Source organism: Tasmannia lanceolata, unplaced genomic scaffold (assembly GCF_043159265.1).
Source record: "Tasmannia lanceolata isolate RefF3 unplaced genomic scaffold, GAP_Taslan_0.1 ptg000015l, whole genome shotgun sequence".
In the NCBI taxonomy this organism is placed as follows: domain Eukaryota; kingdom Viridiplantae; phylum Streptophyta; class Magnoliopsida; order Canellales; family Winteraceae; genus Tasmannia; species Tasmannia lanceolata.
This window is the reverse complement of record NW_027518692.1, coordinates 34,385,224-34,456,890: the sequence shown is the minus strand read 5'-3', so window position 1 is coordinate 34,456,890 and position 71,667 is coordinate 34,385,224. Positions and strand designations below refer to the sequence as shown.

At 38.6% G+C, this 71,667-nt stretch overlaps 5 protein-coding genes across 6 annotated transcripts in view; 2 read left to right on the top strand and 3 right to left on the bottom strand.

Annotated features, from left to right (window-relative positions):
• LOC143846003 (uncharacterized) overlaps positions 1-1,342 on the top strand; it is a 3,070-nt gene extending 1,728 nt beyond the window's left edge. Inside the window, exon 2 of the mRNA XM_077354413.1 lies at positions 597-1,342. Within this exon, the coding sequence (XP_077210528.1) occupies positions 597-1,076 (480 nt within the window). The 3' untranslated portion in view covers positions 1,077-1,342. The remainder of the gene's footprint in view (positions 1-596) is intronic.
• Positions 1,343-11,211: 9,869 nt separating this feature from the next.
• On the top strand, positions 11,212-22,211 carry LOC143846795 (uncharacterized). The gene is made up of 4 exons (XM_077355358.1): positions 11,212-11,837; positions 14,315-14,547; positions 15,126-15,963; positions 19,849-22,211. Exons 2-4 carry the CDS (start codon positions 14,317-14,319, stop codon positions 21,996-21,998), a joined length of 3,219 nt encoding a protein of 1,072 aa, XP_077211473.1. The 5' UTR covers positions 11,212-11,837; positions 14,315-14,316; the 3' UTR covers positions 21,999-22,211.
• Positions 22,212-25,562: 3,351 nt separating this feature from the next.
• Positions 25,563-44,988, bottom strand: SMU2 (RED family protein). Its single transcript, XM_077355356.1, has 12 exons — positions 44,862-44,988; positions 44,642-44,708; positions 43,840-43,980; positions 43,704-43,753; positions 38,242-38,356; positions 33,258-33,306; positions 33,037-33,126; positions 30,088-30,156; positions 29,876-29,999; positions 28,850-29,211; positions 27,379-27,771; positions 25,563-26,059 (listed from the first exon to the last, which is right to left on the bottom strand). The coding sequence occupies exons 2-12, from the start codon at positions 44,686-44,688 to the stop codon at positions 25,784-25,786; spliced, it is 1,716 nt and encodes a 571-aa protein (XP_077211471.1). The 5' UTR covers positions 44,689-44,708; positions 44,862-44,988; the 3' UTR covers positions 25,563-25,783.
• Positions 44,989-45,628: 640 nt separating this feature from the next.
• LOC143846791 (uncharacterized) lies at positions 45,629-51,572 on the bottom strand. 2 transcript variants are annotated; one of them, XM_077355353.1, is made up of 4 exons: positions 51,325-51,572; positions 48,138-48,227; positions 47,928-48,024; positions 45,629-45,993 (listed from the first exon to the last, which is right to left on the bottom strand). In XM_077355353.1, exons 1-4 carry the CDS (start codon positions 51,548-51,550, stop codon positions 45,855-45,857), a joined length of 552 nt encoding a protein of 183 aa, XP_077211468.1. In that variant the 5' UTR covers positions 51,551-51,572; the 3' UTR covers positions 45,629-45,854. The 2 variants fall into 2 exon arrangements, with proteins under 2 accessions (XP_077211468.1, XP_077211469.1); XM_077355354.1 differs by having other exon boundaries at positions 47,928-48,021.
• A 5,421-nt stretch (positions 51,573-56,993) lies between these two features.
• Positions 56,994-58,640, bottom strand: LOC143846822 (UDP-glycosyltransferase 13-like). Its single transcript, XM_077355394.1, has one exon. It carries the CDS (start codon positions 58,527-58,529, stop codon positions 57,129-57,131), a length of 1,401 nt encoding a protein of 466 aa, XP_077211509.1. The 5' UTR covers positions 58,530-58,640; the 3' UTR covers positions 56,994-57,128.
• Positions 58,641-71,667: the final 13,027 nt, after the last annotated feature.

The following is a 71,667-nucleotide window of genomic DNA, read 5'->3' as shown; positions in this document are numbered from 1 at the left end:
CGAGCTACGGGGGATAGCATGGCCCAAAGAGGTTCCGTATGTTAGCGGGTTAGCAGGTGATAGGGACGCGCTCCATGATGGTAATATTTTAGTGATTGAACAATCACATCAGTGGATGGCGGAGCGGCCACCGGCGTGGAAGCCGACAGCCAGGCTAACACAGTGTGAATAACCAAGGGGACGTGGCGGCTGTCGGTGGAGAAGAGACCGACGGGGATCTGTTGCAGGTACCGGTGCAGGTGTTGTCTCTGAAAAGCGCAGAAACTAATGGTTGTGACGAGGCATCATTCTCGTCAGAAAAGGTAGTGTGGGTACACTGCCACACGCTGCAGCTATAAACTCCGACAATCCAGGTGCCGGAGAGGTGGGCGATGGAGGCAACAAACACGAGTAAATTCATGGAATGAGGACCAGAAGGGAGAGGGAACGAGAGAGCCGGTGAATCGCCCACGGCCTTCTGAGTGCTCTGGGGAAGAGAGTTAAGAATCCTCCTATCGGCACAACAACTATAAAGTACTGTAACGAGAAAATATTTGTTCTTCTACTTATATTATTCTATTCATGCCATTGTATTGTCTGAATGTTCTTTTGTTCAGGGTATGTCTCCTCAGATGGATCAGGTAGGAACAAAGAGGAAAAACCTAGCTGGTGATTTTGAATGCTTGCCATCGCATTCCTCATATGATCAGCCACCTTGGGTTCGACAAGTGTCAATGTACCAGCCATGGATCAGTGTACGCTGTGATATCTGCAATGTCCCTTGCATGAATGAATTTAGCCTCCACCAACACCGTCAAGGCAAGAAACACCTGGCCAAATGCCAGGAGCTACAAAGATCAAAGATGGGAGGAGAAATGATAGGGGGTCAGATGGCATGGTGTGATGTGTGTTCTGTCCCGTGCCCGGATATCACAGCATTGATGCTTCATAGAGCTGGAAAGAAACATGTCGCCATGCTCCGTGCAATGGAGGCCTGGAAGGAAGGAATTGAAAACAAGATTGCAGATGTCACTCTAGGAAATTCTTGGGCGAGAGAAAGGGAAAAGCTGCAGGAAAATGAGCTGGAGGAGGACTAAGAATCGGCTTTGTGGAAGATGACTGAAAAACCAAATGCTCACACTAACAAACCTTACTGTAAGCGTATAAACACAGTATTAGTGTCATTTATGTTTTGATTTTCTGTTTCGTACCTGGGTTTCTGTAAATCGAGCTTGCCCAATTAGAATGCAGTGCTTTTGTTTCTCTGATTATGAAATGGTGTAGGGAACATGGTATTGTTTAAAGATACAAAGAAATTCACAGTATTTGGGATATGTTTGCAGTTTCAGTAAAGTTGGTTGCATTTTCTGACTCTATTATGCACTACTTTGCACAACAATCTCATAACAACATCTATACTCTGCTTTGGTACTAACAAATATCAGTTTCTATTTGGAAGTAGGCTTAATCATGGGGCCGTGGTTAGTTGATTCTGGTCTGTTAGTACCAAGAGACTATAGCTTTGATCCATGGTGTTTTGAAGATCTTCCAAATGCTTCAGGTTATAGATCTTATTTTCTACGTTTTGTTACTGCACCCACTTTCTCCCATAATGGTTTAAACACTGGATTTTTCAGTTACAGTGGATTTTTTTTTTTTTTGGCTCCTTCATTCAAAGTAGCCCCTGAAATAATCTTTTACTTGGAAATGTGAAGGTTTAATGCATTGTTGATGTGCCTTTGCTATTTACTTTTCAACTATAAAATAGAAGGTTCTGTTTTTTTCCTTTCTTTTCCCCCCTTTTTTCGCATTCTACCAACAACATCTAAGTGAATGATCCATAAAAAAATTAAAATGATGTCTCTTCTCAAAACCCAAAAGACGGAGGATATCTGATCTTAGAAAGATTTTTGGACGCTGTTAAAATTCCCTTCCTAATTTTGTTATGGGAAGCTCAAAGAATTTCCCAGGTATGTTAAATACGTAAAATCAACATTCTGTGTACTGTAATTGTTTCTTACATGCCATTCAAAAACACACAGTCCCTTGAATGACCAGCTATTGCTACCTTTTATAAAACCAAAGCTAAACCCTAACCCTGCAATTCATTTTCCATGAATCTCATGGTCATGGCCTTCTTATGAGTTATGAGCTACCTCCAAATACCTTCTAACCCTAGCCAAATTCAACCTGACATCTTGATTCCTCAAATATATGCTACTAGTATTGTAGCAGTTGTTTTTCACAACAACTTCAGGGTTCCTCAACACCAAGTCATCCTTGACATATTTCTCCACCAAGCAAGCTATTCTCCTAAACCTTGTTCTTATACAACATGTAATCCAATCAAAGTTGCACGAAATACGATTTCGTGAGCGCCGCCCCATGCATCCTAGTGTGTCTTCTCACAGTGCAATGAACTTGATTGGCTCAAAGACAACTACATTGAAGCCTACCTCCTCCGTGTTTAAGTGTAAAAGAATAAATAACGCCTTCTCCGACAGCTTACGCTTTTGGAGCAACTGATTGTTTAACATGGTATCAGAGCAAATGTCCTGACTTGACACTTCCTGGATGTTAAAAAAAATCCACATGCAATGGTCAACACAAAAATGGGGCCACATGTACCACGTGTATGCCAACCCAAAGAAAGTGGGGCCACACGTTGGGGGGAGTGGTAAAGTATAAAAGAATAAATACTGCCTTCTCTAAAAGCTTAAGCTTTTAGAGTAACTGGTTGTTTAACACTCCACAGCATGAACTCCATCAGCCTGATTCAGGATCACATGGCAGATACCACCACATGCATTGGGTGGGCGGCAGTTGGTGGCTGGAGGACCCCACCAACCACGGCATATAAGCAGTTGAGCAATTGACGGAAATCAAGGAGGGTCTCCAAATTGGGAACGAGGGAGGGTTTAATGAAAAGATTGTGGGTGGCTAGGCCGACAATGGTGGAGAGGAAGGAATGAACCATGGTGTTTTAGTTGTTTCTATGATGTAAGGGTATTTTGGTCATTTTACCTGATATATAGGTATTTTGGTCATTTTCCATGATGTGAAGGATAAGAAAAACCGGAATAGAAGAGATAAAAAAGAGGGAAAGGTAAAAAAAATCTCGAGAACTGATTGCTTTCGTTTTTCTTTTATGTTGTTTGCATACAGTCTCATTAGCGAGGCTGATGGTTGATGATCGGATGTTGGGAGATCTCATTGTACTTGGCAAGCCACTAGTTGTGAGAATGGGTGATGATGTGGATTGGGTGTTGGTGGTAGAGCAAATGGATGGTGTGATGGCTCACCAGATTTCTGTTGAGAAACAGAAAACCAAACAAACAGTATTAGTAAAACCTTTTCTGTGAATCAGAGAGATGAGGCATGGACTGAGTCGCTCTCTTTAAGGTGAATTTGCACCTCTACGGAAACTAATTATAGTGCAGCAGATTCTGGACACAATCACCTCTAGGATCGTTGATCTCAAAGTTTCTGTACGTTCTAAGGGATTCGAACCCCGCGAACAATCCAATTGCAACCAAATAGTAAAAGTACGAAAAGAAAGAGGTATTGAACTCTATAACAGAATGAGTAAAATATAAATGCAGAAGAAGAATAAGAAGAAGAAGAAGAAGAAGTGTTCTGTTCTGTTTTATATATGAACACATAGATAAATCTCCGTTTTTATAGGACAAAAAAGTCTGTTCAATGCACCCTTTAAGTCAGTAAAGACACCCCCTTAAATACCCATTAGAGAAAGAGCCTTTTTCTAGACGTCATAGATGCAAACATGCAATTACAGCGACATTAACAACGACAAAGTAATTTCTCAGTAACGGCAAAGTTACGGGTGGAAACAGACGAACAGTAACAAAAATAAAAACGAGGTTTAAGGGGAAGTTTAAGGTGGCAGTTTTGTAAATAAAACAAACTTTTAGAAATACAAAAGAATACCACTTTTTGTATTCAAATACCAAACAAATCTATTTTTGTATTACAATACCAACAAGATTGGGTGTTGGTCATAGAGCAAATGGATGGTGACCAACACAGGCGAGCCAGTCATTGGGTTCTTACCAAAAGTTTCCGGTGTAGCCACCAAAGCTAAAGCTGAAGTCTGGGATCATGCCGGAATGACATGTGACGGCTGTGCCGGTGCCGGGGTGACATGGGTGAGATCTTTGACCTGGTACATTATGTTGGCAGGCAAAAAGAAATTAAGGGCATGTTTGGCTACCATGGAAAAATATTTCATGGAATTTCTGTTTACCTAGTGTAAGAGAGGTAGAGAGGTCAGAGGAAAAAAATCAAGCTTAACAAGGGAGTTTTTTTTTTCTGTTTTTTCAGCCCTTTCATGTGCTCTCCTTACTCTTCTCCTTCTCAAGTCTCTCTCATTAGACTTCTTCACTCATCTTTCACCTTGGGTAAGCAAATTTTCATTAATTTTATTTTCATGGTTGTCAAAACATGCCCTAACCTTTGATTTTTGTCCCCAAAGTTGATCATTAAGTTGGTATCTTAAAAATAATTATTTAAGCTCTCGATTCTTATAGTCTTTGTTTTACCTTAGAAAACTTAAAACTTAGGAATGGAATGATCACATTTCTATGTGAATCATGTTTTAGTAAAGGTGTACTTTTAAATTTTTTTGGAAGAATTGCCAATGGGGGACATCAAAATACGAGAATTGCCAACGGGGGGGGGGGGGGGGCACTTTTGAAAAACTATTAAAAGAGGCTTCATAACCCCCTTTTGAGAGTTTGATAACCCCATTTAGAGGGTTGATAAACCCCTTTTAGAGACTTGATAACCCCATTTTGTCCCTCTCTAACAAATTTTCAAAACTATGTCCCTCGTTGGCAATTCTCGTATTTTGATGTCGCCTGTTGGCAATTTTTCCTTCGCTTTTTATGGCTGTTGAAAGGGAAGTGATGTATCCGACCCTTTTCTTCCAAGGGCTATCTACTCTAGTGCATTTATTAATACTCTTTTTACACTGCAAGGGGGTGGTGGCCCAGGGATGAAAACGAGGGCGAATATGTCATTTCTCATAGAAAAGACAAAGAGAGTAGTGCCATTATCAAAATATGACCAAGCAAATATCAGTCCGAAGGTTTGAAATTTCGGTTCAATGGAAATTTTGGTAATTTCCGTGTAAATCTTAAAATTTCGGCCGAAAATTTTAAAAATTTGGTTTCGGTCCCCTATGTATATTAAGTTTTCATAGGAAAAATTGTATTGAATTAAATATGAAAGAGTAGTTTACCTAGTGATAGGACTTGAAAATATGAAAGTGGGCTTAAGGAAAGAACGAAAGGGAAAAAAAGAGAGAGTGAGTAACATAGTAGAGGGGATTTTGCAGAAGGAGATTTTACACTGGACCGTGAGGTCGGTACCACCCTTGATATTTTGATCCAACAGCAGACCACTTTTTAAGAGTCTGTTGTTGGATCAAATATCAAGGGTGGTTGTACCGCTGAGCTTTAGGGCACCATATAATTTCTCTTTCAAAAGAAGTCTTTTACTTTGCTTTATTTTTGCAAAAACAGCCTTCCTGTATGACAATTTGCAAATTGACTCATCACATTTGATTAAATTTTGCAAACTAGGTGTTGCCATCACAAATTACCCAGCGTAGATTTTGGGCGATGATATTTTCTTCGCCCCGCGCATTACGCATACGCCACTATTATAACTTGATTTGACGTCAAAAAGCGTTAAAGTTGCCCACTTTTCACGTCGAATCAAGTTATAAGGGGAGCGCATGCGTAATTCAGGGGAGTGAAAATATCATCTCCTTAGATTTTATTTTATTTTTTACTCAAAAAGAGACCAAAATATCTTCGTATGTGAAAAAATGAAAATTATCCTGTAAAAAGACCAAAATACCCTTGACGCTCACTAATAAGTTTTGATAAGATAGGTCCCACCAACTCAACTCAAACCCATGCATCGGATAGGTCCTACGATCTCCACTAGAACTAGGGGTGGCAATGGTTCGGTTTCGGTTCGGTTTGACCTCCAAACCGAAATTTGAATCGGTTTGGTTTTACCGAACCAAAACCGAACCAAAACTGAATTTTCGGTTCGGTTCCACCAATTTTGCCACCCTTTACTCATAATAATTGCAAATATTCGGTTTCGGTTCGGTTTGATACCCAAACCGAACCAAACCGAAATTTGAATCGGTGAAAATTCGGTTTCGGCTCGGCTCCGGTTCGGTTCGGCCAATTTTGCCACCCCTAACTAGAACTAATGTATAGAGTAGGGGACCACCATTTTGGACCTCACATGGGCCAAGAATGTTATACATGGGCCAAGAATGTTATAGTATATATAGAAAGAGGAATGATAGATACAAGGGAGCCCTTGCATAAAGAGCCGCAAAAAGGCTCGTGGTTGGATCCACGTCATCAAATGTAACTGATTTTTCCTTTTCAACCAATTTTAAAATGTAACTGAAAATGATGCGGATCTAATGAATAGCCCTTTTGCCGCTCTTTATGCGAGGGCTCCCTTGCATCTATCATTGCTCATATAAAAATAATGATATTCCCACACTCTTGATTCAAAACATATAGTTGACTGTCATGTGTATTTTGGACATTTTAGAAGATAATTTTTTGTCTTTTCACATATAAGAACATTTTGGTCTTTTTACGAGTAAAAAAAAAAAATCTACCGTGGGGGCATTTTGTACATTTTGTTTACAAATTGATGAAACGACTTTAATTCGCAAGATTCATTCAAATAAAAATTACTCTATTTGCAGAGGGTGATGATATTTTCAACCCCCCTGCATTACTTGCACACCCCCTTATAATTGTCAAACTAGAACTTAGAAGACTTTTTCTGCAGATAAAGTAAAGCAGAGGACTTCTTTTGGAAAAAAAAAAAAAACTACTATAAATCCACCCAAAACTGACATGACCATTATTCTCAATCGCAGAATTTATAGCATTATTCCAGATGTAATCTTTTTCTTAGCAAAAAGGATATCATCGAACAAGTGACTTTGACATTGATTTGATGTGTTAAACACACAAGATTTTATATGCGGAAGTGATATATTCACACCTTTTGTTTAGTGTATTTATGAGTTGTGAGTCTTGGGACGACTCTTTTACACTAGTGGGGGCTGTCCCCGATAATGAATTATTCATTTCCCTTACGAATAATATGAATTAGAAAAGGTATTTAACAGTGTAATAGCAAAGTGAGCGCTTTAATCAATAATCACGCAAATTAAACATATGCTTTTGTTAGGGAAACGATATATTCACCCCCCTTTTCTTCCTAGGGCCACCACCTGGAAATGTAAAAAGAGGAGTCATAAAATTAGAGGAGGGTGGCCCAAGGAAGATAAGGGGCAAATATATTACTTCCCTTTTGTGTGATTGGTATTTTTGTGGGACCCAGTACCGAAGACCTTGGGTCCAACACCCCAACATAGCATATGTTGGAGGTCCCATTAATTGACTTGCGATGTTTAAAAGGCTCTGTTTGGATTGCCGGAATCTGAAATCAGAATTGGCAACATATTTCCATTCCCCTCGAATTGGAATGGAAAAAATAAAAATAAAAATAATTCAAAAATTCAAAACATATCAGAACAAAGAGATGTAAAATGGTGGTCCCTCGCATAGGTGTAAAGTGATGGACCTCACCTTATCAAAACATGTGTTGTAAAATGATGGGAGTCGCCCACTATATGCTTTCCATAGAAAAAAAACAAACTATTAAAAAATTAATAGAAATTTTTTCTCGGAAAGAAAACGAAAGACGAAGAAGAGAAAAGTGGTTACCTTATATTATAGATATATTTAGGGCAATGAAAAATTCGCACTCCCTGTAGGATAATTCACACCCCTTTAAAGTGAATCGACATTAAAAAGCATTGAAAGTCTGCCACATACCCTCCTTTAAAGCTGTGCGAATTATCCTAAAGGGGGTGTGAATTTATCGTCACCCTATATTTATTAATTATAAAGACAGTTACATTGATAATGTATTTAATAGTTAAGGAAACTTTACATAGGACCACCGAAGTTTTCCCATATCTATAGATATATTATGTTTATAAGGTTTTAAATAATCTCTTTGTATTATATAAAGTATTCAATATAGAGAGACTTACATTTATAAGGTTTTAAATAACCTAGGGGCCTACGGGCGTGACAACCCATGTTTTCTGTTGGATCAAAGATTTTGTTAGGGTGCGACTCGGGTTGGGTTGGGTCGGATTGACACCAACCTTAGCCCAACATGAGATACCATTCACAGACCCTAACCCCACCCAAACCGAGCTTTGGGTCAAGGAGGGTCAATCCTAACTCAAGTACCCAACCCACCTCTAAATCTCTCAACCACAACTCATTTAACCTATTTTTCCAAATCTGATTGGGTAGAGTTGGGTTATGTTCAGGTTGGTTCGGGGCACAAACAGAAAAAATATATATAAAAACAAATAAAATGTAACCCTGTGATTTTTAAAATATTGATAAAATCAGAAGACGTGTCGGGTTGCCTAAGGCCTCAATGCTAATCAAACCCAAAAATAAATCGTATTGGCTTTTCCCTATCCTAACCCAACCCAGCCCAAGGAAATGCCAACCCAATCCCAACAGAAATCAGGTTGAACCTGTCGGGTTTGGGTTGAGTCTGACCCAAGTTGGATCCCTAGATTTTGGGTTTTCACATGACATGAAATTATACGGTGTTCATGCATTCATGTGCGTAATGACACAGGTGCCGCCCTTGCTATTGGATCAAACATCAATTCTTTAATTTCTTTCTAACATCTTTGGTGCGGTTTGACAACCATTCTCCACAATGCTTTTGTGCTTTTTTAGTGTGCAGAGAATGAGAAAAATGGAAAGAACGAATTCTACAAACCCAACTTGACACATTTCTCCAAATCGTGCTGAATAAATGGCAAAAAATTCTACTTTTTCGAAGCGAAACAAAGTCATTTCGGCAATTTCTTGCGGATCCTCCAGTTTCTGTCGTTGCTAGAATGGAGAATCATTGCCGAATACTTTCTTGAAATAGAAGTAATTCTTTAATTTCTCTCTTTCGAATACTTTTTATCCTAATTTTTTCTCTAGGCGACGTAAAATTTGTTTTATGTTCCAATTTCTTGGATGGGTAATGCTAACCAAGAATGTAATACTTGGCCATCTATGAAGAGAATGGACAATGCTAAATTGAAATAGTAAAAGTATTCACACTCGTGATGCCACATTATCGGGTGAATACGTCTTTTTTAGGGGGGTAATGGTATTTCCACCACCTTTTATTTGTCTTTTCCTAAAAAAGAGACTCTGTTTTCATGGGAAAACATTGAAAAGGAGGTGTAAGTTCCACCATTTTAGGACACTTTTTCGATAATGTTCAAGTCCATCCGATTAGGTTGTGCCAATATGTCCTACACGAGACACTGCAACGAACCCACATCATCATCTATCTATTCCCAACACTTAATAGGGTCCCGTCTAAGTCCAATGATAGGCCTCTTAATTCATGACAAATTTAGAATTTTAAAGCTTCGGATTGAAAACGATTTTTAAATACGTGAAAATATCTCATGCTTAACGAATCCGAGGATTTTCTCTCTACCTCTGAACTCGATTTGTGAGCGGTCCCATCTAGAAGAAATAAACAAATTGATTAGAGTAGAGATTATAATCAATTTTTTTTTTTTGGCTATATCAGAATACAACGACGCAAGGGGCGGAGCTACATGTAGCAAGCTGCTTCTGTTGAGTTGGGCCAAACTCCTTAATAGGCCCAATTTACGCCCCTCTCCCTATGTAAAATGCCCCCCTTATGTATAAATCCTGGCTCCGCCGCTAACCATGCACATACCAAGACTTAAAATATTATTGCCCTTTTATCGAATAATTCTCCACCCTAGGAGATTTTCGAGAAATCATGGATCCATGTTGCGGCCCACTTGATAATCGGTTCAGATTACCAGAACTGTTTAGATCAATCAAAGGTGGAGCACACTACTTTTAGGACTCTCCTTTTTCTTCCCGATCCACACCTTTAGGCTTTAGTGTATTTATGGCTACTATTTTTACACGAGAAGGGGGTGGCCCGGGGAAAAATGGGGCGAATATATCATTTCCATGTTTTTTATTCTTAAAAGAGGAGGTTCCTTTTATCGGACCCTTGTTTTTTTTTGGCATCGTTCACGTGACAGACCCGATAAAAGGGGTCGTGAGTGGGGGGATGAAAGTAGATTGGCCAGAACGAGGGTACTTTTGTCATCTAAAATTTATAAGGGCGTATCTGTTATTTTGAACAAGACAGAAGGCATTTTAGAGAAGAGGCAAGTCGTTCAGTAGCCCCAAGATTCAGGGACGCAGATCTACCTCGGGATTTGGGAAAGACGGGTCGTGAGTATTGTTAGTACGGACGGATCAGACAGCCCTCAATATTCGATGGAACTACAAAACTACCCCTTCAAACAAAAACTACGAAAACTAGGTGTTTTTTGAGGAAAACATTTAAAACACGTTTTAAATGTATTAAATATGTTTTTATTTACCAAATTTCCAAGTTGCTGTCCACGTGATCAACGACCAATTCCAATGCCTTGGGAAGAAATTGAACACCATGTCTAAGATTAGAGATCTTCTTACTTCTTTAAACTCTTGGCACCTATCCCTTGTTTGGAGAGAAGCCAACTCTGTAGCAGACTTCCTATCCAAATGCAATAGTTCTTTCATGGCGCATGACATTTCCCTTGAGGATATTCCTCCTCCTCTTGTTGATATTTTCTACAAAATAGGTCCCCACACCTTGTCTAATTTTATATAATTTAGAAAGGATAAAATAAAATAAATGTGTGGAAGCTGATTAAGAAAAAAGCAAAGCCATATTTTTAGAGGTTGGAGAATTTATTTTACAATATTTCCTTCAGGGATTTGCTAGACCAGCTGCGAAATGCCTTTTGCGATTGAATGCTAGCGATTCCCTCGCGATTCCCTTCTCTTTAGAATAGAAGATCAGAATTCAGGAAGACTAAGGAGAAGGGTATTTAAGTCATCCTAGAAATACAGAATGAAAGACTTGTTCCTACTTTTGTAATTGTGCACAAAACTAAGGTCATTACCAAGTATCCTGAAAACACCCTATCTATCTTTCAGAAGTGGGGCCATTTGTGTCTACTGTTCTTAAAAAATGCAAATAGACAAGAATTGAAAAAGAGAGAGAGAGAGAAATTCAAAGAATGTAAAACAAATTAAAAAAAAGAAAATTAGAAGATACTAGTTTTGGAGATTTGGGAGTTTGTTACTGGGTTACTGCAATTGCAGTAAAGCAGGTGTGCTATTTTTTTATAATTTTTTGTTTCTACAATCTACACCCGAAGAAAAGAAGGTGGGAGAGAATCTAAACAAACCCAATTGTATCCCTTCCTCAAAAAACCAAAAGAAAAAGAGAAAATCAAAGGGAGAAAAAGCAGAGAATAAAAGGACCGGATGTTGACAAAATTTCATGTCACTGTTGTTGGAACTTCGTTTGTTTTTGTGGAGATTTTCTTATCTGGGATCTTTCTCCTTTCTTTCAGAGACTGGCCCAGCTGATCAAAATCTTCATCCATTCCTCTACTTTATGACGATCTAAAGAACCTTCAAATGGCATTACAAAATAACCCATTTCTCTGTTTTTTTCTCTGTTCTTTGCCGTCTGTTTTGTCTTATTATTCTTCTTCTCCTCTGTTGCCGTCTGGTGAGCGAGTATACCACTTTGAATTTTCATGGGTGGGTTTGGATTTTGGCGTTGTTGGGTTGTTGAGGATTTGCTGAATTTGTGGTGGGTTTTCGAGGAGGGGTGATATAGGATGTGGGTTTAAGGTAAATTTTTTGTTTTGTTTTTCTAATCTTCTTGTCCTTCGTTTTTAGGTTGTTTTTCATTTGGGTTCTTTGAGTTGTTGCATTTTGTGATTTGGGTTGCTTTTCTTTTCTTGGGGTTTGATGCTTTTTGGCCTTTTCTTTTTTATGATTCTTCCTTATTTCTGGGCATATTGTTTGGAGGCTCGATAGGTTTTTGTGTTTGGTGATTTTTTGGGCTATTGTTTTTAGATTTTTTTTTTTAGTGCTTTTATTTTCTTTTACGTTTATTGGTTTTTTTTCTTTTAAATTTGTTGGGTTTCCATGTCTGGTGATTTAGGTGACCTAGAAGGTTTTGGATTTCTAGTTTAGGGATGCATTCCTCTTTTTCCTTGTTCTTGTCTTTGTGGTTGGATGTTGAGATCTCTTTTCTTCTTTTCTAATTTGCCATTTTATTTTGAAAAGGTGGATTGTTTGGATGGCTTGTGATTATGATGCTTATGTTCTTTTTCTTTTTACTTTTGCCTTTTTGTCTGGTGTCTGTTTTATTTTCCTAGAGTGCTTGCCTTTTAAGTTTTGGATAATCTGTGCCGGATTTCTGTTATGTCCTGACTCCTGATAATGGCGGATCACATTGTTTGTGCTTTCATGATCTTAATTAACAGTCAAACCAACTTGCTGTGGGATAAATTATCTGGCTTTTTTTTTAATCTTTGTTCTTTTGTAACTGCTGGTAATAGATGTCTATTCTTGGATGTGTATTGTTTTGTTTTGATTGTACATTTGAAGATTCGTGTTCCATTGCACTAACTTGATGATTGTAAAATACTATATAGGTTTGATTTTCATATGAGCTGTTAATAATGATGCTTAATTGAATGATCCAGGCTTTATTTTGGAGGATTGAATGTTGGTTTTGTCCTGTTTGTAAAACTCCTAAACTACATGTGCAACTTTTTTGTAGTAAATTATGGGTTATGAGCTGTCCCTGGGATTCCTACATATCGTAGGATTCGAGTTTGAGTATCATTTTGCTACCGTAAAGTGAGCGAGTTATGAAGAAATGGTAGTAGTCAATTGGCTGAGGCTTTAAGGTGGCTTTCTGATGGTAGTTGCATCAGAAATACACAAATTGGGGGTATTTCAGCTCAAGCCCTTGCATCAGAAATAAGGGCTTTAAGCTCTTGATTGTTAATCCTTCTTATTTTGAATTGACATACCCCCAGGACAATCTGATTAAGGATTTGCAGTATGCTCCATTTTGAGGATTATGATGTAGAGATGACCGTCTACATTCTGTGATGTAGAGGATGCAAATTGTGATTACATTATCGATGGTTTTCAGTATAGTTCCCAGAGTCTTCTGCTTATAAGGTGCTGTTTTTATTTAAAGATATCATGAATGACACCTGCCCGCAATAGCTTATTTTTCTTTTATTTTGCTGCTCCGACTTTCAGTTCCACTCCTCGTAAACTGAGACCTCTATATTCTTAGGAGATCGTAAAAAATGGGCCAATATTGTAGGAGCTACCAAAGGAAGAACCTTCAGCTCAAAAAAGTGGGAAACTCAATGGCTTTTGTTCATTTTTGAACAAATCCATATTGATTTCTTTGTCATCATCTGTCTCTTTTTCCCTTCCATTCTACAATTGGTTCTTACTTTGTAAACACCCAGTTGAGCTTCTTCCATAATGTGCATAAACAACCACCAAATATCATAAAAACATGCATATTCAATGAATTATGCGTGTTTTTGATGACTTGCAGGTAAATAATAACGAGAAAAGGGGGAAGTCAATCACCCTCAAATGTAGAATCCCCAAATCTACCTGTCCACCCTTGATCCCCATTCGCATTTTGATTTGTGCACATTAGGGTTTATGACCCTCCAAGAAAATGACCAAAAAAACAATCGAAAGTTGAAAGTTGGTTTTGTTTTTACACAACCTAGAAATCATGTATTTGCGACCTGATATGAGAGCCATATCAGTACATTACTGTATCAGCCGAGCGTATCTGCCCAATAATTGGGGCCCAAATTGTATCAGACCCCTCAAATCTAATTCATATCATTTGCTGAACCCTAGGTCATCCAATTTTTGAGCGAATTTGTAATATTCATATATTATTTTTCTCCAATTTCTTCAGGTTGAATCATAAATAGTTTTTTACGTGATTCTAGTTGAATTATAAGATTGAAATCTTAAATAGTGGGATTTAAACCGCTGTATACAAGGCACTTTCCACCTTATTTTATTGCGACACTGTCTTATTTGTGCTTATGTCTAGTCTGTTGCCTGTAAGTCTCATTATATCGTTTAAGTTTTTACAAACTGAAAGCCATTGTATTTTTGCATATATGTTTGTTTGGTACACAATTGCTGGTATTTTTTTTATTTTTTTTTTGGCAATTATCTTGAATTTTTTGAAAGGATGTGTTTTGATAGTTTTGTCTGCTTTCCTTTTTTCCTTCTCTCATTTCTCTTTTCAAATTTGGCAGGAATGGGAACAAAAGTGCAGTCCAAAAACTGCTTGCTGGAACATTTCTTCATGGGGGATCTTAATGGGGATGCTAATACTGGTAATTGGTCACCCTTTTATGGAGATAAGATGTTTACGAATGCGCAATATTACAATGGTTTCACACAGAGGCCTGTGGATGTCTATCTGGATTATGATAAAGAATTACTAAAGCAGACAATGCTTCGGCATGAAGCTATATTCAGGAAGCAGGTATGCTTAGTGTCACTTTCTAACTATTTGATATGTAATGGCTCTTTGAATTGTGCCGAAAATAAAAAAAATTTATGCAAGTTCTTTCTTGTGTTTTTCCCACCTTGGTGTGTATTTTGGCAAATCTGATTTGGGTGTCTTATAAAATTTACCAAGATTTAGAAGCTCGGGAGTCAAGTCCAACTTGATGAGTGCCCAAGTCCAAGTTGACTTGTAAGAGTCGTAACTTGCTAGAATCTTTTCCTTTTTAAAGCTGATCACATAATCAGATTTTATTGTCATTAACTACTCAATTGAGTATTTTGTGTGGGATCCATTGGCTGAAGAAGTTAGTGAGTAGTAATCAGTGGGTCCCTTGGGCTTGGCCGATGGAATCTGTAAACTTAGAAGTTCACACATCATCTTTCCTTCCCCCTTAAAACTAGACCACTTCAACTCTGTACCTTAGCCAGAATCAGGATCGACTCGTGTTGACTTTGCGAGCTTTTGGAGAACTTGAGTGACTCTTTAAACACTGAAATTTATATATTTAAATTTACTGATGTTCTTATGTTTTTATTGATGTTCTTGTGTTCTAGGTGTGTGAACTCCACCGTCTTTATAGAATACAAAGAGACCTGATGAGTGATCTTCAAAGGAAAGAACTTCACAAATATTCCATATCGGCATTTACGTCACAATCAAATCCAATTTCATCTCAAGTGCCATGTGAAGACACCCAAACGATATGGAAAATGCCCACCTTTTCCATGGTGAACTCAGGTTGTTGCGCTCCATCTATTTCAGGCACTAACATTCAATCTCCTCTAAACTTTTTAAAGGAAAGCATCGTGCAAGCAGGCTCCCGTCCAATGCAAAATGGGAGTAGTGTAAATGACTGTGACTTATCGGACTCCAAACCCAGGAAGTTTCTAAGAAGAACATTTGACCTTCAACTACCAGCCGATGAATATATTGTCATTGAGGATGGGGAAGGAATTGAAGAGGAAAAAGTTCGAGAGGTGTCTTTGGCGGCAACATACTCTTTTAATAGGATTTGTGGTGTTGAACCTGATAGTGATTTGAAACTGACTCTCAGCACCGGTGGGCATGCTCGTACTTCTGGAGATAGTTCAAAATCTGGTCAACATTTACAAAATAGTTTGCACACTCACTATTTGGCTGACTTGAATGAACCCATCCGTGGCAATGAGGGAGCAGAAGCTCCGGGCTCTCCTAATTTTGTAGGCCCAGTGGCCTCCCATGAAGTGATTCAAGGGGAACTGTCTGCGAAACCAAATTTAAGCATCCTAGGCTCACCGAGGGATTTCTTCCAAGGTAACCAGAAAGAAAAAGACCACAGGACTTTCTCGAACCTTTTACAAGCGGAGAATGAGGGAACTAGACGGGAATGGCTATCCTTTAACCTTGAACCTGGTAATAGATTTTTACCCAATGTTTTGTGATGTAGAAGAAGCAGAATTTACATTTACTTTATATGGATTCTTTCATATATATATATAATACACACACACACACACACGCACACTTGTATATTTGTACTTGTTAAAGAGACAATAGTACATTTAATTTAAAGTATTTGTTCTGATTGAACCTTTAAACATTTTTTCTAATTAAGAGATGGTATGCATGTCTATACAATTATTGCAAACACTGCAAGGTAAATTATTTTAATCAGATTCCAGGTAAAATGGACTACTATATGTAAACAAAGGAGCTGATACTCATATCTTCTTTTTTGATTTGTAGTTCCTCTATTTATTTCAAACCTTTTTTTTATTAGCTGTTATTCCCAACGACCTGTAAATAACAATCCCATAAAATGCCTACTTCTTTCATTTTTCTTATATCAAGGACGAAAGCTTTATTAATGAACAAAGAAAAAGAGTCAAGGTACAACGTATGCAACTCATGCTTTACTAACATCCAAGTATCGTATAAAACCGACAATACATCTTGCGGAAAACTGAAATCCCAAAAAACAGCACTGGATGGGCACTTCTTTGTCTATATTTTCTTATTTCCCATTAGCCTCCTGATGAATATGGTGAAAGGAACCTGGAGCTCCTCAGAAATTTCATTAATCTCCTCCAAAGAGTATTAATTCCCTAAAAAATACTCGCCCTTTTAATATTTTTGTGAGCAAGCTGGGATTTAACCTGCAAGTTCAATGTTGCATACTGATTGTAGTTGAAAAGATGAGAAAGCTTAAATTAAGATGTCTAAGAGCCATTTTATCATGTGCACAGCATATTCCTTTGATGTAGCAGTAGATGTAAATGTGGTGTGCAACAAGTTTGAGTGGATCATTGGTGTGGATCATTGCTAGCCATTGGTGTAGTTTCGGAGGATTTTTGTTTAGGGATAAGATATGGTGTGGGAGTTGGCGACAACAAGTTTTGGGTGGGCAACATCCCTCTTTGGGGGTTCCATACTTCTCATTTTAGAAGGATTATATTCAATAGAATTATTTGGTGTGCAACCTCTCGAAACCTTCCAACCAAGCTTCAGTAGGTCTATCATTTGTCTAATATTGACATTTTGCTAAAAAAAACTTCACGGTAGGAAGCCCTATCTCTAGATATATTGGAGCTGAATTTTGATGGAGGAAACTGGATCAGTGGTTGTAGGAGTATAATTAGAGATTTTGTAGGTGAGGTGATATTTACTTTTTCTTTTTCTTTCTTTCTTTTTTTCTTTTTTTTTGTTTTTTTGTATTTTTTTTTGGGAGGGGGGGGGGGGGGGGTTCTTGTTGGTGAAATGGACTCTAACGACAGCAAAAATGTTGGCTTTAAGATGAGGAATTAAGGTGCTCACTGCAATCATTGTTGAAGGAGATTCCCTGAATCTTATCAGATGGATTGGATAGGTGCAAATTATCTTTGGCACGTAGCAAATGAAATTTAGGAAGTTATGGGCCAATTATCAGACCTCCATAAAATTGACAGATTATTTGTTCAATCAATCTTAACTTTTAGGGTTGAGAAGGGTTTCATCCAGAAGGACATCTTTATACTTGTGTCTCATTAATAGGGTTAGAGTTTCTTTTTGAAAAAATTAATAAGATTATAGATGAGAGAGGCTGTAATCTCTCTCTCTTTCTCTCTCTCTCTCTCTCTCTCTCTCTCTCTCTCTCTCACATCACATCACACTACTGAATTGAGTCTCTAAATAGGAGTATGTGGTGCAGATGGAGTATAGCAAAGGATAATTTTTGAACGTTAGGCATTGGCGAGGAAGGATTTCAGCAGCATCTTGGGACAGTATTTGAACTGTAAATCATTGGAAGTGGCTGAAAGTTGGACAGATAGAACCGTGGTTGTTATTATTTGAACTGTAAATCGTTGGAAGTGGCTGAAAGTGGATCAGATAGAACCAAGGTTTGTTATTCCATGAATTCTTCTTCCAGAAGGCTCTGTTAATCTTAACTTTGATGATAGTTATTATTTGAACTGTAAATTGTTGGAAGTGGCTGAAAGTGGGTCAGATAGAAACAAGGTTGTTATTCGTTATTCCATGAATTCTTCTTCCAGAAGGTTCTGTTAATCTTAACTTTGATGATAATTCAATGGGAAATTCAGGGGCAACCCCTATACATTTAACATTTATAGATGATCGAGAAGTTAAACAAGTTTTTCCCATGTTGTTCTAGACATTAGGCTTATGAGAAACCTAAAAGAGTGTTGGTTCACCACTTTGTTGTCCTCTTTGCTTGGTTCAAGGTGGTTTCTCGGTTCGTTCTTTTTTCTGCAGGTTAAGCTCTCAAGAAATGAAGGTGTCTCGCCGTTCAAAAATATGGCAATCCATCACCCAGCCAAAGGTGGTGGCTTTTGCCTTGACGGTTGTGTATATGAAGATCAATACTTGTGAGCGCTTAAAGAGACAGAGCATGCACATGGCTAGCATGTGTGTTTTATGCAAAGAGGAGGAAACTCTGGATCATTTAATGATTCAATGTCCTTTCTCCTACATGTTGTGGCAATCTATCATCAAGTGCTTCAAAATTCCATAAGAAAGGTTTGGACTGGACAGGTGGACCTTTTGGTGAAGCAGGCCAAACTTTGTGGAAGTTATTACCTTATGCTCTCATTTGGCATATATGGAGAGAGAAATAGTAAAATCTTTAATGAGGAAGAAATTTCACAAAAATATCCCACTAAATTCACAATATTATTTGTTGCCCTATTTTTTCTTAAATTTATATTTTAAATATTTTATTTCTTTCCATTTTTTTCCTAGTATAAACCCAAAAGTAACCAAAAAAATTTAAATATCCCGAGATGCACACTTTGCGAGAAATTCCCGAGACAAATGTTTGTGAGTTTGATTTGGAATCACTTGTCATTTTTACTTGCAAATCTTGGGTAGACTGTTCATGTAGTTTCAGTGTATTTAGGCATCCTATTGTTGTAAATCTTTTCCTTGCTCTAAGGCTCTAAACTGGACCTGGCAGACACTTACCAACTTAAAGTCATCATCGAAGCAATAGAAAAATTGCATGGTATAGACACAGAGAAGATAGCTTGCTGTCTGACAAACTAAAAATTTGGCATCCACTAATCTTAGCGAATCAGTAGCTTGACCTTGATGGGTCTTTCTTTGTAAATATCTTTTTTTTTCAACAATAAATTTATGGGTCTTCTTTGTAAATATCTTTTTTTTTCAACAACAAATTTATAGTTTAATTAAAAGTAGTATTTTATGCATAATATGTAAATTCAATGTAGCAGATCACGGTGAATGATTAAGAGGAAAAAAAACAAATCTATTTATTGAGTTTTTATATGGTGGAGGGCTGTGTTGGCACATGCAGCAAAATAAATACAGTAGAGCCCATATAGTTGGATAAACTAAATCATACCTAGACAGAATAGGAGAATTATGATCATGCTATGGATAAGATTTTTGGGGTGCAACCTATCTACATCGAGGCCCAACAAATAAACAATTTAATCATCCAATTATATTGGCCCTACTATTTTTATTTTTATTCTTGCTGTGCTTGCCTACATGCCATCTACCATATAAAGACTTCCCTTCACTACTTGTATCATTATATGCCCAATATAGTAATATGTAACTGGACTTTGATTGGTCTTTCTTTATGAATGTATTTTATGTTTACAAATTCATGCTTTCATGAAACGTTTCCATGTTTGATCATTCAGTTATCTTGATCTACTACTAGTTACTTCACATTTATCTATTTGTAGCTACTTAAGCCAACTCAAATTATTGTTGGTGATGCAGTTTAAATTTGGTTTCTTTACAGTTTTGATCATGCATTTAATTGTTTTACAGGGAAAACTAATAGCAATACAAATCCCTTTACTCCAGTTTTCTGTCATGAGAAATCTGCCACGTCATCCGAATCCACCCAACTCAAGCTTAAGAAAGCCCATGAACTCCCCCCATTTCTTTTATCTGATAAGAGTAAAAATGAAGCATGGCTTAGAGAAAAAACTTGTGGTGCAGAGATCTCTAAAAAAAGTTGCAGTCTCACCATCTCAAACTATTCAGGACTGGCAGCTTTTCAAATACCCAATTCTAGCTCATCTATTCAAAGCCCTGGTGTTTCCAGAGAAAAGTGGATTCAAATCCCTGATGACACTGAGGAAAAGTGGTATCTTAATGGCAACCACAGATCACACCCAATTTCTGGTGGTGAAATATCCTATCAGAATGGGTTTAACCATCCATTTCAATCGGAGTCTAATAGATCTGTTTTGCACTCCTCGTTGGTCGGATTCAATAAGTTAAACCACCTTAATGGTGGAGATAATTTTTCTTATGAAAAAATTGAAGGTTGTTGTTCCAGAAAGTATTGTAAGGGTTTGGGTTGCAAAGATGTAAAGTCCGCGAAGGATATGAATTTGAATCTGTGTCCTCCAAATGGCTTCAGCGACAGAATAAGTCACCGACAAGATTTTGTATTCATTGATGGAGGAGGGAAGAATGGAGATCCAATGGGACCGTCTTGGCTCAGACCAAGGCCAGCACGCAATGAATCTATGAACATTATAGGTGGTTCAACACAAATGGATTTGGGTTTCTTACCAGGTTACTCTCTGCCTGTGTCAGACCGAGATGCAATGACCCAAAAGTTTGAGAGTGAAAATAAAACCGAAAAGGGTCGTTTGCCACCTCTTATGCCAGATTTCAGGTCAACATTGCTTACCAAGGATGCAGAAGCCCACAGAACTGAGATGACTGAGAGCTCAAAAAATAATAAAATTCTCAATCTTCCTGTCCTTCAGAAGCCTTGTTTTCCAAAAGATCAGTGTGTTCTTAACTCACCCTCCGTGTCATGTCGGGATATATCGGAAATCAATGATGCAGGGAATACTGTCAAGGATGGTTTACTTCATGTTGACTTACCTTATGATCTTACTTTGCCTGGGTCTGAAATGCAGCTGTGTGCAGATAACCCAGTTGTCAAGATGGGGATTGATAACAGTTCAAAGGGTTCCAGTTATGACATTAATTTGAATTCTGCAATTGAAGCATGTAAGGAGCAGACAAAGTCACTGGAGGTTTCATATACAACCGATGCCATTATTCCAACCTCATCTCCTCTTCGAAGAACCTCTGCAAAAAATACCATTGAGATAGATTTGGAGGCTCCAATAATTCCTGAGGTGCTTGGGAACGTTGTTGATGGCGTAGAATCTCCACGAACCAACCAACTGGTTGCACCAGTCCAACAATCACAGTGTGAAAGAGTGGACCCACAGGCAAAAGTGGCAGCAGAAGCTATCATCACTATCTCATCAGGTGTCTCTAATCGTTCGGACCCTTCATCCACTGCTCTGAGGGACTCTCTCTGTTGGTTTGCAGAGATGGTTTCTTCGATTGCTAGCGATCTAGAGAGCACTGTGGGAGCTTCAAGGGGAAAGGTTGATGGTGATCAGGAATACTCAGATGATGGGATTGATTTCTTTGAGGCCATGACATTAAAGTTGAGTGAGACAAAGGTAGAGGAGTTCTATTCTAAGCCTTGGGAGCAAGAGAATCAAAATGTGGAAGAAACAAGCTCCTCTCCATTGGTAACTCAGCCTCGCAAGGGCCAGGCAAGAAGGGGGAGGCAACGGCAACGGAGGGACTTTCAAAAGGATATCTTACCGGGTCTCGCATCTCTCTCGAGGCACGAGGTGACCGAAGATATCCAGACTTTTGGAGGGCTAATGAGAGCTTCAGGTTGCTTTTGGAAATCTGGGTTGGCTAGGAGAAATGCTGCTAGAAATGGATGGCATTGCCCTACAAGGGGAAGGGGACAGTCGAGAGGCTCGGCCTCGGCTTCGGCAGGGATTTTGGTGGGTTTGCCACCAACGCAGCCCGGTAATAGCGAAGTGGAGCTCGAGGGGATAAGCCTACAAGGGTGGGGCAAGACCACCAGACGGCGCCAGAGGCAGAGATTTCCAACTGGTAATGCGGCTTCTCTGTTAACTTAGTATGAGAATTATATAGAGGGAAATTGAAGTAGGAATTTCTATGGCCTTAGAATGACGTAGTTGTAGACTTGTAGCCATGGGATGCCTTGTACATGTCTTTTTTTGCCCAAATTTTGGGCTCTTGGTTATCTGTCTCTTGAGTTTACCATTTGTATAATTCCATAATAATGTTACATTGTTTTTTTTAATGAAATATAGCACTTCAATTGCTGAGGTTTGAGCTGCAAAAAAATCACTGATACAGTTAGAGGATTTTTCCAGAAATGTCAGTAGAGTATTCTTGGGTCCTCACACTAAAAAACTTTAGAAATTTTGTTTGCCATCAAAATAATGTTTTTCCCGAGAGGAAAGTAAAGTGACAGAAGGAAAGTATAATGATGTTTTTCCTTTTCCCGGGGACATTTGGTTTGTTGGGACCAGAGTGGAACTTACCCTTAAAAGCTAGCCATTAAAGGGAGGGTGCTCGAATCCTTATAAGCCCATCCACAGCCTTCAACCTTTCCGATGTGGGATCTTTGCTTTCACATGGAACCCCCAACAATCTCCCCCTCCACGTGGAAGCAATGTGGCAATCTTGCCTCTCCATGTGGGTGCAACATGGGAACTACGAGATCTTCTCGTAGGATTTTGCGTCCTCGGAGGTAAACTGGGGTTACCGAGATCTTCACTGAGGGATATTTCCATCCTCGGAGGCACAACGGGATTACCACGCCGGGTTACCACGCCCCGGCTCTCATAGCACATGTTGGGACCCGAGTAGAACTCCCCAGGTTCCCAACATGTTTGTCATGCACTGGTCATTCTACTTTTCCTTGCCTGCAAGGAATTTTCTAAATAACTGTCTTGAGTTTTCTCTCAAATCAAAGGGGAAGGAAAAATAAACAGGATTTTTATTTCTACTTTGTTTTTACTTAGAAAATGTTCTCATTTTAGTTTTCTTCTACTAGTTAACGTCACTTTAAATCAACGCGTGTTTAAGAGGACAAACGAAAGTGGTGGAAATGCAGGGAAAAGAGGTGAGAATCAGTATTTCAAAGACTCAGATAAGAAATCGGCAAGGATATAAGGGTGTCAACAACTCGGCCGAGTCAATGGTCGACACAGGCAACTTTTCAGCAACTTAATTAAGTGAACTTTTCAGTAACGAGTAAAAGGAAAAAGTTTTGATTGAATTAAAAGGGCAAGACGTAAGTTGGGATGAAAACTCCCATGGTAAAAGGGAGTTGGGACCCAGGTGAGAAACTGTATCTTTATCTTGAAAAGTGTAGTATTAAGAAGGGAAGAAGGATCACCATAGTTACTGGATGCTACAGGTGCAACTCAGGTCTGGTTGAGTCGGGTTGAGGCCCCGAACCCAACCCGAGGAACCATTCAACCCGATGAGGTTCAACCTTACCCAACCCGAGGAACCCTTTTTTTTTCCAATCCAAACCCAACCAGACCCGAGTTCCAACCCGAGTTTTTAAGCTTACTAAAAACTTAGCAAAAATGATAAAAAAAATGTCGGGTTTCACTCAGGTCGGATTGCCCAAGCCCTCAACCTGAACTCAACCCGGGTTAGGAAAACCCAACCCGAACCCAAAAGACAGCCAGCCCAACCCAACATTTTTTAAGGTTGAACCTGACCTGAGTTGCACCCCTACTAGTGAATGCTAAGTCCACATTCTTTACGCCGTCTCGGCAGCACTTCTGCATTTTTTTTTGCTTTGGAGAATGAAAAAAACGAGAATGGGCAAAACAGACCCTGTCACCCATTACTCTAAATGACTTACTCTCCTATATTTTCGGGCCGTAATTTGCTCCATTGTGACCTGGTGGTCATGGGTTCGAGTCACGGAAACAGCCTCTCTGCAAAGCAGAATGGCTCCGAGTGATTCTCTTCCGCCCTTCTCCCCCATTTTAGAAACGGAGAATGAGAAGCATTTTTTGTCCTGAGCTACTGCAAATTTAATTCCCTCTCATTTCCCAATTTTAACAAAAGTGTGATTTTAGAATGCTTCCTTTTAATCCAGAGCACACTTTCTATTAGTTTTTAGTTTTTATTTAAAAATGGTTTTTCTGGCCATTGAATCTGGATCATTGGATACTTATATCATATATAATTTATTTTACAATCTCATCAAAAAAAAATTTGAATGACACAATTTCATCAAATTGTTCCAATCATAATACTTTTAGGCATTAAACCCTTTTAATGCAAATGAATGGTTTAGATCAATCATGGTTGGATACCACTATAGAAACTAGGAAGCATGATAATACAAGATGGGTGGCTATAGCATAACTTGGCCCATTCATTCCAACATGGAAATTAAGACAACAGACCACAACAAGCAAGTAAAAACCAGAATCAACAGAATAGAGCAACTCTGATTCGCTCCGAGAATCTGCCTGTTTTAGCCACTGGGAATTTACAAATTTGGAGAAATGGGCTGCGCTTGGCAAACTCAATTCTCTGGCTTCCATTGATTTTTTTTTAATGACACAATGAAAAAAGCACAAAACGGGCTGGATTCGGCGAACTTTATTCTCTAGTTTTCGATGATTTTTTTTTTTTTTTTTCATTCCACGCAAAGTGTTACGGTCCTAAGTGGGGGTTCGCCTAGGTATGGGACTGGGTGGGACTCAGCCTGGTATGGAGCAGGTTTAAAAGGCCTTGCCTAACGCGTTCCATCAGCTCTGGAGTTTCTGGCGTATCGGTAAGGTACCCTAACACGAAGAAACCACGAACAGGCTGGGCTCGGGGTTAAATAACCCCATTATCTTGTTTTCATTAGTTTTTTTTTTCTTTAATTTTCTGCAATGAAATAAAAACAAAAGCGCTCTCGAGAAGGGTTAAAGAACATAGCATAGGTTTCTCATTTTACTGACTTTTAGAAAAGGGCCAAGAAAGTTCAACATTTTCGTCCTCAAAATAAAGAAAAATGAAAGATTAAAAGAAAAACCTATGAAAAAGAGAGCCGCTGATCTTTATCCATTACACCACCACCAATGACAATGATCCTAAACTCACTGGAGTTGACCCATCGAGCCGGCAACCGCAACTCAGGCATTGCAAGATCATCATCTATGGTTCAGATCCTTCTCTAAGTAAGCCAAGCTTAAGAGCTTCTATCTTATCACATACAAGGCATCCCTCAAGCTCTCAAGAACAAGATGGGGACCCACATGACAATCTCGGATCGACGCTTGCATCTGTAGCTGTGACTGCATCGCTATCAGGACACCGTTGGGGAGAAAATCCAAGGTTTTCATATATAACACGGCGAACAAGCCGTAGAAGAGGGTCACATGTCATCAATTGTAGTGCTATAAGGCAACAAATAGCCATGAAACCGGGCAGAAGCAGTAGCAGCTCCGGCCACATTAGACAATCTCCAATCGGAACAGGCCCTACCTCTCCCACTTGGGAGAGAGAGAGAGAGAGAGAGAGAGAGAGAGAGAGAGAGAGAGCAGAGGGAGAGAGAGGTAGAAACCCAGCATTTTTACCCATTTATTTGTGCAGAATCATTGAAAAAGACGAACAGAAATAGAAATCTGTTAAAGAGGTCAACCAGTTACTCCTGAAATGCAGGCAATCCAAATGCCAACCTTTTCTTCTGAAATGGGTACATCAAAAAATTAGGCAATGCCCACAAACAAGTCAGTAGATTTTCAGAACCCAAATGGTAGTAGGGGAGTTTTTACAAGTAGCCATTATTTAAACAGAAAAGCATTCCCTAAATACATTCAGATGAATTTTGCATAATACAAAGGGATTCAAAATCTAACCTAGGAAGATCCTCTCATACCCGAAGCTTCTTCCCAGGAACATCATCATCATATTGCCCGCCATCATCGTGACCCTCGCCCTTCTCCATCTTCTTCCTCGCGAGAATCTTATTGATCTTGTGCAATTCATTGGTGATCTTTTGGTCTTTGTTCTGCTTCCTTGTCTTGCGACCGTCCTGCATCTTCACCCCGAACTGATAGGCTGCCTTCGGCATTGCCTCCTTCTGCTCGTTATATGTCGCCCATTCTTCTTCTGTCTCAAAGTCCCACCGGTGAAGACGACCCTTGGCCTGTCAGAATGTTTAAAGACAGCACATCAAAGGTTACTGGCTCGACAATTTACCAAAACATACTCGATATAATAGTACAAAAGTTTGAATTGGGACAAGAGCCACGATGTCTGAGCTCAGTCTCAGATTAATCATAGCCCAGTCTCCTAGTTCTGAAAATATGCCAAAAACCAAGATGACAATCAAACAAGGGACATAATCTCCAAAGAGAAAAGTTGACATAAAGAGGGATCATCAGAAGCAGGTAAGCATCAGATAAACTCAACATTTTCATAGTATCCATCAACAAGAAACCAATTTCATTTTCTAAATCAGATAATATATTTCAAATTCTAACATTCTCTCCCCAAAACAATATGTTAACACAAAGATCACAGAACAATAAACAGAAGTATGTTGTTTAACACTGAACCAGTTGAATATTGTTGGCTATGTTATTTTGAGGACATGATGAGGCAGATATTTCTCGGTCTCTGCGCACAAAGGGAGAAGAATGGTATAACTAAATTTAAGAAAGGAAAAGGCTTTACAGGGTCTCTCACCCCACCGGGCAGAGGCTAAAGCACTATGATGTGGGTTAAAATGGTTCATGGTGATTTTTCATATCTGTTGGCAGTAGGAGATTCATCTAATGTCATAGCATGGGAAAATGGATCGGCTCCTGGGCCATGGAAACTAGCGCCCATTATTATGGAAATTCTGGACTGCTGTAGGGCTATCCGTCCTCAAATCTCTCACACGAGTGGAAAAATCGGAGATGGAAGTTCAAATTCAAAATGAGGATCGGTCAGCCTAGCGTATGAAGGGATAGGCAGTACATTGGTTGTAACTTGTAAGGAAGCCGGGTGACACCTTGTCGCCCGCTTCAATCTGAAATCAAATGAACTCATTTTGGATATCAATAAAAGTATAAGTTCAAATTCAAAACGTGGATCGGTCAGCCTAGCGTATGAGGATCAGGGATATGCAGTACATTGCTTGTAACTTGTAAGTAAGATGGGTGACACTTTGTCGCCCGCTTCAATCTGAAATCAAATGTACTTACTTTGGATATCAATAAAAGTATTCTTTTGCAGTTTATATTGAAGTGTGTGATCAGTGTTTGTGCGTGCTGAAAGATCTATCAAAGTAAGAAAGAAAGAAAAAAGAAAAGATAGCTCAAGTAAAATATAAGAAGACATGTCTTAAATGGTCAAATTTGATGAAAGGAAAAGGCAGAAGCCTCTATTTGTAGTTCCTATTAGAGTGCATGTGTGTGCGTGTGATGTACCAAAATAAAAAGAAAGATCTGTCATGTATAATTTAAGAAGACATCTTACCCGGCCACCCATATCCATTTTTGACAAGTCATTTTCATCATCACTATCTACAACCTCACGATTATACTCCTGATATCCCGGATAGCATTCAGAGTAGCTCTCAGATATGAAATTGGGATCCTTCTCCCGAGCATCCTTTTCCCTTAGTTGTTGAAGCCTGTGGTCATCACGCTTGAAAACAGATCCCATGCCCCGGTCCTTGTCTTCTTGAGTCATGAAATATGGATCCTGTGCTACATTTATTCCTGCCTGTACATCATAATCTTGCAATGTTTGAGGGAGGTACTGTTCGGGATATGCTAATTGCTCAGCATACTGATAATCCTGCCATTCTCCTTGGTACCCAGCAGCTACTACTTGTTCTCCTTGGTAGCCAGCAGTATCATACTCATTCTGCAAACCAAAAGGTCATGATAAAAATTAAAAATAACCAACCTGGAAATAGATGGGTTATAAGAACAAGTGTTTTCATTTATTTTCCATGAAAGAATGGGTCAAGAAAAATCTGATCCAATAATGAGCAATGGTCAATATTCAGAGGACAAAAATACACCGAAAATGCAGTTAGGATCAAGTGTTTTTTGTTCTTTTTAATGCAAGAATGGGTTAAAAAAAAAGGACCAGGTAATGAGCAATGGCCAATATTCAGAGGACAAAAAATACACTGAAAATGCAGATAGGATCATCTTGTCACTGCAACTTCTCAGCTGTGAGTTATCCCCCCCTCTCTCCAAAAAATAAATGTGGCCCCAATGTGCTACTGCCACATCACCGGGATTGTTCCCAGGAGTACCATGAAATGCACGAAGCACTGTTTAGAAACTCCCTCAATAGATCATTAGCTAGCCAACTTAGAGTTGGTTTTAAAAAAATATAATAAGTCTGTCAAAAACTCCGTTGACTTGCACGTGTTAACCAAAAACTGCCCTGAGTCGACTCGGCTTTACTGAGGTCAAGTTCTTGTCCGAGTACGAGTTTTAAAAAGTGGCTCAAACAATGGTAGTTTTTTCCATTTTGTTAGGTGCTGATGCTTGGCATAATTCATTACTACATGGAAAATCCACATAAAGTAGTAACTAGACTAAGATATGAGGTGGGTGCACATTATTTTTTCCATATTTTAAATAATTCGTCTTAATTTATTAAGTTTCAAATCAATTGTATAACAAATTTTACCATTTATGAACTAATTTTGAGTTCCAATTCGATATGCATCTTATGGTTTTAGGATCCAGATTGATTTTAAAACATTAGGTTGACTTTTTGTGGCAAAATATAGGGCACAGTAGTAACAGAATAATGCTTCCAAAAAGAACTACGAATATTAGGTACTGGTCAGAATATGAGATGGGTGCACCTTATTTTTCCATATTTTCTAATAGAAACATATGCTATTGGACAAGCTCAATGAGAAATTATAATGCTTCCAAGAAAGAACTATGAATATTAAAACAAATCACAATCAACTCACTGTCTGCTGCCAATCAGGAAGAGGCTCGGAAGGAGGTACTGGACCGTAAATAGGTTCACTGAAATAGGATTGTCCATCCCTGTTTCGCGGGGACTCTTCCATGTCTTCTGAATCAGGGCTTTGGTTAATGTCTTTATTGGGAACGGAGTAGTCAACGCCCTCCCCAACAAATATGTCCTCCTCTTCAATTCTAGCAACAGAAGGGACTTGTTTTTCTCTTGAAGCAAGATGGTTCTTGCGGGGTGGTGGTGGGGGTGGTGGTGGTAGTGGTAGGTCTCGTTCACTCTGACTCTTGGCTGTTCGGCCATCGGGTTGAACCGACTTCTCTTCATCATATTCATTGGCAACACTAGAAATCTTCCCTGTGAAAGAGAGGACATTTGATGAAGGAAATACTACACAATTACCTCTCACTTTTCAGGAAATACATGCATAAATTTGGAAAGAAGAAATTAGGGATAGGCATATTCATAACTAACATATCGAACGGACGAGAATGAAAAAATTCACAATTACAAAAAAGTGGTGATGCCAACATTGATGCTTCACAGAAGTATAAAATGCTCTTTATAAAGATTCCATTTCACAAGCATGGTTTTAAATTTCGTCTGAAATGCCAAATTTTGGGATTTTGGAAATTTTGGCCAAATTTCATTTCTAATTTTTGTTTTTTCAAAATTTCCAGTTTTTGCCGGAAAAAATCGGTAAAAGACGATTTTTTTTTTTACCAAATTTCGGCCAGAACTGAAAATTTTCGGTTTCCGCTACCGAAATTGAAATTTCAAACCATATTCACAAGTTCTGAAATATAGAGAACTGCATTTCAAGTTTAGGGCGGAAAATTTGTTTTACGCCCATTTGACGTCGAAAGAAACAGATCATATGGAGTGCCTTGTAACTTCATGATAGCTAAAGTCTATTTCAACATAATATATATCATCAAAAAGTGTGCCAAAGGAAGAGTGACAATATAGGAATAGGGTAACTGCTTAACAAGCCACATTCACAAGTATATAATATGCATACCTTTAATGTCTCTATCTTTTCTCTTTCTCTTCAAAACCTTGCCAGATGAACCAAGGCGAAGATACGACATAATTTTAGCAATTCGTTCAAGCACAGAACCATCGACACTTACAGTGACCATTTCCTGAGAATAGATCACAATCAGAATCAAACAATTTCTCGAAGCCTAGAAATGAAAACAGCATCACAAATTAAGGAAAAATAAAATAAACCTCTGGAATGGGGCAGTCAGCTTTACTTCTATGCAATGTAGTAGGTATGTCATGAGAAAATCCATCGTCCTAGAACACATCAAAGAGAAAATGTTATAAAATTCTTTTTAAGAATCTAATGGCATTTTTAGACAATAAAACAGACTTCAAAACATTGTTCTTACTCAAACAGACTTCAAAATATGAAAGTACTAAGAGAAATTAATAGAGAAACAAAACAGAAATACAGAATAAGCAAAAGTGGGCCAAAGATTACCCCATATAAATTGCAGACCTAGCCACACCCCTTTTGGCTAGGAAGTCAACCAACTCATTGGTGCTGCAAGGGATGGGAGGAAAAGAAGAAAACTCATGTTTACATGTACAGATCTCTATTAAGAAAACAGATGTTTACATGTACAGAACTCTATTCTCATTTACCATATCAGCAAATCTCCACAAACCCAAAGATTCACCCCTGATCCATGATACGACACTCAAAGAATCTCCATTGACAAGCACGAGGATGCCTATAAGAGTGCCAATCTCCATGTACAGATCTCCCTCTCTCCCCCTTTGAAAAGCACCAGGTGGCTGGCAAAGTTTTAAGTTTCGGTTTCAGTCGTCACAAAAATAGAAACATTTCGGTTGAAAATTTTAGTGGAAATCCTATAAGATCATGGAAACGAATGGAAACATATGCACATAATAGAATTTTAAGATGACACTTCAGGAAATGCTAGAATAAAATCATCACATAAGGAAAACACTTAGTGGCATGCGTCGTTGCACATGTCTAATAATTCAATACATACAACATTTCACATGTAATTCATATTAAATATGTATATATAATACATATAGGAAAACACTTCTAAAACGGGATCCCGTTTGAAAAATAAAGAAGAAGGTGAAATTAACCGATGATTTGGTTAATTTCAAATTGATTTTTGGCCTTTGTTGGGATTCATGCCCCCTTCTTTGTCTTCTTGTGAACATGTCACAAGAGAGGCTCTCGCCTTTTTCTCCAAACGGGATTCCCTTTTTGCTAGCAACCCTCATACAGCTAGCAACCCTCATACATATATTACATTTCACATGCATTCATATAAATATAAATATGTAACACATTGATATAGTAACCACTGAACACCCATTCACATGCACAAGCATGGATGAGGAGGTCTTCGCCTCTGAGATTGTTGAGCTCCTACTGGAATTAAAGAAGTGCTCATCTTAAGGGGAGTCTCTTTTAAAGCTCTAATTTTGACTATTTCAGAGTTTGATGCATAGTGCTCTTAGAGATAAATTCTGAGTTTTGGAGTGGTGGTCTCTGATGGAACAAGGATGGTCTTGTTTTTGGTCTATTGGCATCCTTGACGACTGTAAATATGCAGGGGACCGCTGGTCCCTATCTTTTGTAATTTTTGACTTCATATATTAATATATATAAACCTGTCGCTTTTCAAAAAATATATATAGTTAACACTAATACGTTAACAATTTTGATTTTGGTGTGCTTTTCAGTTTCAGTACCGATTTTGGCGAGGAGGGAAACATAAACATTCCGGCCATTTCGTGGAGGTTTTGATTGAAATTGAAAACCATGTTGGCTGGCAATATGAGTGCCAATTTTAAACAGAAACCATGTTTTTCCAAAAAAGTATTTCAGCCCTCCCTCCCTCTTGAAAAGCACCGGGCAGTGGGTGATATGAGTGCTAATTCCATTCATTCATTTCCAATTTGTAGCTCCCAAATGGAATGTTTCGCCAACAAAAATATGGATCAGGTCTCTCTCAACAAGCACTGGGTGGTTGGCAGTATGAGTGCAAATTTTATTCATTCATTTTTGCAGTTGGCTGGCGATATGAGTGCCAACTTTTCATTTATTTCCAATTTGTAGCTCCCAAACATAATGTTTTTCCAAAAAAAAGTAATTCAGCCCTCCTTCCGTCTTGAGAAGCACCGGGCAGTGGGTGATACAGTATGTTCTAATCGCATTTCATAACACTAGTATTCTGATAGGATTGGAGGGTGCCTATATACAGTATGTTTCTAACCAAAAGAGTATAAGACCGTAAGTTCATCTCTCTCAAATGACAAGTGTAAGACCATTCATCTCTCTCTTCTCACTTTCTCTCTCTATCTCTCTCAGTATTTGAGGCCAAAAAAGAAATGAAACTTAAGGGGTGGTGAGATTGCAAGAAAAATCGGGCGATACACTTATTTTCTAATACTTAATATGCTCTTATCTTTTATACAAAAAGATGCCACCGGTAATACAAAATATAAGAGCGCCAACTGTATATGTGTATGTATGAGTGTGTATACTTTATGTGGATCGTTGGTATGGAATTCAACCCTCGAGAACCCCATATCCTCTCTATTTTCTTCTTTTCCTTCCTCTTCTGTCTCTCCTGTCTATTTCATCTCCCAAGGCTTGGGTGGTCTTCTCCAAGAATGTCTCTTTCCTCTTCTTTTTTACTTTAACAACTATCAAAGTTCTTTTAATTCACAACTTCGATCAACTTCACCAGTTGTCTCCTTCCCCTCTCTTCCTTTTGTCTTCTCTCCTTTGTTCTCTCTTGTCTTCTTCATCCCTAAACTTCTATTATCTATTATCTTCTTTCCTTTCTTCTCTCTTTTCTTCTTTCCTCAATTTCTGTTCTCCATTCGATTCTTATCTGTTCCCTAACACTAGTGCATAGTCCATAGAAATCTGACTAGAGTGAGCGAAATTTTGATTTCTGACATAATTTTTTTTTTGTTGAGAATGTTGATTTCTGACATAAATAATACCTACTATTTGTGGAGACAAGCAACGAATAGACTTGGTCAAATGACAAGTCCAGTGACTCCCATCACTGAGAATTGTCACACTTACTATGTTGTCAGATAAGCATGCTGTCAAGAAGGCAGGAATATAGCTAAGGATTAGATAAAGTACGAAAAGTGAAAGAAGAACCTCACCATGTTAAAGATAAATGCCATTCGACCAGGAAGGAACATCTCATTAGCCTTAACAATGCTTTGAGGCTTCACAATCCACTGATATACCGACTGCAAATAGATATAATTTTCAGACACCACGTATGAGAGACTTCAAAGAATGAGCTTCATAATACTGATCAACAAATGCCAACATTTTTATGATCCAAAAAACAAAAGAAACTACAAAGAAGTCGATGCACCTTTGCTGTTGCAGTACGAAATGACAATGGCTGATCATCCTTATATGCTCTGTTGGTAACAACCAAATGTATGTCAACTAGAAGGCAAGAACACTAGAACAAGATAAATAGTATCAATTTGGGGAATGGTAATAGCTTTTGGAAGGGGGTTAAATAATAAATGACAAGGTGAGTTTGTGTCATTATCAAAACATGGTTGTACACATATCAGTAGCCAAAATATATCATAATCATTATAAAACAAAGATGCAGAGTTCATGCAAAACCACAAAATGTTAGAAACACTTTCTAGTAGAATGCTTGGTTGCTAATAGGATACATTTTGCTAGATTAGAAATAAGAAGTTCTTGGAGAACATGTGAACAATCATAAATAGAACAATGAACAACTCAAAAGAAAAAGTTACACAGCCAAAAAGCTACCATCTGGGCATCATCACTATTATAGTTGCATGGTGAACGCAGTTTGATAAAGACGTGCAAAAGTGCAAAGCTTTGCAATTAAAATCCTTAATCATACTTATAGTGCGCCAGGATATGAAAGGACAGAAGTGCAAAGCTTTGCAATTATGATTCTTAGTCATACTTATAGTGCGACAGGATATGAAAGGACAGAAGTGCAAAGCTTTGCAATTAAGTTCTTAGCCAAACTTATAGTGTGACAGGATATGAAAGGAGCTGGAGTACTTTTGAACACATCTACTCTGTAAAGAGGAAGAAGTTGGATCACCAGAGATTGATGGGCTGCTTCTTGTCTATTATAATTCGAAGTTTCGAGAAAGATATAATGTTTTAAATTAACATTCTCACTTCTCAAGAATAAATCACATTTTACCTTTAAAGTTAAAATCTTTTTTTTTTCGAATGGAAGTATAAAGTTAAAATCATCAGAAATTATTAAGTTTAAAATTTTGGTTTTGGTTGAAAATTCGGTGGAAATCTTGTAAAATCACGGATACGTATGGAAACGGAATGATGATATTTTTAATCTTTTAAAAAACATATGCAAATGATGAAATTTTGAGATGGAACTTTGGAAAGTTAGAATAAGCAAATATATACATAGAAACCATCGCATAAGCAACAAAAGTTACAAAACCATCCATAATGGCTTAATCACATCGAACACACAGTGACATGCATTGTGGCACATGTCTAGATTAATGAAATGAAATGCAAATAATAACATTTTTTGTCACCCAGGCCCTATCAATTGAATTTCAGGAATTTCGGTCGAATTTTGAGAATTTTAATCAAATCTAAGAAATTTCGGTTGAATTACAGTAATTTCTATCAAATTTTCGAGGAAGTAGAGACGCAAAATGAAATCATGTAGATTTTGTTTCGGTGGGGATGGAAATGGAAACATTCGGTCATTTTGGGGAAATTTAAAACCATGAGAGAGAGACATCAACAACTAGCACCTCCAAACAACCTAGACAACCTTGCTGTTGATGGATTGGATAGCCGACAATAATTCTGTTATTTATACAAGAGAGGATTAAAGTTGGCAACAAGTGGAAGAACTCGCAACTAACCTACTACCGAGCATAATGAAGATGAGGAAATTTGATGTTAATGATGACGTTCATGGAATTATTGGTGGTGATGACTAGGGGCATGGTTTTAAATTTCGGCCGAAATTTTTCGGTTTCGGCCAAGGCCGAAATGAAATTCACATGAAGCAGTTTCTTTACAAGATTTCGGCGAAATTTCACCGAAATTCCGAAATTTCGCCGAAATGTTGCCGAAATTATTTTTAGCCTATTTATATAAAATTTCCACCAAAAAAATTAAAAATGTCCCCTAAAATGTTATAATTTCCACCAAAATAGCCAAATTTTCAACTGAAGTCGCCGAAATTTTAGACATTTCGGTCAAATTTTTTTTAAAAATGAAATCATATTTCGGTTTCGGTGGTGGCCGAAATCATATTTCGGTTTCGGTGGTGGAAACCAAAATTTGAAACCTTGACTAGGGGTACCATTCAAAAGAGTTATGAAAGTTCTTAGGATATGACTGACTAAGACCTACGTTTAAGAGATGAGATGTGATCGGTAAGAAATTAGAGCAATTAAATTTCATTTTTAATTGTAATATTTATAGTTAGCACTTAGCATTTTGTACGATTAAATTTTCTTAGCTCCATTAATGTATTGCAATAAATTTGATGTTCTAAGAAATACAATGTGTCTTTTTATAGAAGTTGTTGATATAATGGTTTTCTACACTTTTCTAGCAATTTTTATTTTTTGAATTTTTTTTTTCAATTTTTAACTATAAAAAAATTTCCAGTAGTAGTCTTTTTTGAAATGGAACATCGAAACAGACAAAACATTGATACGGTCTTCTGCACGACCATGTTTTGATAATGGCGCGAACTCACCATGTCTTATACTTTTTAATTTGCTGCTCAGTTTTATATAACATACAACATAATAGTGAAGAGGGATATGTGTCATAATGCAGTGAACTATAAGCATGTCGTTACATTCAGTTATATCTAACTAAATATTAGAAGCATTTCATACTATATTCAAAGTCTCGCTCGTCACTCCTAACGATATCTTTTGTGGTTTGTAAGTCAATTTACAAGCTTATCCCACCTTTGATAGATTGAAACCCAAATATCTCCCACATTTCCAAATCCAGAAGACCGGATTGATTTTCAGTTTCAATAAAAGGTGTGTTGAGAAACAACTATAGAGTGGGTAACTGAATTTCCCAACAAGAAGGAGAAGACATTGGATAGTACTAAAACAACAGCAATGATGGCCTTTAATATAAAATAAGTATCATGACACCCGAGGGTATAAAAAAGTGTTTCAAATCTCGGACTTGGATTAGAACACGGATAGTAAAAGGGAGTTGACTCAGGAAAGTTAATGATTGTTAAGGCATTGGATAACACTAAAATAACAGCAATGTTTAATATAAAATAAGAATCATGACACCCAAGTGTATAAAAAAGCGTTTCAAAATGGATGGTAAAAGGGAGATGACTGGGCAAGGTAATGATTGATGCTATCAATTTTTTTAATAACTAGGGAGAGTCAAACGGATTTTGGTTGATATGGTAGGGTAAAACTTGGACCAGCCAAAAACTTGGCCAAGGTAAAAGGGACTCGACTTGGCAAATCAACGATGGACTGAATGAGTTTTTAAACAGTAACATAAATTAATCCAAGGATTTCCACACTACAAATTGTTAGTGCAAAAGAGATAAACCATAATTTTGAGTGACTTACAACAGTTGTCAAACTCTTACGACTCGTACGAGTCAACTCCCGAGTCGAGTCGAGTCGAGTCGCTGGGCTTTCGAGGCGAGTCGCATGGGTGGCGCGCCTCTGTTGAAGACTAGTCCGAGTTGTCTGGTGACTCAAATGAGTCGCTGGGAGTCGACTTGAAAAATTAAGAATCTTACGAGTCGAGTCGCTGGGTCTAGGCTTTCTTGTTTTGATGGTTGAAAACTTGGAAGTTAGAATTTAGAACTTCATTATTTTTGTGCATGCAAGTTACAAGCATATAGTTATTTATATTTTTGGCTTAGTGCTTTCTCTATGTGCTATTGGGTTATATTTTTTTACATGATTCATCTTTTGGTATATAATTATATTTTTTAATAGTATATATAATTATCATTTTTTCAACTACATTTCTGTTCTTGTCAAAAAACTCTTACGAGTCACGAGTCATAAAATTAAGATATCGAGCCACGATACGAGTCACGGGTTGACAACCATGCTCACAACATCAACAGTTTACTTCAAATACATAGCTATAGTAAAAAGTGCTTTGCCAATATCCATCACCTCACCCCTCAACCCACATTCACATATTCAGACAAAAGAAATGACCAAAAGAAAATCAATCCTATTGAAGCCTTTACGAAGAGGGCGGAGAAGATAATAGGCCCCTCTCTTATTTCACTACTCCGTATCCGACAGGGTCAAACAGTATCCTCCAAATTGTCCCTCGTAATCTCCAAAGTGTCCCTCGTAATGTTTTTTTTTTTTATATGGAGTGTCCCTCATAATGTTGTTAAATGAATATTTTACTTCATAATATTGCATAAGCAGTTCAGAAAACGTAGAGAATTACTACATGGAAAGGAGTATTTTACTTCGTAATATTGCATAAGCAGTTCAGAAAATGTATAAAATCACTACATGGAAAGGAACATAATGAAACTTTGCATCATTCACAGAACAACACTTCAACGAATTCATAGACAGATAAGGCCGTGGAATCCACTGCAGATCTCTTTTTGGCTCTGGAAGCCTCGCTTCGAATAATGATATAAGATGCCGAAAGTTTCTTAAGTTGCATTCAAGAAAACCATTGCCTGGTCAATAATAAATTTCTGCACACTTGTTTCCATCGAGATTCCTTTGTTTACAATGTACCCCACGAAAACAATCTTTGTTTTCTCATGTTTATAAGCAATGTGAATTTCACCCATCCTTCCAAAATTAGAAACATGCATTATGAATTTCTCATAATGCATGTTAACATGGACCTTAACAAATTAGTTGTAACCATGCATTTAAATTTCAGCCGAAATCCGAAATTTCGGATTTCCAAAATTTCGGCCGAAATTTCCGAAATAATAAATTAATACTTTTTTTACCGGATTTCGGCAGAAACTGAAACCGAAATTTAAATCCATGGTTGTAACAAGGTATATCTTCAAATTGATAATAATATTAGCACAGAACTCATACAAGCTATAAAGATGGGATAAATAACTAACCAGGTCAGCACTGAAATAAATAAACTAATAAAGGTATCCCCGTGCTATTTAACATTAAGTGAAACTACTACCTGGAGAACTAGATTTCGTATGATAAAGATAAACACAACACAACCATCGCAAGACGTCAAGACGAAACGTATAATAACACACTAGTTATCTAACAGAAATACTTATTCAATTGTAAGTCTTCATTCCAATAAATTTGATGATGTTAAATCACGCAGTTTACCTAGACTTCCCATCCACCTCATCATCAACATCTGGTTTCTTGTCAATCTCACTCCTGACCTTGTGAAGTAAAGCGTAATCCAAGCCCTTGACCAAATGAGTATGTTCAACATCCCCTGCAAAACATCAACCCAATTGCGTGAAGATAATAACTATGCAGGAAGAACTCAAAATAAAGAAAGTGAACTTTGTGTTTCATTTGAATTTATGATAATCTACACTGCAATGAGATTGATAAACCCATGAATATTATTGCATATTTCAGATGGAACTATTTAAAGAGTATTCAACTAATTTTTGCCTAGAGGGAATTTACCACAAATGAACTCAAACCTTCAATTCCAGCTTCAAATACCAGAACAATCGATTAAGAGATATCAGAGTATATGATGCTAAGAATATGTCGAAAGTCGAAACACCTTAATTGTACATCCAAGAAGTAGCTCATCATGAATGGAAGCAACCAAAACAGTGACAAGACATCAAAAGAGTATGGTCATTTACAGCTTATTCTCCTATTCTCCTTCAGAAAAGGTTTTAGATTTCGGTTTTGGTATGTGTTTTGGGTGATTAAAATAGAAACAAGTCAGTTTTCGAATGGATATTTTGGTGGAAATCCTATAAAATCATGGAACGTGTGAAAACGCATGCAAATGATGGACATTTAAGATGAAACTTCAAGAAGTGCTAGAATAAGCACAAATACACTAAAAATCATCACATAAGAAAAAAAACAGCCATAATGGTCTAACAACATCGAACACTTAGTGACATACGCAGACACACTCACGCATGTCTGATAATTCAGTACATACCACATTTCACATGCATTTCATATAAATATTAATACATAATGCATGCATCACATTTCACATAAAACTCATAAATATAATGGTTTTGGTTTTGATATGCATTTCGATGGGGATGGAAACAAAATTTCGGCTGTTTCATGTTAGTTTCGGTGGAAATTTAAAATCATGGCTCCAATTTGATCACCATCAGTAACTATCCTCAAAGCCATCACAAATCTAATGTCCTGCATATCAATAAGCTGAAAATTTCTAGAGCAGTTCACTGGTCACTAAATAGGATTTTGACAGGCAGCAATAGAAAATTCTAGACAAACCTGAGTTCACCACAAGAACTCCTCAAGATCTTCTGCTAAGACCTGGAAGAGTTGAGAAACTCTGTAATTCCACTCTAAGATCAAGTTGGTACATGTGAAGAGAAAAATTCTCACACAAATCTCAGTTGGAGGATAGATCTATTCAATTCTGTTATCCTTGGTGCTGACTTGGTGGAAAACTCAATAAAGAAACATAGTTCAATTAGAACTGTATCTGAACAGATAGGTACAATAAAGTGGAAAACAACATGTAGTTGATTTCAGATTTAAAGAGAATGACAGAGAAACGTTAGGCTGAAAGGGAAGCAATCCAAGGATTCAATTGGCAGCACAATGAATGTAGAAGCAGATCCAAATTTCGGTTTGGAAACAAACTACTTACAGGACAGATTTGAATTTCAATGTGGAAGAAAACTGATTTTAGAACAGCATGAGAGATTTGGATCTGAAATTCAGAAACAGCAGATCTGAATTTCAGTTGATAGTAAATTGATTATAAGATTCAGATCTAGTGAGCAGTAAGAAGGATTAACAAAAATTAGAAATTTGTGTTCCTTAAGTGTAGCTCAACATAGGTTTTCAAAATTTTCAAATCTAAAATGTATAGCAACAAATAGAATGCAGTTTTGATGATCAAAACATTACGAACCGAAAAAGGAATGGGAACTACATAAGGGTCTGTTCAGTTGCGCAGCGGAAAAGGAAAAGAAACGGAAATGACGTGGCAGATGGAAAAGGAAAAGAAAAGAAAATGCAAAGAAAGCAGCAGGAGTGTGTATTCATTTGACAGGAAAAGGAAAGGAAAACAGAGATAAACCCATGAATGGTTCGAATCATTATAAACCGAAAATGAATAAACCCTTTTTTATCTCCGTGTGGCTTTATATGGCTGACCCTTATACACAACAGAGGTTTGAATCATTATAAACCGAAAATATCTGAAATTAAAATAAAAAATCCGAAAATAAAATAAACCCAAACAAGATGGTTATACACAAAAGAGATGGTTCGAATCTTTTATAATTCGAAAATAAAATAAAATATTTGAAAATAAAATAAACCCAAACAAGATAGTTCGAATCATTACACAATAGAGATCCAAGAAAGATTGTTCGGAACATTCCACAAAAAGATGATTCGAATCGTGTATTATATCAGATCCAACAAAAGAAAAGAAAGGTTTGAATCATTATAAACCGAAAATATCTGAAATTAAAATAAAAAATCCGAAAATAAAATAAACCCAAACAAGATGGTTATACACAAAAGAGATAGTTCGAATCTTTTATAATTCGAAAATAAAATAAAATATTTGAAAATAAAATAAACCCAAACAAGATAGTTCGAATCATTACACAATAGAGATCCAAGAAAGATTGTTCGGAACATTCCACAAAAAGATGATTCGAATCGTGTATTATATCAGATCCAACAAAAGAAAAGAAAGGTTTGAATCATTATAAACCGAAAATATCTGAAATTAAAATAAAAAATCCGAAAATAAAATAAACCCAAACAAGATGGTTATACACAAAAGAGATGGTTCGAATCTTTTATAATTCGAAAATATCCGAAAATAAAATAAAATATTTGAAAATAAAATAAACCCAAACAAGATAGTTCGAATCATTACACAACAGAGATCCAAGAAAGATTGTTCGGAACATTCCACAAAAAGATGATTCGAATCGTGTATTATATCAGATCCAACAAGAGAAAAGAAAGGCACACAGAGACAAATAGTCGAGAGAAAAAGATGCAAAAAAAAAAAAAAAAAAAAAAACTGTTGTTACGATTCATCTGTCTTGGATCTCATAAATGATTCAAAGAGAGAGAGGCAAAAAGAAGAATCGCTGGATAAAAACATACTTGGAAGCTTGAGTGGAGTGGAGTGGAGGCTCGCCGGAGGAGGAAGAGGAGCTAGGGTTTGTGTTGTTTTTTTCAAAAATGTGAAGACAAGAAGGTAAAGTGACTTTTTTTTTACCGCGTGACGGGGATGACGGATTCTTTAATAAATCCAATGCTTTTAGTTGGACTTTGTTGAGCGGAAAGTAGCGTGACACGTCACCCACGACAGATTCCACATGGGACCAGCGCTTTCCAAGTCTCAGCAACAAAACGCTCGTTTTAAGGGCATTTCCACGGAAAAGGCTGCCTTTTCCGTTTCCTTTCCCTGATATTTGCTCAACTGAACAGACCCTAATTGAAAGAAATGAAATTACAGATCTGGAATTAACAGACTTACAAAACTGAAATAGCAGGGCTAACGTAAAAGTAATAACAGAGAGAATACTAAACTACGTAATGGTGAAGCTGATTCCCTTGCTAGATCAGGGGTTCATAGGCTGGTGTTGGAGTGGTTTGACTTTCTCCCTCCGTGAGTTTATTGTTTTTGTTGTTCTCTTTGTAATCCTTGAGGACCATCTCGGTTCTCTTTTATCAATATATATTGCCATTTCAAAAAAAAAAAATACTAAACTGGGAGTTAGAACACTGAATCTGACAATGACGGGGACAGATCCACCCTGATTTTTGTTTATGGAGGAATAACAGATTTAACAAAAACTCAGACTCACGGAAATGAATCACATATGGGCTTTAAATACTAGTCCTTTACAACATAAACTAATTAATCCAACTGAAATAACTGTCATGGTGATTTGTCAATGAGCTGCTAATGAACTGACAATGAGCTATCAACAAGCTGTCAGCGAGCTTTTGTGCCTAACTACTCCAACCAAAATAACTGTCATATGAGCTGTTAATGAGCTGAAAATGAGCTGAGTTGTCAGTGAGCTGGCAGCTGACTTGGAACGTTCTCCGAACTTCTCATTCCAAGTCTTCTATTTGTTCCTCTCCAAAGGATTCACCTGCATCAGACCCCTTAAACACCGGGGATGGTCCCATCATCATAGCTGAGAAACTTTCCAACTAAAGGCCGTAGAACAGAAGGACCCACTGTACTCCACGAAATAACTTCACTAAATTCAACACCTAACCTTCTGTGTTCCCATCATCAGTCATCCTACATTAGCAATTATAGATACTCTAGATCTCATTTAATAGTCACAACTGCATAGACGATCACCGCCCAGATTAAAAATGGATCCCACACAGCAGGCATGTGTATGGAATCGGGATTGTTGATCTGGTGAACCATCATGAGGTGACCCGCATGGTCCTAATCCCATGTCAAACGGTCATCCATTCGATTACAAAAATCAATGTTTTAGCTTTTCTTGGGAGAACCCTAAACAAAACCTCATAGATTAAGGGATTAGGGATCATCGGATCAAGGTGCAACCAATGGCAATGAGCAGGAATTGTGTTTGGACCCAATCATGCTCACGTGGCACGAGTGGAGCTCAAAATTGATTGTCAAGAAAGAACCTAAAAATCACCGTCTTTTTAGCACTTTTTTATTTAATAATTGAAGGCATAGTTTCTTCATTTAGTAAAAACTAAAAAGGTTTTGACAAGGACCTAATTATCAACACATAAGAACAATAATCTAGTTTCGGTGATCCACTGTTCCAACCAGGGAAGCAGGATTCGTACCTGAGGGTGGGGATTCGCGATTCCCCGAATCGCGAATCGGAATCGTGATTCGATTCGATTCCCCGATTCTAAGGAATCCTGAATCGATTCCGTCGAAACCCCGATTCCCCATTTTGGGAACCCCGATTCCCCATTTTGGGAACCCCGATTCCCAATTTTGGGAAACCCCGATTCCAACTTTATAGGAACCCCGATTCCCAGGCGATTCCCTGCGAATTCCAACTCCCCAGCGACTCCCGGCGAATCCCCGGTAATTCCCCGACGAATCCCCGGCGAATCTTCGTTGACTCTCTGGCAAACCCACGATTCCCGCTTCCAACCATCCCAGGAGCCTTCGATTCCCGCTTTCGAATCTCGAATCGAATCCCGCTTTCGATTCCCGCCCTGGCAACCTTGGTTCCAACATCTGGAACCGATCGATTTCAACAATTAGAAGAAATGTCAAATTGATTTCTCTACTGCAAGTTACCCTACTCTGGAGTCGATGATAGCCCTAAGAACATGGTTGTGCAGAAAAATACACAAAAGCATATGCTAAATTTGTCGACCAATTGCCACTCAAAAGTCAAAATATATAATAAAAAAAAACCTTGTCGACCAACTGTTCAGAAGTGCGGCCAACTATAAAGCAAATATGACATTTTAATTCTTTCATTAAGCCTTGTTTATGTTAAAATGTAAAAAGACCTATCAGAACATTGAAACATCAGCTTACATAAAAACAAGTCATCAGATTTCCCTACAAATGTGCAGAAATTACTACTGATCAATATACCAACCTCCAAGGTATTTGCTGTTCTCAATGGAAATCTTTTGTGCATCAGCTATCCTACAAAAATAAAGTGGCAACCATTAGGCTATCTTTAAGACAACTGAACTTCCAGTTTCAAATAAAGCTGAGGCATCTGGCCGCACCGTAGTTCAACATTTCCAGGAGGAGCTACAGCATGAAATGAACCCAGTTCAGTCGGTTCATAGTCAGGGTTTTGGTCTTCTCTTCGTTCCTTAGCACGGTCCCTATACTTGGGTCCTTCTGGTTCTTCTTGCTTCTCTTCTCTGAGAAATGAAGAAATTTTGTAATTATAACAAGTGCACCAGGAACAGAGAGACATCAAACAAATCGCAGTTTGACAATCACCAAAAAGGCACCGAAGCACATCAACAAATGATAAAGTTCATTTCAACTGAAAAACCAAAGTGAATTCGATATTGCCACGGAAATTTTGAAAAGAAATTTCTCAATATACAATGAAAGAGCATGAAAATATATGAAATTATAAATTATTTAGCGTTTCCTTTACTAATGTTGACTAGAGATTATGCAAATCTCAACCCAATCAAGAGTAAAAAAAATTTAAAGGAATCAATAAATGGCATAGGAACCATATTTTTCTCCAAATTATGTCTCAGTTCCTACCGTAAACATCAAAGTAGACATTATACGCTTCATCATAACCAAAAAATGCCTAGTAATCTTACATGATCTGGTCATAACTTTCGAATCATACCAACCACTGAAACCAGGTTCCAACTATTTTCAGTGAATGCATAGAAAACTATTAACATACATTCTAGTTGGAAAAAATAAATAAATCAACACTCCCATATTGTGAAATTTCCTTATTTTCCATTCTTTCTGTTGTGATGGTAACTATTCCTACCAAAAACAACATATGTTTACACAAGTGAGAATTAGACAAAAAAAAAAAAAACTTACTTCCGACGGATAATCTTTTCCTTGTGATTTTTCTTTACCGTAGCCATTGAGGAAAGAGTAAATTTCACTGAAAATCATAAATTTCACATTTAGGTATTTGACTTCTGATGAACGGTTTGAATTCTAAAAAAAAAATTCAATTCAACATCTAAAAACAACATTAAAGAGAAGATAAATGGGTGTTCGTGAAACGAATAAATTTGAAAAGGAGGACAATTACCTTGTAGAATAACCAATTCGAAACCCTAGTTTGAGAACCTGTAAAAGCTTTTGAGATGCGTCCAACTCACTGTTTCTCTTATTACTCAAAGATGAGATTTTTATAGCGCAGTGATATGCCCCCCCCCTGGATATCCCCCACCCCCCTTTAACAGAAATCGTTAACTTTTATGCTTTTGGAGTTAACGGTTGCTTCTCCACCCGTTCATAAAAGTTAACGAAAACTGTTAAAGTGGAGGGAAATATCACTGCCCTTTTTATATGATTGTGCGCGTGAAGTTCAGTATTGTGTGGCCCACTTCTTAGGATGATCCAAACCGCTCATTTGACGGGCCATAACATAAATAGAAGTAGATCATGGGATGATCCTAACCCTCCGACCTGATAAGGGACTGCAAACCTCTTCATATTGGAGGGTTAGGTTCATACCATGGAGATGATTTATGGGTTAAGGTAAGGCCTAGACTATTTATGTTATGGCACGCCAAATGAACGGTTTGGATCATCCTAAGAAGTGGGCCACACGTTACATTATCATATTTCATTCATTCAGTGGGCCCATCTTGGGTGCCTACAGTTGCCTTGTAAAGTAGTGGTGAAGTACAATATCCCATTTACACTAGAGGGTGGTGTCCCAAGTAAAAACAGGGGCAAATATATTATTTTCCCATTTAGATACCCGGTGGGGTCCGATGCTTTGGAATTTTTTTTACCTGTGATGCTAGGAAGAAGCGCGTGTGTGACCAAGTGTTCAGCCTTAACCACCAATTGATGGGTCCAACGAGAAGACATGCATATTTAATAGAAACCGTTGATCTTGCAGATCATTCACATGTAAAATGGACATATTTTACAGATCATTCCAATTGAAATTATCAAAACGTAAGTTGCGATTAGAAAACAGAGTGATGGCATTCATATTTCAAGAAACAATGGGATGATTTTTAAGCAGGGAAAAATCATATATGTTGAATCAATTGTAGATAATAATTGTTCATTTTGCTTCGGATTTTTGCTTCAACATAGCAATGAAATTGTCTTTCTCTTCTTGTGTCATGCCCTGTGTGGAACAGTCTCCTACCCCCCACTCTGCCCCTCGAATGCAATATTTGTCTTGAATTTCTTGTCGATTCCTGCAAAAAATTTCCACCATTTTCAAAAAATCATGTTACAATGAAATTTTACAAGTTTGTATGAAATGGAAATAAGAGAAATTGAGAATGTTGAGCAAGACAGAAACTTCAATAACTTGAGAGAGGGAGAGAGAGAGGGAGAGGGAGAGGGAGAGAGAGACCTACACTCTTGTTCTCATGTTGCCACTCATCTAATTATTTTAAGGTCTCTTTTGGTACCACTTAACATTATCTATATTATATATAGTGTGAAAACTTTGTTGCTCTGAGGTTATTTAAAACCTTACGGATGTGAGTTTCTTTATAGTTATTAAATATCATATAATGTAAGTTTAATCTAGTTATTTTTGGGTCTCTTTAGGTACCTCTAAAAAAATATCTATACTGTAAATAATGAAGTTTTTTGGATCTTGAGGTTATTTGAGGCTTTATAAATGCGAATTTCTTTAGAACTATTAAATACCTTATCTATTCAAATTTCTTTAAAACTATTAAATATCTTATCTATGCACATTTCTTTATAGCTATTGTTGGGGGTAAAAAAGGCAGCTCTATTGTGATTATTACGTGTTGCATCCCTATCGTGGGGAGTTCACTCAGCCGGGCCGGCAAACGGCCTCGGTGAGGAGCATCACCGTCTCCGAGTCACCTCAGCCTTGCATCCCTCCCTGAGTGGGAGTTCGCCAAATCACCTAGCGTTTCTCTCAAGAAATATCCATGGCATCCCATTGTCATCACGTGCTGTCACCGCCAGGATCCGTGCCAAATCCAATCTCCACTATACAAGGACCTGCATCTGCCAGCCGCCAACCTGTCACAACTAAATAAGCCATATCTCCTATCTTGTCGTAATATCTCCCAGGATCGTACGTGCATGTTGTACCACACCGACATCTCCAGCAATAGATGCAGTCCACATCACCGCCACATCGCACCTAGAAAACCGGAACTCTTGCCTATTAAGGGGGAACCTCTGCTCAAAAGGAGAAAGGGTCCATAGAGGATTTTCACCTCGCACTCCGGAGAGAGACCTTTGGCCTTACCGCCGGAGAAATACACATCGAGCACTCAGTTGAGCCCAATCCATCTCCCATACTGTCTAGTACTCGTAACCTTAGGCGTGCGTATCTACCCCCAGTTCATGACGATCTCCTTGTCTCTACCATGATATTTCTATGAAACTTGACTGCAAAAACTATCCCTTATGGAGATCAAAGTTTATTGCTATATCGCGTGGAACCTTTGGTTCTTAACCCAGATTTTCATTTTGGGTAACCCTAGGACCAATTAATTCTTAATTGGTTAATCTCTTCACCAACAGAGAGCCCTATAGACCATGTCATCGGACTTACTACTTCCATGACAGTCTGGACGACTCTAGAGCGCATGTTCTCCTCCGCTTCTCGTGCTCAGATTTGCAACTCCACATGCACGAGATATCTTATATAAAACGCCCTTTACGATGTCATTCAAGCCTTTGATCTTTGTCAATCTTGTGAATGAGATCTAGATCTCCATTCAGCATTGGATCTTATTCCAAATGGTTGGGCATGTGATTGTTCATCAAATCAAAAGTCCTGAACACCACGCAAATGTGCCACATGTGAACAGTCGTAGATATTTTCATTCACTGAGACTAGATTATCTTTCTAATCAATCTCAGTTAACTAAGCTGAAATTTATTGTAGGGAGAAGTTTTTTCGGAATTTTTTCCTCATGAAAAAATGAATTTTCCAGTGTTTGGTAAACTCCTTTTCCATATTTTTTTTCTTGTTTTCAAGGGAAACTAAAAACCTAATAGACCCTGGAATTTAATTTTCCAAGCAATATTTCTTCCACAAAAACATATTATTTTTCTTAATTTTCTTTCCCTATAGCCAAAATATTCAAGTAATACCTCATCACCAGTCAAAATAGAAAATCAGTTCAATTACCTTTCTTTATTCAACCTGGATTTTTCTAATAGCTCCTTAAGTATTGGAGATGACTTGAATCTTGAGTCGAATTCAGCATACTTCTTTTGATTTTCTTCTGCATATTAATAAATAAAGCATGTTAATAAATAAAGAGATTAATCCAAGCTTGTCGATCATTATTTTTCTCTTAAAAAATATCAAAATAATAACAAGCAAGAGAGATCAAACCATTGAATTTTGTGAGAAAATCAAGTTGAGGTAGCTGAGGTCCAGGGATCGATTCCAAGCCCGTCGATCCCGAGAGAATTCCCGCATTAGCTGTAGGACCCATGATCTGAATTAATAAATAAAAATGACCCATATTTTTGTATAATTCATGAGTGAAAAGAGAAAGAACGACAATTAAACTAAATTAATTGGATAATTAGATTTAAAAAAAAACATATGTTTGTGTGTGAATTTCTCCAAGCAAAAGACTGAAACACTAAATTAGTTGAACAATTAAAGGGAACTGATATTAGGACAACCACGTTTTGATATTCACACTAACTCATCTTGACTTTTATTATTTAAAGACCAGTCAAAGGTGATTACACTTCCCAAAAAGCTCCCATAAACCAATTAAAAAAGAAAAGACAAGCTGGGTTTGTGCAATTATTAAAACACGGTTGTGCTGATATCATTTCCATAATTTAAATGTCAAACTCTCCTTCATTCCTCGGTATGTCAGAAGGCAACTTCCCAATAATATTTGGGTCTCCCTCTGGTCACCACAAAACTTGCTGTCAAAGATTGTGAACCTCTCTAATTAGCAAAATCACACAGAGGATTTCAAATTGGACTAGCAGATTCCTCTACAGGGCTGGTAGAACTGAACTCATCAAATCGGTCTGAAATTCGTATCAGATTTTCTGGTCTGCTGCCTTCAATATTCCTTCTACAGTATTGGACAAGATAGAAAGAATTCTTAGGGACTTCATCTGGCCAGGAACCGATTTAAAGAAAACCTATCATCCTATCTCGTGGGATCTTGTTACCAGACCAAAGAAAGAAGGAGGGATTGGAATACACAAACTCAGGGATGTTGACAAAGCACTCCAATTGAAGCAGTTCTGGTATATCCTCGTTGGAAGGGACACCCCCTGGAATGATTGGATTAAGATGAAATATATCAAGAATAAAAACATATGGCTGATGAAAATGCCCGCAATCCCTCCTGGGGATTTCACAGTATTCTCCAAGCCCGAGACTTAGCAAGATAGTTCATCTGCTATGCTATAGGAAATGGTGAAGAAATCGACTTTTGGAATCATTCTTGGCATCCCAAAGGACCGGTCTCCGACCAAACCCCAATTGGATCCCTCATCGCCAATATCTCAAAGAAGGCCACTGTTGATCAGCTGCTCCACCAAGGTTGTTGGGACCCTATCTTCGACAATCCATGGTTCTCAGACTTGAAGAACATCACTAACTCTACAATTCTGATAGAAGGATCTGAAAACAAGCCAATTTGGAAACCAATATCAGATTGCTCTTTCAATACGAAAAGTGCATGGAACTCGATTCGAATTAAACATCAGCCTTATTTTGGAGCAGCACAATATGGTTTCCCAGGCACGTGCCGAAGCATGCCTTCACTCTGTGGCAGAATCTCCTAAATAGGTTGGGAAGTACAGATAAATTATTGCATCTCTTCTTTAAATGCACTTTCTCTTGGTGGATATGGAACTCAATCTTGCGAAGATTCAAAATCAAAAGAAAAGGAAGCTGCTCAATCTATCGCGAAGAAGCGACTGTCAGGACTCAGTCAAGAGGAAAAGGAGCAATTGCTGTGGCCTTGAAGATTGAGTTCGGAGCTGCAATCTATGAAATCTGGGCGGAAAGGAATGTGCGACTCCGTGGGAAGCCCCACAACCACAAACAGAAGATCCTTAACACAATCCTTCAAATAATCAAAATGCGGATGACTCACTTGACCCCAGGTGAGTTAGATACAACTCGAAACGCCCACATTGCAAGCCATCTTGCTATTCCCATCATTGCCAAACACAGAATCCCGCACATGTCAATGGGTCAAACAAGTATTTAAAAATGCGAATGTGATGCGTAACGAGGCCAAGAAAAATCCTTGTCGACTTGGCGCGGACGCGGTCACAAGTCAGGAGAGTCGAAAGAGTTTTTATTAACTTCATAGGGCAAAACGCGGTATGCAGATGTGGTGCAGCATGGAATGCAGCCAAGAAAGTCCTTGTCGACTTGGGCAAGTTTCTTGTCATGTAAACGAGTTTTTAAACACTCGGTCAAACCGGAGAATGAGGTTGTGAGACTAAATATAAAGTGGAGACAAAACAGGAACTGGAGGTATCCTTCGAAACTCGGAAGGATCAACAATTGGCTATTTTTCCACAACCGTTCCAAAAGACGAAGTTCACCATCTGGAGATTGAAGCAATTTACAAAGGCTAGTTGCTTGCAAAGAAAAAGGGGATTGAAAAAGTCTGGATAGAATCTGATTCAAAGTCACAATTGGAGCTGTTAATGGTTCTTTTGCATGATCTTTGGAGGAAAGTAGGACACTAACAACCATGGCCAGAATCCGCGAAATCCTCTCCACACTGCATTCCTCTCCAAAGCAACACCTGTATGGAGGGAAGCCAACACTGCCACCCACATTGTAATGGAGAGGATCTCCCCGTTGAGGAGATCCCTCCTTCTCTTATTCACATTGTTTCTACCGACTCTGATGGAGTTTACTACTTTCGATTGTAATTTTTCCCATCTTTTATATATACTATTGTAGGGCTCCTTGCCTAACCCCAGCTTAAAAAAAAAGAAGCTCTAATTCATCATTTGTTGACTTAGTCAAAGTTGATTAAAGAATTCCAATATTACGAGGAAAAATCTGACAAAAAACAACAAGAAAATCTAAATAAAAAGAAAAACCAATTTCAACCATAAACCCAAGAGGATTATTCATTTAATTTAGATTAATTTGGTCAATTAATAACACACACACACACACACACACACACACACACACACACACACACCTTTCAAAAATTAAGAATAAGAACTTCTTTTTTTTCCAGAAGAAAATAAATGTTATAAATGTTTCTTTTATTGATCCATAAAAATTCAAAAAAAAAAAATGTAGTTTCCAAAATAAATCAAAACTGGAAACAGTTGAAATTTAGAACAGCCCAACTTAAATATTTCTTAGAAAAAAAAATATGTTTCACAAAAAAATGATAAAAATCTTAATCAAGGCCATTAATCTCATAAAATAAAAACCTTGGTTGTTCTACAAATAAACGTTGAAAATAATCAAAATTACCATAAAATTTCTAGATTGCAAGCATAAATCGTAAAAATATTCATATTATAACAAAGATAGTTGAAATCCCCAACTGGGTTACCCGGATTTGACAACAAAAGAATTGCCATTGAAGCAGCCAAAGGAATGGTTTTCTGAAGAACTTGGGATGGAGAAAAATAATCGTTAGTCAGAGCAGAAATCGAAGTGGGTTTTTCATAAAAACCGATTCTGATCTTCTTCTGAGAATTTCTGAGCCTGTCCGAGACCTCAACGGTGGGAAAATGGTGAAGAAAAGGGTCAGAAATGGGCATAGATGAAGTAAACATGGTTTTCCTCTAAAAAGCAAAAGATAAGAAAACGAAAGTGAACGAGGAGAGGGATCATCGTCATATAAGCCACAAAAATCATGGGCCGTTAGTAGTGGACCTGAAGGCTTAATGGGCTTTATAAGAAGCAGAACCTGTTTCAGCGCCCGCTTGTAAGAATCTATAGGGCATTAGGGGTGCAAATTTTGCCATCAAAATATGAGGTCTAAAATGGTGGGACCAACTGGCTTGGCTGGAAATAATTAGACCATTCCATCAAAACATGAGGTATAACATAGTGGGCCCCACTCTGATGTGATACAGGGTTTGGGTGGAGATGAAAGGTCCAACCCACCCATCAAAATAGTGGGCCCCACCGAAATCCAGTCAGAGAAGATGTCAAGATGCAAACAATTGACGATAATAATACGCCCCCTCTGCGCATATATTTCTATGTGCACAAAATTTTGCTCGGATTTTGGAAGCTGGTTAGGATTTGAGTTTCTTAGTTTTTGAGCGACCAGCATAGGTGCAAAGCTAGTAATTATAGAAAGGGGTTTGGACTCTACAGTCATGGCAATTTGCGTGGGGGGGGAGGACACAATAAAACCAAGGGGTTTACTGACAACCAATCCCCAATTGTCATGTTGATTGCGAGTTAAGGTTAGGGATGACACATCCTCTCACAAAGTAAGTAGTAGTTGGGAGTTCGGGTTGACGTTTGACAACCATACATTATTTTTTATTTTTAATTTTTTTAATTTTTTTTACATGGAAGCCAAAACCGGGTAAAATCCCTAATAAAGTTTTATTTCATGACAACCAAACTAATCCAAAGTCTAACAAACGTATTAAATAGGTTTTCTAATGGTCGGCATAACCATATTTGTCGACCAAACTTTCATCTGACTCTTTAATTGTCGCACAGAGAAATTCTAGTACGTGTTTATTACAAGCAAACGAAGGTGATAACTTTAGTTAAGATTGTTAGTTAAATCCGGATCGACCAAGGGATCAAGGCGCAGCGGAATGCCTTGGAACATACAAATAACAAAAAATTTCATATCCCTTGACCAAAATCATCCCTAGTTACTAGATTATCGATGTTGATCAAAATAAATTTAGGAGAACTAGAAAAAGAAACCAAATAGATTACCGGCTGCTAATCTTTGCTTGATCCACTCCTTGCTTGGCTTCGATGCTTTCCAAACATGAATGCCTTGGAAGTCCAATGATGACTCATCTTTGATTATTTGGACTGCGGAGGAATCTTGAAGAACTCTCCTTCAATTTGATGGAAGACGAAGAAGAAAATGTTTTTCTTTCTCGAGAGAGAATAGAGAAGAACATGAAAGAAGATAGGGAGAGGAGGAGAGAGAAAACATGTGAGACTCCGTTTCTCTCTCTTTCTCACTTTATTTATTTATGGAAAACCCATTAGGGTTGAATGTCCGAGTCACCTTGGGTGCCCAACTCTCTTGAGAAGTTTCCTTTTTCCCATTAAACTTTTTTAATTTTAATTGAAAACATTTACCAGTTAAGATTTTTGAAATATAGAAACTCTTTTTTCTTTATCAAATTTGTTTCCAAAACAAATTAAATTAAGAAAATTAATCTCTCTCTTTCAGTGTCTCTCTTATTACTCAAAAATAGAAACTCCAACTTTCTACTGTAATTAATTCCTCCCAATAATCAATTTAGGGATTATCCAAAGTATAATTCCCAAATAGAATGCTCTTCCAATAATTAATCCGATTAAATTATCCAAAGGAGAGTTTCAAAATTAGAAACTTCTCATCCAATGAAACTTAATTAATTAATCTAATTAATTAACCTCCATACACCACTTCTACAGTATATACACCTAAGTGTGTATATCACTGTTTCGGTGTAAATGCTCCTTGTATCTAATATAGTGGATCTCATCTGTCCGTGCAATTCTTAAAATCTGAGACTCGAATTCTCCAAGAAAACTTATGGGTTGAATGAGTAATGAGTAATGAGTGTGATTGCAGCAGGGATCCGACGGTTGATCTTGCAAGATTCAGAGAGCCCCACTACGACCTCGCTCTGCAGCCATACTACGGTCACATTTACGTAAGTGTCCCCCACCAGGATGTTACCTAAAGATGATCATTAGATCATCTGAATACCCCTACTAACATCCTATCAGTACATTTTTTATTTCATAGGCCCACCTAAGTTATAGCTTCCAATCTGCAAGTTTGGGCTGCAAATGTATTTGCAAATTCCTTTGAAAAAATAACTAATTCTTTTCGAAAACCTTTTGATAAATATTTTATCAAATCGCATGGCTAGGCTATTTAGAGGCCCGTGCTATGGTTGAAATTGTAAGCGACTTTCCTCTATGAAAGAGGTGGAGGTTGCATATCAGACATCCCTATTGACGTCATGGGTTACCATATAACTCAGTACTACTCTCAAGTGATCCTAGAACCACAGTTAGGTAGATTAAAGCAATAGAGCGAGACCACAGGCCAATATGACCCCTCAGGTCTAAGGACATATAATGGGTCATGTCTAGGTAGAATAGCCTTATCATTGTTTCCTGTCCACAGGCTACTCTATATCATGATCCCGTTCAATGTGCAAACCATTCACTACACCCACTTTGCCTGCTTAGGGTCAACTACCCCAGCGACTGAGATAGGCCACACAAATTCATGTATGGAGGCAAGGTTTGATACTAGCTGTGTACAGGAATAGATGTCCATTCTCAACCCCAACCAGGAACCTTTTAGTTCTTCAAAGAATCGGAATACCATCTCTCCACGCCCCATTAGGATCTTTGAATCCATATGCAAGATATTCCTATGACGTTGCCTAAAGACAAACATGTGTCAATTTATAAACTACGCAAACACATTCCTTTATTATACCCATTAATTGTCATGGAGTTTATTAATTTAATCTTATGCATTACTAAATGACTGGATTTTGGGGCATATAGTCTAACAAAGATGACATTTATTTTAAAATTTATTCTTAATAGAGGGTATTTTGGTCATAATCTACAATTGTGTAACTTAAATTATCTTTCAAAAGGAAAATAGATAAACTTTCCAAAAAAAAATAAGAGATAAAGTCTCAAGAACTAGGTAGAAATTATTAAATCCCATAAAACACATTGTTCTTGAATTCATTCCATCAAGAGAAAGTTATAATACATCCCCTCTAATGATACTGACCTGTTGGCCAGGTAAAATAATCAAAAAATATCAAGAGGAAGAGAGAATTTGACTTGGTAACCGAAATACAGACGGAGAGGACCATGGGAAGTGGACGATTGACGACAATAAGATGCCCCCTCTATCCATATATTTCTGTTGGGGATTTTTGAAGGTAATTAAGGTTTTGTGTTTCTTTATTTGTTCATTATAATTCTTGAACGACTAAAATGGGTGTAAAGCTAGCCGTAATAGAAAGGGGTTTTGATTATGTAGTCATCACAATTTCAAGGATAGAGAGAGACTTATAAAACCAAGGGGTTTACCAAAAAACAATCTCTAATTTTCAAGTTATTTGTGAGTCTGGGAATTCCATGTCGGTCGACCATCCTCCGACAAAGTAAGTAGCAACCACGAGTTTAGGGTGACAACCAAACATGATTTTTTCCTGATGTGGGACCAAACTTGGGTGAAATCTTTACTAAAGACTTATTTGAAGGCAACCAATGACACCCCTAGTCTAATGTATGTATTAAATAGGCTTATTAATGGATGGCATACCATATATGCCGGCCATACTTTCTTTCGACATCATAATTTTCGCATAGAGAAACCTTAGTAGGTGTTTGTTGCAGATGGCAACGATGATAACTTTAGTTGATATGCTGTTTATTTGAGAATTTATCCTTAAAAGAAGGGCATTTCGGTCATGATCTGCAATTGTCTTTCTGAAAACTGTTGTCCAAAAAGAATGCAGATAAACTTTCGAGAGAAAATAAGAGGTAAATTCTCAAGAACTGTGTAGAAATAAAAAAACTATAAAATAAAGAAAGAAAGAAATGAAGAATTATAAAGAAAGAGAAGAATAAAATTGGTTTTGAATCTTTAGCACAACCCGATCCGTATATTCGAAATAGATCTATAATGGATCCATAATGAAATTTAAGAAATGTATCTAGGGAGGATTCATTTTGAAGCGACTATTCCCTAGATATATACGTCATGGTATTTCACTGTTCAATCAATTTGAATAGACCTAAAGTTAGAGATTTATCAATAAGCAAATGATTGAGGACGATAGTATTCACATAAAACTTTCACTGAGATTATGGCAGGTGATTTAGGTTTTATGTTTCATTATGTTTTTTTTTTGTTATGGTTTTTTAGTGATTAAAAGGGATGCGGAGGTGATGGTAGTAGAAGGGGTTTTGATTATGCAGTCATCACAGGTTGAGAGAGTGAGAGACTGATAAAACTCTAGGGTTTACAACCAAACAATCGTTCACGCTATTTGCGAGTAAAGGTTAGAGATGCCACGTGGGTCAACCATCCTCCGACAAAATAAAGTCTTTAGGGGGCTTAGGCTGGCGTTTGGCAACACAACCATCCTTCAACAAAATAAATAGTCTTTAGGAGGCTTAGGCTGGCGTTTGATAACCAAACCATCTTTCGGTCATGATTTACCAGTCTTTAGGCTGCTATTGTTTGTACTACTATTTCTAATAATTGCACAAACTAAGCTTTTTATCTTTTTTAAACAACTCTGAAAGGTCATTACCTTAGCCTTTTTTCTTTTTGAAAAAAGGCCAAGTTTGCACATTTATTAAAGGGATTTGCTACAGTCCATCGCAAAAGGCATTTCAAGGATGGTACGTTGCATCTGATGCCAGGCCCCCGTCTGAATGAACACAAAATCTGGTAAAAAGTGAGCCTTTGTGGCTGCGGTCAGATGCAACAGGCCATCCATGAAATGCCTTTTGCGATGGACGCTAGCAAATTCCTTTATTAAAAAATGGTAGTGCCAATATCAGTAGCCTAGGAAAATTATCTCTTTTCTTTTGGAAAACACTTGCTACTGATATTGGCACTATGATGTTTTAATAATCGCACTAACTCATCTTGTCTTTTATTATTTAAGTAGCTGTCACATCTTGTCTTTTATTATTTAAGTAGCTGTGAAAGGTTATTTCAGCTCCTAAAAAGGGGAATCATACCCCCACCCCCCCCCAAAAAAAAAAAAAAAAACGTTCAAAGAAAAACGTTACAGGGTGAATTTATCCTCAAGCAGTGAAGGCGGGGGGGATTTTATCTGTTTTAGTGAGGGGAAATCATTTCCCTTACTATGTTCAAAACATAGTAGTGCAAGTTTCAGTAGCCTTTTCCAAAAGAAATGGGATTAATTGAGACCCACCCCCCCTCCCTTCTCTCACACACACGTGAATGCATTGATCTTGATTTGAAGTTTCATTAGGCATCTCACAAGGGTGAAATCGACAATTCACACATCTTCAAGTTGGGAAAACTTAAAAAAGAGAAGCATGGAATTAATTTCACAGCTAAGTTGTTAGAGACGACAAAGGACAAACAACCAAAAGCAAAAGCCAAAAAAAAAAAAAACACTCACACGTGTCTCACCCTCTCTTCCACATCTCAACTACTTCCCTCAACCCCTTGTCCGAACTCCCCCCACTTTCCACCGCCTTCCTCGCCCCCTCCCTCACCCTTTTCGCCCCCACCTTCAAATCCAAATTCCCCATAAACTTCCTCACTATCTCCCCAATTTCCTCCCCTTTCACAACCCCCTTTTCCTCCCCTTTCCACCCCCATTTCTCCATCCAAATCCCCAACCCACCCCTCCCCACAACCCCAGCATTTATCCTCTGATCCCCAGCTTGTGGCCAAGCCAAAACAGGCACACCATACCAAGCTGCCTCAGTCATAGAATTCCACCCACAATGACTCACAAATCCCCCCACTGATTTATGCCCCAAAATCTTCCCTTGGTCCACCCAATCCATCACAACCAAACCCTTCTCCTTATTCCTCCCTATAAACCCTTCACCTATTATTCTCTCCAACTCTTCCACTTCTTCCTCTCTATCAACCACCTTACTCTTCACCACCCACAAAAACCTACACCCACTTTTCTCCAACCCAACACCCAACTCCTTAATTTGCTCTTCAGATAAAGCCGTCCTACTCCCAAAACTAACATATACAACCGACTCATCTGGGTGCAAGTCTAGCCATGATAATGGGGTACCCTTTTCGAACTCGCATTGATCCAACGGTCCGATCGCGAATACCTGCGGCATCCCAGAGTCTAATTTACCTTCATTCATGGTGGTGAGAGAGTATGGTTCGAACTCGTCGAACGTGTTGATGATGATGGAGGTGGATTTTAGTACGGCGAGACCGTTTTTTATGAATTGGGTTGTGAAGAGGTGCGCGGGATCGAGGAGGGGTGGTGGGATTGAGGATTTTGGTAAGGGAGGTAAGCCGGGAATGTCGAAAACATCGGGAAGGTTGATCGTGGCCGTGGTGGTGGTGGTGGTGATGGTGGAGAATTGGGTTGAGAAATATGCACAAAATGCGAGCATAGATGCGGAGGAAGTGAAGAGAATGTGGTTTGGGAGGTTGAGATTGGAGGCTATTGGGGAGAAGGCGGAGGCGAGGGAGATATCGGTGACGAGGGCGGAGAAGGAGGAGGAGGAGAGGAGAGGGGTGAGGAGGTGGGCGGAGCGACTTATGGCTTCGAAGTGGAGGAAGAAAGGGTCATTGGAGGTGGTAGTGGTTGGGTCAAGGGGCTGGATTTGGAATTCAAGGGGGTGAATTTGGGGGAGGGAGGAGAGGAATTGGGAGAGGTGGTGTGATTCCGCGGCGGAGACGGTGGGGCAGATGGTGATGAGGGTTACGGTTACACCGCGGCCGGCTAGGGTCGCGGCTAGCCGGAGGAATGGGGTTAGGTGGCCCATGCCGGAGCTTGGAAGGAGGGCTACGTGAGGGGGAGTTTTATCGCCGGAATTTGACATTTTGTTGAGAGAGAAAGAGAGAGAGACTAGCTATATAGGTAAGATGAGTAGAAAGAAGGGATATAGGAGTATGGTAAGTGATACTTGCACCCCGTTTTATTTGTCTCTCATTATTGTCTACAGTTCAGTATAGGGTTATTTTATTATGGGAAATGATTTCTGCGCTCTAGTGTTTTGATAAACATGCGCTCCACTTGTCTGTCGTGTAGTATTCAAAAGGCTCTTAAAGCCCTTTAAATGCTACACGACAAACAAGTGAGCGCATGTTTATCAAAACATTCAAGTGCTGAAATCATTTCCCTTTATTATTTGTGTCTTCCTCATAATGTCTACATTTCATTATTTTGCTCTTTGGCTCTGTTCACTTTTATTGGCCCTCCTTTCATTAGTGGCATCCGACACCTAACATTCTGATTTAAGAGCCAGTTGTTAAAGACGCTCTCAACAACCACTCAGTATATGGATTGTTACGATCAAAACAACATGGTGTGGTATATAATATTTCAACAAAGATAATTTTGGTATTACCTTTTTGGTAATGGTACTCTTTTCACCTTAATGATTTTCTCCTTGGAGAAAGTCAGATTTCTAACTAAAAGCTCGTGCCCCTGAAAACTAAAGTGCTTTGGATTGTGATGGATGTGCCGGCAAAGAATAAGTCTCCGTATTCAAAATTGGAAAACACTTCCAAAACCGAACTCGGTTCGGAAAATCCAACTACAATATATAAAGGCAAAATGATGGGTTAAGTTCTTCCACCTTTTGCTGTTATTTCCGCTTGTGTCCTACTGCCATAATTCCAATTGTATCCCACATGTAAGGGCATGTGTCATTTGCCCTTATTTCCGCTTGTGTCCTACCTTTTGATCCACACGTCAGCAGTACTCTTTTATCATTAACCCCAATGATGGGTTAAGTTCTTCCACTCTTTGCCATTATTTCTGCTTGTGTCATATTGTCATAATTCCAATTGTATCCCACATGTAAGGGCATTTCTGTCATTTGCCGTTATTCCTGCTTGTGTTCCGCCTTTTGATCCACGCGTCAGCATTACTCTTTTACCATAATATCCAATTGTATCCCACATGTAAGGGCATTTCTGTCATTTGCCGTTATTTCTGCTTGTGTCCCGCCTTTTGATCCACACGTCAGCATTACTCTTTTACCATTAACCCCTTTGCTGATATCTAAAATCTGTCTCTATGAGAAATTATTTGAGGGTAAAATCGTAATCTACATACGAAAAGTACCGACATAGGGTACCTGTCTGTGACAATTACGGCAAAAAACTACCAATAAGTGGTAAAGACATATGACAATGACGAAAGAACTACTTTATATTACTCATGCAGGACACTTGCAAAATATTGATGAATTCCGGGCACCTGAAGAGGAACAACAATTATGGAAATCCCTATCGATTGGAGGGCTAGGATCAGCCTATATCGATTGGAGGGCTAGGATCAACCTATGGAAATAGTTTTACGGGCACAACCGATTGATGTTGTGTTCCATCACATGGACGGTTTAGATCAACCTATAACCCTCTATAGATCGGAGGGTTCGGATCGACCTATGAAAATTATTTTTGGGGCACAACCTATGTAGGAAGTGACCCATCCAAAAGAAATTTCTTTTCTTTTTGTCTGGGATTTACACTTTAGCATTACTGTTTTATCATTAACCCCTTTGCTGATATCTAACATCTATCTCTATAAGAAATTATTTCAGGGTAAAATCGTAATCTACATATGAAAAGTACCGACCCGGGGTATGGGCCATACCGTACATTTTAATAGAGTGATGAGTGCGATCATCAAAATAAGGTGAGTAGTGCCATTATAAAATATGGTAGTGAGGACATTAGCATTATATATAATTTCAAACCGTCGTTGTTACTTGGATGTTCCCACGCAGGTCGGGTTCAACCTGAATTTGGGTTGAGTCGGGTTAAGCGTTTTCGCAAATCGGGTTGGGTTGGGTTGGGAAAAATCAACCCTAATTGGAAATCGGGTTGGGCTGTCGGGCAACCCGACCCGACCCGAAACTCAAATTTGGGTTCCATCTGAAGAAGTTTTGTATGTGTGTTTTTATTTTTCAACATTCAAATAGTCTCCACAGTCCACAATGGACGGTTTGGATAATCCTAAGGTGCGGCCCATACCGTACTTGAATAAAGTGAGGAGTGTGATCATCAAAATATAGTAGTACGGATAATATTTTCCTTTGTTAATTGTTAGTTCCTGTTTAGTTTAGATTTTGAGAACCGATTGTGAGTTAAAAACTTATTATTGGTGGCTCACTATTGGTTCTCAAAATCCAAAACAACCCGGCTTGAGTTGAGGTGCTCAACAATTGGTATCATATCAAATCGAGTCAGCCCGACCCAACCCAACCCAAATTGGGTAGGGTTGACACCCAAGTTGCACCCCTAACGATGACGAAAAAAACTATTTTTCCTTATTCACTATATGCGGGTCAAATTACATAAATGTTGATATTACGAATGCAGGACACCTGTAAAAAATATTGACGAATTCTGGGCACCTTAAGAGGAACAACAATCATAGAAACCTCTATAGATTGGAGGGCTAGGATCAGCCTATGGAAATGATTTTACAACCACAACCTATTGATGTTGTGTTCCATCACATGGACAGTTTAGATCAACCTATGATGTGGTCTGTACAATTTTAAATGGATAATTTAAATGGATAGCATAGAATATTATAAAGGAATGGTAGAAGATCCACATCGACTGCCGATATCATCTTCATTTGCGTACGTTGCTTCTTTGTCTTTGCTCTCCTAAAGCGTCCATAAAAAACTACACGATATGCAATGAAAACTAAGCATACGGGCCCATGGACATTGACGTTATATGCTTAAATGTCCTTCTCCTAGGCCGCCTTTGAAAGTGTTGGTAGCATTTCCACAATATTTTTAGCATTTCAAGGGGATTGAGCTCACTCCCTCGGGCTCCATCCTCTTGTCACGACTGGAGGCCCATTCCCCGCCCCAGCCCCCCCCGCATATGGTTGAATTCCCCGTCCCCGCCCCATCCCCGCTTTCGGGGGATCCCCATCCCCGCCCCGCGGGGAATGCTTACCTCCCATCCCCGCCCCAAAACCCTTTCTTCTTTCGCTCTATGTCTCTCCTCCAAAGTCCCAAACCCTAATATCCCAAAAGCTAAAAACACATTCCCTCTCTCTTATTCTTTGTTCCCGTTAGAAAAGGGAAAAAAGACCAAAATGGCAAAATAAAAGGCAGGCAATCCCTCTTTGTTTTTTAATTTTTGGAAACTTTAATAACTTTTGAATTTTGACTTTTGAGTCTTTGACAGCTGTTTCAAACTTTCAATAGTAAAAGGCAATATGCCAATATGAGTTAGTGCATTTATAAAACATGGCTGCCAGTATCAGTAGCCTATAACAAAAAAATTAATTTTTGCACTACAACTACAAAATAAAGGAAAGGTTTCACCGTTTCAGAATCAGTTTCGCTGTTTCGATTACATTGATAGTATTACTATGCGGGGTGGGGCGAGGCGATCCCAATCCATCCCCGCCCCGCACCGCACCAGGGAAATCACTTTTGCCTCCGTCCCTGTCCGGATACGGGGATTCCCCGCCCCGTTCGGGCGGGGACGGGCGGATCCCCGTCTTCACGGGTGAAATTGCCGGCCCTATCATAGATCAACCGATATCTGCACTACCATGTTTTGATAATGACACAAATCTTCTTGCTAAATACTTTTCTTATAGGTAGGGTGAATTAATTGCAAAGTGCAGTCTAATAATAGATGATGGGTGACACTTACAAATCAAATCACATCAGGCGCCACAAGGCAAATGACTATTTTGCCCTCTTTATCTTTTTTGTTTTTTTATTAGTAAGCTGGGGTTGGGTAAGACCGCTACCAGATTTGTACTCTAAATAAAAGGAAGATACAAGAAAAGCTTGAGAAGCAAACCCTCAACACGCAGAGGGGAACAAAACCACAAAGACAAAACCCCAAAAGGATTGCCCAAAGACAAACAGGGGGAAGAAAACAAACAAAAGAAGACAACAGAACACTAAAACCTGCAGCCATAGTAGAACAAAACAAACCCCAACAGCACTGAAGTTATCCCAGTTTGGGAGGGTTTGCAATGTAGGGCAGAATGCAGGTAGGCGATGGACGCAAGAGAGTTATAGGGGATTTTCCCTTTTTATCCTTTTTTGACAGGACCTTTTGCCAATTTTCATCTTCACCAAGCCCAACTGAGGCAACTGCGAGCGAACGAGATTCTGATTCTTTTGCTGATGAGGTTTTTCCGTAATCAAAACTTCATCTTCAAAGCCTTTTAAAACTGAAAATCTATTTGTAGATACCGGAGCTGGACTTGAGGCTATGCTCTTGGGGTTGCCTGATTGCTGGTTTTGAGGGGTCCCATATGATTCAAAATTATTGGGTGCATTAACCATATAATTTCATCTTCAAAGGCTATGCTCTTGTAGATACCTGACTGCCCTCTTTATCTTTTACCTCTTTTCATTTTTGTTTCATGTTTTTTATTACTTTTATGTGCAGCTTGTTCCTCTTCTTCCATTTTCTATCTTCTGCCGGCGTGGGCTCCCACCCGCAGCTTACCGTTTTGTTGTGTTTTCCTCTTTTGATCAATATACGTGCTCGGTTTTGATCGCTTTCTTTGATAGGTACGCTTTGGTTTGGCCCCCACCGGTTTATTAGAATGTGAAAGATATTAATTACAATCATCATACAAAACACCAACCATATCAGAAGAACATAGATACAAACCAAGAGAACAAAGACAAGAGTACGAGACCTATCCTTAGAAGCAAATATCTAAGAAAAAATGGAAGTACAAAGTATATCAAGAACTAGTACTCTCTCTCAAGAGGGACCGACAATGAATGGTTTAGATCTTTGAAGAAGGTAACACTTTGGCTTACTTTGTTCGAAGGTCCAAACCACTTATTTGTTGCAACCTAATGTAAATAGGCCTTGTAAAAAAAAAACTTCTCCCTACGATTATACTAACTCTTCAATCTGTGGAGATTCATATATGGTGCATTCGTATTAGATCAGAGGGCTAGGATCATCGAGATGATTTTTGGGGCACAACCTATTTACGTTGGAGCTCAACAAATGAACAGTTTGGATCTTCAAAGAAAGTGGCCCTGTGAGTTTTCTAAAAAAAATACGCCTTGTATGATGTATAGGCATAACAATGGCAATTAAACCTGCGAAAACGGGGATCCGCCCTGTGTAGGGCAGGGATTCCCCGATTTAAGTAGGGACGGGGATGAGGATTGAAAAATTCCCAGTGGCGGGGACAGGGCGAGGATGGGGATGGCTCTTGCCCAGCCCCTCCCCGCCTATAAAATTACATAAATATCCATATATTATTATTATGTTATTATTGTGAACGTGTTACCACCACCGACTCTCCCATAGGAGTCCATATCCCTTTTGGTTTTGGCTTATAGTGAGATAACTATTAGAGAGTATTTTATTTTGTATAGGACACTAGAGATAGAAAGTAGTAGGTATGTGATCAAAGTCTCTTCATTACTTTTATATCCGAGATGTATATATACCATTTTAAACGTGAATAAAATTAGAGTGCTTCTTTAACGTTTTACTTTTGCAGAGAGGGCTATTGACGTTATCTTCCAGAGTGTTGCTTTCATGTCTTTCACAGTGCATTGGCGTTCCAAATTTTTCTTGTGTATCTCACATATTTTCATAGCATATTTCTCTTTCGTGTTAAATCTAATATTATCTTTCTTCCTAAATAAACCAAAGAAGGTTTACAAGTGGTATAAAAGCAGGTGTTCGATCGGAATACTAATGTGTTCTTGGATTTGCTTCGAGGGGATATCGAAGTGGGAATACCGGTTTGTTCTTTGGTTTCTTCGAGGTGATATCGAGGTTGGAAGAAGAGATGGCGGAAAGAGTTGGTAAGTTGGCAGGAATTGAAAGGCTCAACAATACCAATTACATATATTGGAAGTCGTGCTTGGAGTCGTATCTTCAAGGCCATGATCTATGGGAGATAATGAATGGCAACGACACCGAGGTACCAGAAGAGGGAGTGGATACGCTACGGAAGTGAAAGATCCGTGGCGGAAAAGCGTTGTACGTATTGAAGGCGTCAATACAGAAGGAGTTGATTGAGCATATTAAAAATGCGAAAATTTCAAAGGAAGCGTGGGAGGCACTCTCATCTCTCTTTTCACGGGCGAATGATGCACGGTTCCAGTTCTTGGGGAACGGGCACGGTTCATTTACACAAGATAATTTATCAGTTTCTGATTAATTTATGAAAGCTAAAAACTTGTGTGATGAAATATCTCAATTAGACGAGAAGTCTAAGACTAGTGAAAGCCGGATGCGGAGAATGATTATCCGCGGCCTGAGGCCTGAGTTTAGCGGTTTTATCACCGCTATACGTGGTTGGCCAATGCAACCATCTCTCCTAGAGTTGGAGAATCTCTTGGTTAATCAAGAGATGTTGGCAAGACAGATGGTCGGATTATCTGTGAAAGAAAGTGAGGAAGCGCTTGTGGTGAGTAGCAAGCGGAAGTGGAAGAAAAATAAGAAGCCGAAGGATGGCTACAAGAAAGATGATTGGGCTAATAACAATGAAAAATCACAAGAAAAATCTGACTTTTATTGTTATGGATGTGGCAAGCCTGGTCATATTAGAAGAAATTGTCGGGTTAGGATTGAGACCGATGATGGGAATGTTGTCATCAAATCCAAAGACAAGGAGGAGGATGACGATGGTGAATGGGACATGCAAGCTTCTTTTGCATGTGATGTGGCGGTGGAGAGACTGCTACGGAATATGACTTTGAGGGGGAGGGCTGTTTTGCACTGAATGTTGCAGAATTCCCTATTGCGATGAGTCATGATTGTGAAACAAATTTGGTTGATGATCAATAGACACTTACGGAAGAGTGTAGTGTCTCATAGTAGTGTCTCATAGGACCGTAAGTTGGAGGAGCCAATTACGGTAGATGGTAATGTCTCAGAAAATCGTAAGGTAGAGGAGCCGACTTCTTTTGAAGAGGCAAAAGACACCAAAGAGTGGCAATTCGCTATAGGCGAGGAGATCACTGCCTTGAGGAAGAATGAAACGTGGGATCTTGTCCCATCTCCACCAAACGTAAAGCCTATTTCTTGTAAATGGGTATTTAAGGTGAAGCAAAAGGCGGATGGTTCAATTGATCAATACAAGGCGAGGCTAGTGGCACGAGGTTTTTTCCAACAATATGGGATTGACTTTGATGAGATGTTTAGTCCGGCAGAGAAAATCACAACGGTTCGTGTGTTGATTGCATTGGCAGCAAGTAAAGGGTGGAAGTAATGGCAGATGGACATGAAGAATGTATTCTTGCATGGTGAATTGGATCAAAAAAATTTCATGGAGCAACCTAGAGAGTTTGAGAGTACCAAGAATCCGCAATGCGTGTGGAAGTTGTGGAAGGGGGCTCCGAGAGCGTGGTATGGTGAGATAGCGAAGTTTCATGATACTTTCGAAGGGTTTAACTACAAGAAGTTTGTGAAGTTTCGAAAGGAACTTAGCGTGGCTTGTGAAGAGTTAGCGCTAAAGGGGAGTGCTAGAGTTATCACTGATTCATACACGGCGTTGGAGGGGTCGCTCCAACGGGGTTGATTCATTATGGGTTTGAATAGTTTGGTGAGTCGGTGTCGAGGGGGAGAATTGTGAACGTGTTACCACCACCGACTCTCCCGTAGGAGTCCTTGTCCCTTTTGGTTTTGGCTTATAGTGAGATAACTATTAGAGAGTATTTAATTTTGTATAGGACACTAGAGATAGAAAGTAGTATGCATGTGATCGAAGTCTCTTCATTACTTTTATATCCGAGATGTATATATACCGTTTTAAACGTGAATAAAATTAGAGTGCTTCTTTAACGTTTTACTTTTGCAGAGAGGGCTATTGACGTTATCTTCAAGGAGAACTTATATGGTGCCGGACCGTCAAAACCTAAAGGGCAGAGAGAGAGAGAGAGAGAACCATCTCTCCCTTGATTTTGAATCCAAGAGAAACCCCTTTTTTACTTTTCCTTGGTTCATTTCTCAAGGCAACAGGTTTTGTCTATATGCGCCCTTTATATTTTGACGGTCGGGCATCATATAAATTCTCATCTTCTAGAGTGTTGCTTTCACGTCTTGCATAGTGCATTGACGTTCCAAATTTTTCTTGTGTATCTCACATATTTTTATAGCATATTTCTCTTTCGTGTTAAATCCAATAGTATCTTTCTTTCTAAATAAACCAAAGAAGGTTTACAATTTTTTTTTTTTATGAAATGGTTTTGATCCATATCATGTTTGAAATGAAAATCTTGAAATATATAAGTGGTTGTCTTTCCATAAAGTGTTATATTTTAGTTTGGAACCTTGGACGAGGCGACGGGGATTCGCTTTTCCTAGTGGGACGGGGATGGGGATTTCCTGCCATCCCTGAAGCTGAGACAGGGCAGGGATGGGGAATTTTCCTTGAGGTGGAGACGGGTACAGGGAATGCAACATCCGCCCCACCCTGCCCCTCCCTGTTGTCATTCTTAAGTAGGTATGGTAGGTCCCAATACATAGTGCGCCTGTTTGAAGGTGAGCTTATATTTCAAAAAATACAATGAAGTCCATCTTGTTTGAAGATCCAAACCATTCAGTCCTTCGGCCTTGATGTTACTAGAATGTAGGGGTGGACATGGTTCCGGTCAACCCGAGGAACGGAACCGAACCGGCCTCTTCGGTTCGGTTCGGTTCAAAATTTTGATGGTTTGGTTCTGGGTCCCAACTTTGGGAACCGGGTGATTTCGGTTCAGTTCTTGGTTTGTGGTCCTGGAACCGAGAACCGAACCAAGAACCGACAACGTTAAAGAGTTTTGGGGTGCTGATATTAAAAATAGGTGATGGTAAGACTAAGAGCCTAAGAAAACAAGGGGCCAAGGGGGTGCTGGTATCATTCCCCATCTTTTGATTCTTTCTTTTCAACAAAAAGAAAAAACCCTAGATCTTCATTATGGCATTTTCTATTTGTTAAGCTAAGAGAAAGCCTCCACAACCGTCAGTTTCCAAGCTTTCCACGAGAAATCCTCCCCCATTCTCCTCCATTGCCGCCGCCGACCGGTCTGAATGTAACTTGCTCCCCCATTCTCCTTCACAGCCGACCTCTTAATTAAAGTCAAAAGTTTGTTCTCTTTCTCCGCTAAAACCCTAGCTTTTCATTTCTAGGGTTTTTTTCTCATATTTTCTTAAATGATTGTGATTTTCTGAGATCTATTTCGTTTTTTTTTGTTTGTAATGCAATCTCTATTTCTTAAAAATTAGGGTCCAAAACTGATTTCGTTTTTGGTTCATATTTTCTTAAATCAGGGCTCTATTTTGTTTTGGTTTTTGAGGACTGATTGAGTTGTTTAAGTCCTTTTTGCACTACACAGGAAACAGTAAGTGGTACTTTTCAAACCAGGGTACACGAGTCCATGTTGAATAGCTTCTATTCTAGAAGGATTGTCTTGTAATTGGTATTTGGTAATACTTGTTCAGCAGATTCACCATGATATCCATTAATTCAGCAAAAAAAAAATTGAAAAAAGTTGGGTAAACCCAGAACCGAACCGAACCGAACTGAACCAATCAAGTTTGGTTCTGGTTCGGTTCAGTTCCATGGTTCACTGGTTCGGTTCTGATTCCCAATTTTGGGAACCGATAGGGATTGGTTCGGTTCTGGGTATACCTCAAAACCGAACCGAACCGAACCATGTCCACCCCTACTAGAATGTGTCCCAAAAATCAGCTCTATTGGATGATCATAACCCCTACTCTACAGATAGACTATACCTGATAGAAATATATATATGAGGAAAGTGTCTCTAGTCTCTCCCCTAGATAAGCTTATCTACTCCTCCCTTTAAAAAAACACAGTGGGCCCACGCTGTTTGGATGATCCAAAGCATTCATTTGATAGGTCCTAACATAGATAGGGTGTGCCCAAAAAATCAGCACCAAAGGGTCATCCTAGAACTTCATTTTGTTGGGCACACCGTGTCCAAAATGGACGCATATAAACGTTATATGTGTCCAAAATGGGTACCACAAGGCACCACAAAACGAAGTTCTAGGATGACCCTTTGGTGTTGATTTTTTGGGCACACCCTATCTATGTTAGGACCTATCAAATGAATGCTTTGGATCAACCAAACAGCGTGGGCCCACTGTGTTTTTTTAAAGGGAGGAGTAGATAAGCTTATCTAGGGGAGAGACTAGAGACACTTTCCTCTATATATATATATATATATATATATATATATATATATATATGAGGAAAGTGTTGGTGAGCTTAAGCTCACCAAACTTATGGTGAGCTAGCTTGCCCAATCACATGGGTCCCACATTTTGGGGAGTGATCCAAACCATTCATTTGCAAGGCCTTATCATAGATAGGGTGTGTACCAAAAATCAGCTCCATAGGATCATCCTAACCCCTCCATTTGTGGAGGACAAAAATGGACAGACTTGTGTTTGTCCATTTTTGTCCTCCACAAATGGAGGGGTTAGGATGATCCTATGGAGCTGATTTTTGGTACACCCCCCATCTATGTAAGGGACTTTCAAATGAATGGTTTGGATCATCCTAACAAAGTGGGCCCACATGTGATTGGGCAAGCTAGCTCACCATAAGTTTAGTGAGCTTAAGCTCACCAACAGTTTCCTCATATATATATCTATCGATCGAAGAGGTAGTATCATCCAATGGGAGATGATTTCCATAGTATGAATTTACGTCGGGGCTACCAACTGAATGGTTTCAAACTTTCAATCTTTGAATAAGGTGGGCCCCACTCTTTTCAAAAATTTGTGCTCCTCCGCGCATACACCATATAACACATTTATTAGAAAATTCATTGAAGCCCATATTCCAATATCCGAACTGTTAATTTGATGAGCCCGCTGTAAATATGTCTTTCCCCGAAAATCATCTCCATATGATGATCTTAATGCTCCAATATGTAGAGGCTCATTGGAGGGCTTGGATCATCCTATGGAGAATATTTTATGGGCAAGGCTTTTTATTGGGGCTCAACAAATGAACGGTTTGGATCTTAGAATCAAGTGGGCCCAAGTGATTTTTTTTTAAAATACGCTTTTTTATGTAAGGTGTGCCCAAGGAGAGAGAGAGAGAGAGTAAGGTTGCAACTCGGGTTGGGCGGGTCGAGTTTTCTAAAACCCTACTCTACTCGAGAAATTATCTCAGCTCAGGTTCGGTCTAATTTTATATGCAAACCTGAGATTCATAAACCCAACCCTACCCGAGTTTTCTTGGGTCGGGTTTTTATTTTTAGCATAGGATAATGACTAATTTCAGAGATTGTTTTCACACCAAAAATCCATAAATTTATTTCATCATGTATTTAGGTGCATAAATTTAAGAAGGAAACTATTTTTTCACATTGCAAACAACCAAACATGATCACCTCAATGAAAACAATTAAAAATAATTTGTCAAATTATTCAAGAGATATTTAAGAAAGTCATTGTACACCTACATGAGTTGGGTCAGGTTTCGGGTTTTTTCTTCTTTAAACCTGACCCTACCCAACCTAATACCCGAACCAACCTAAGATCCATAATTTCTAAACCCGGCCCTGGTTATTTTTGGGTCAGGTAGAATCCGACCCTAGTTGCAACCTTAAGGGGCCGTTTGGATAGACGGATTTTAGAATCCAAGTTTTAGTTTGAAAACAGTGTAAGACAGGCTTCATGATCAAGTTGTTGTATGCTGTCCTGGCAATCCTGGCAACGCTTCTTGAATTTTAACTAAGAAAATCAGGTTTTAGAAATCTCTCCCACATCCTGCGATTTCTAAAACCTGGAAACATAGGACGATCGCCATCTCTCTTGCTGTTGGAAAGAAGGGTTAGAAATCAGAAAACGACGACTCCTCTCTTTCTTATCTCGTCTCCCGACTACAATTTTGAGCAAATCCAGGATTCTAAAATACGCGTATCCAACGGCTCTAAGTGTGTGCGCGCACTGGTTGCACAGGTGTAAGGTACTGTAACGATTGTAACATCACAACCGGAAAACAGAGGTGAATTTATCCTACAAGGGAGTTAATTTATCACCGCCCTTTCATTAAGTATCACCTTATATACACGTTTCTAGCTAGAATACATTCGGAAATTATTAGGGGCTGTGACGTTGTCCACTGGTGATTGCTATCTTAAAGTTTGCCTGTTCGTCATGGAATTCCACCTGCAACGACTCACAGATCAGCCCCAAAATCTTCCTTTGATCCACCCAATCCATCACCGCCAAACCCTTCTCCTTATTCTTCTCAATAAACCCTTCAGCTATCAATTTCTCCAACTCCTCTACTTCTTCCTCTCTATCAACCACCTTACTCTTCATCACCCACAAAAGCCTAAACCCACTTTTCTCCAACCCATCTCCCAACTCCTTAATTTGTTCTTCAAATAGAGCTGTCCTACTCTTAAAACTCACAGATCCATTTGGGTTCAAGATGACCCATGATAATTGCTGACGACAAAACTTGCCGCCATTCATTGCCCCGAGAGCTTTACACTCTACCTCGTCGAAGGTGTGGACTATGATACGATGCTGTGTTTTATGAATTGGTTCGTGAAGGAATTGGTCAGATCTTTTACGAATTATCTCGTGAATGAATTGGTCAGATCGAGGATGTCTGGGATGGGATTGAGGATTTGGGTGATGGTGGTAAGCCGGGAATGTCGAAGACGTCGAGGACGTTGAACTTGGTGGCGGCGACGGTGAGGGTGGTCATAATGCCTCCAGCACCACCGCCAAGCTCCACCTCCCCGACATTTTCGATATTCCTGGCTTTCCATCATCACCAAAATCCTCAATCCCACCCTACCCATGTCTGATCCGACCAATCTCCTCACGACCCAATTCATAAAAGAAGGCAATGTCAACTATGTTTTTCAGCAAGATATGCCCAATAAGATTTGTTTGAAAATTGAGGGTACTGTTGTTTATAGAAAATAGAAACTTGTTGCTTCAAGGCGTGATATCACTTTCCTTAAGACAAGATTCGCCCCCACTAGTAGTGTG

Bases quoted from the DNA above. Each gene is read 5' to 3' on its own strand.
- LOC143846795 (XM_077355358.1), top strand. From the start codon at position 14,317: ATGGGAACAAAAGTGCAGTCCAAAAACTGCTTGCTGGAACATTTCTTC. The intron at 14,548-15,125 runs GTATGCTTAGTG...CTTGTGTTCTAG, and splicing joins AAGCTATATTCAGGAAGCAG to GTGTGTGAACTCCACCGTCT. The intron at 15,964-19,848 runs GTAATAGATTTT...ATTGTTTTACAG, and splicing joins ATCCTTTAACCTTGAACCTG to GGAAAACTAATAGCAATACA.
- SMU2 (XM_077355356.1), bottom strand. From the start codon at position 44,688: ATGGCTACGGTAAAGAAAAATCACAAGGAAAAGATTATCCGTCGGAA. The intron at 43,754-43,839 runs GTGCGGCCAGAT...TTATTTTTGTAG, and splicing joins CCTGGAAATGTTGAACTACG to GATAGCTGATGCACAAAAGA. The intron at 26,060-27,378 runs GTAAGATGTCTT...ACATTCTGACAG, and splicing joins AAATGGATATGGGTGGCCGG to GCCAAGGGTCGTCTTCACCG.
- LOC143846791 (XM_077355353.1), bottom strand. From the start codon at position 51,550: ATGTTTACTTCATCTATGCCCATTTCTGACCCTTTTCTTCACCATTTT. The intron at 48,228-51,324 runs GTAACCCAGTTG...TGGGTCCTACAG, and splicing joins TCTTTTGTTGTCAAATCCGG to CTAATGCGGGAATTCTCTCG. The intron at 48,025-48,137 runs GTTTGATCTCTC...ATTAATATGCAG, and splicing joins TTTTCTCACAAAATTCAATG to AAGAAAATCAAAAGAAGTAT.
- LOC143846822 (XM_077355394.1), bottom strand. From the start codon at position 58,529: ATGTCAAATTCCGGCGATAAAACTCCCCCTCACGTAGCCCTCCTTCCA.